This window comes from Aotus nancymaae, unplaced genomic scaffold (genome assembly GCF_030222135.1).
Source record: "Aotus nancymaae isolate 86718 unplaced genomic scaffold, 86718_ANA_hifiasm-v0.15.2.pri h1tg000048l, whole genome shotgun sequence".
In the NCBI taxonomy this organism is placed as follows: domain Eukaryota; kingdom Metazoa; phylum Chordata; class Mammalia; order Primates; family Aotidae; genus Aotus; species Aotus nancymaae.
The window spans coordinates 18,091,374-18,163,462 of NW_026988462.1; the positions used below are offsets into that span (position 1 = coordinate 18,091,374).

Sequence of the window (72,089 nt, forward strand, 5' to 3'; positions counted from 1 at the left end):
AATTAAATTTGTGTGAAAAAAAAAATTTTATTAAGATTTATTTTAATTTCAGGGGCAGCACATGTGTAGGTTTGTTATACAGGTAAATTGCATGTTGCAATAGTTTGGTATACCTGTCACCCAGGTAATTAGCATAGTACTTGATAGGTGGTTTTTTGATCCTCATCCTCCTCCCATCATTGACCCTCAAGTAGGCCCTCTGCCTATTGTTCTCTTCTTTGTATCTATATGTACTCAATGCTTAGCTGCAACTTATAAGTGAGAATATGTGTTATTTGATTTTCTGTTTCTGCATTAGTTTAGTTAGAATAATGGCCTCTTGCTATATCCATGTTGCTTCAAAGGATATGGTCTTATTCTTTTTTATGGCTATGTATTATTTGGTGGTGTATATGTGCCATATTTTCTTTATCTAGTCTATCAACCCAAATAGAATCTAGGCTGATCACATGTCTTTGCTACTGTGAGTAGCCCTTCATCAAACATATGTGTGCATGTGTCTTTATAGTAAGATGATTTATATTTCTTTAGTATATACCCAACAATGGGAATACTGTGTCAACGGTAGTTCTGTTTTAAATTCTCTGAGAAATCCAATCTGCTTTCCACAAGGGCTGAAATAACTTACATTTCCACCCACAGTGTATAAGCATTCTCCTTTCTCCACTGCTTCACTAGTAGCTATTATTTTTTGACTTTTTAATAAGTCATTCTGACTGGTGTGAAATGTTATCTAAATATGTTTTTATTGGCATTTATCTAATGATTAGTGATGATGAGCACTTTTTTCTGTAGGTTTGTTGGCTGTTTATGTTTTTTATTTTGAGAAGTGTGTGTTTATGTCCTTTGCCCACTTCATAATAGGGTTCTTTTTTTCTTGTTAATTTGTTTAAGTTATTTATAGATTGTGGATATTAGATATTTGTCAGATACATAGTTTGTAAATATTTTCTCCCACTCTGTGGGATTTCTCTTTACTCTGTTGATAGTTTCTTTTTCTATGCAGAAACCTTTAGTTAATTTGCTCCCATTTGTCAATTTTTATTTTTGTTGCAATTGCTTTGGGCACATCCATCATGAAATCTTTGCCAGGGTCTATGTTCAGAATATTTTCTACATTTTCTTCCAGTAGTTTTATGGTTTTAGGTTTTAAATTTATGTTTTTAATCTACCTTGAATTGATTTTTGTACATGATATAAGGAAGGGGTCCAGTTTCAGTCTTCTCCATACGGATAGCCAGTTATCCCTGCACTATTTATTGAATAGGTAGTCCTTTTCCCAAGTCCTTTTCCCATTTTGTTTTTGTTAGGTTTGTTGAAGATTACATGATTGTGGGATGGCTGTCTTCAAAAGACCTATCTTACATGCAATGACACCCATGGGCTCAAAGTAAAGGAATGATGAAAAATGTACCAAACAAATGGAAAACAGAAAAAGGCCATGGCTATTATTCTAATTTCAGAAAAAAAAATTGTAAATTAACAATGACCAAAAAAAGACAAAGAAAATCAGAATGATAAAGTGTTCAATTCAACAAAACCTAACTATCCTAAATATACATGCACCTTACACAGGAGCACCCAGATTCAAAAAGCAAGTTCTTAGAGACTTATGAAGAAACTTATATAACCACATAATAATAGTGGGAAACTTCAACAGTGAACTGACAGTACTAGTCAGATCATTAAGGCAGAATACTGACTGGATTTTCCAGACCTAAACGTGACTGTTGGCCAAATGGACCTAACAGGCATCTACATAATGGTCTACTGAAACCAACGGAATATTTTTCTCATCTGCACATGGCACATATTTTAAAAATCAGCCACAAAGGTGGCCACAAAACAATTCTCAGTAAATTTTTAAAAAGTCAAAATTATACCAACCACACTGTCCAACCACAGTGCAATAAAAATAGAAACCAATACTAAGAATCTCTCAAAACTATATAATTACATGGAAATTAAACAATCTCATCCTGAGTGACTTCTAGATAAGTAATAAAATTAAGACAGAAATCCAGAAATTCTCTAAAACCAATGACGAGAAAGATACAATATAACAGAAGCTCCGGGACACAGTTAAAGGAGTGTAAAAGTTTATAGCACAAAATGCCCACTTCAAAAATTTAAAAGCATCTCACTTTAACAACATAACATTACAATTAGAGAAACTATAAAAACAAGATCAAACCAACATCAAAGCTAGCAGAAGACAAGAAATAACCCAAATCAAAACTAAGCTAAATGAAATTGAGATCAATAAACCATACAAAAGATCAAGGAAACAAGAAACTTGTTCTTGGAAAGAATAAATTATGTTGATAGACCATTATCGAGACTAATAAAGAAAAAGAAAGAAGGAAGATCAAAATAACAGTATGGAGGTTTCTTAAAGAACTAAAAGTAGATCTACGATTTGATCCAACAATCCCACTCCTGGATGTCTACCCAGAGGAAAATAAGTCATTATACAAAAAAGACACTTGTATATACATGTTTATAGCAATACAATTTGAAATTGCAGAAATATGAAACTACACATATATATATATACACACACACATACACACACACACACACACACACACATATATACATCCACACACACCATGGAATACTACCTATCCATAAAAAGGAATAAAATAATGGCATTTCCAGCAACCTGGATGAAATTGGAGATCATTATTCTAAGTAACTCAGGAATGAAAAACCATAGAGTTTATGTTTTCACTCATAAGTGAGAACCAAGCTATGTGGATACAGAGGCATAAGAATGATATGATGGACTTTGAAGACTCAAAGGAAAGGGTGGGGTGAAGGGGAGTGATAAAAGACTAGATATTGGGTACAGTGTACACTGCTCAGGTGATGGGTGCACCAAAATCTCAGAAATCACCACTAAATAACTTATCCATGCAACCAAACACCACCTGTCCCCTAAAATCCTATTGGAAAATAAAAATAAAGAATATTGAAAAAAACAAAATAAACACAAACAGAAATAACAATGGAGATCTTACCACCAATCAACTTTGTTGAAGTAAAAATTAACAACAAAAAAAAAAAGCACAGAGACTATATCACCTCTGTGCACAGAAACTAGAAATTCTACAAGAAACAGATAAATTCCCAGAAAAATACAACCTCCCAAGATTTAACAAGGAAGAAACTGAAACCCTAAATAGACTAATCACAAGTTCTGAAATTAAATCAGTCATAAAAAAACCTATCACTCAGAAAAAGCCCAGGACCAAACAGATTTACAGCTGAATTATGCCAGATGTATAAAGAAGAGACAGTATTCTTCCTACTGAACCTATTCCAAAAAAGTTGAGAAGGAACTCATCCTTAAGTCATTCTGTGAAGCCAGCATAATTTTGGTACCAAAACCTGGGAGATATACAACAAAGAAAGAAAACTTCAGAACAATATCTTTGATGAACTTAGGCAAAAAATACTTTCTTGATGTGGTGATAGATTCTGTTTTGTAATATTTTATTTATTAATTTTATGTTATTTTAAGGTGTTTGGGCTGGAAACTGAACTGCTAATGTTGAGTTGAAGAGATGTTTCTAAGGAGTTGCTGGCAGGAAAAACAGAAAAAACAAGAAGGGTCAAGTATTTTCACCCATCTGCTTCCTTCTCATTTTCCGCTAAATCCTTTCTATTGATCTAACCTCACAGCAAGTCATCTCAGACATGATCCTAGTGCCAGCATCACAGATCAGAGTACAGAAACTTGGGTTTGGAGCTGAGCCTGACTAGCAACCGTGTTCTATATATGTAAGGTAATGACTGTGTGGAAGGTGTCTTACATTATCACAATAAGTTTGATTGTTAATATGAATTAATAAAAGTCATTATTTAGTTAAGGCCCTTTCTAAAAATAAATATTTATTTTGCTAAGTTGTTAACATTAATCGTATTTACCTAAAAAGCATATTACTCATATCTATATTTCTTTTTAAATTGTCAATGTACCCTAATTGCAGTAAGGAAACATGTATGTGTTTGGTGAGAGACAGTAGGGAGTACACTTTACAGTGGTGACATAAAAAGCTTAAATTTAACAAGGTTTGTGATCATTATCTTATGTTCATTGCTTTCAGAGGCACTTTAAAAATGTATTAAACTTATCTTGATACTGAATTTTTTTCACTATATGTTCAAATACATTCTGATTTTTTCACAATTAATATATTAGAAAATAATATTTTTTTTTCTGTGTGAAGCATCAACATTACAAGTTTATTTCATTAAGCAAAAAAGGAAATAACTTGCACTTTATAAAGTGCAACTATACTGTCCATGTCTTCTTTTATGGTATATATTTTACTAAATTAATTTCAATTTTATTCTTTATCAAATCAATAATTCTTCCCTACTTTTTATTGAAGGTTAACATTTTCATGTTTTCCTTGAATTTCTTAGAAATTACAAATAATAGTTTAATTTGGTTATTTTCTGTGGGTAAAGAATATGTGAAAAATCTCGACTATTTAGAACTAAATTATACTAACTTCAAATTATCAGGTTTTAGCCTTTTGGCACTAGTCAACTTGTTGTATTGTTCTCACACTGCTATAAAGATACTACCCTGAGGACTGGGTAATTTATAAAGGAAAAAGATTTAATTGACCCACAGTTCCGCATAGCTTTGAGGCCTCAAGAAACTTACAATCATGGCAGAAGGGGAAGCAGGCATGTCTTACACACTGGCAGGCAAGAGAGCTATAAAGGAGAAACTATCAAACACTTATAAAATTATCATATCTCATGAGAACTCATTCACTATCACAAGAACAGCATAAGGGTAACTGCCCCCATGATCCAATCACCTCTCTCCCCCCACACATGGGGATTACAGGTCCCTCCCTCAAAATGTGGGGATTATAATTTGAGATGAGGACATGTGGGGACACACAGCCAAACCGTAAACCCTGTATAAAAATAAATTTTCATATTGCCCGCATATCTGTGGTATTTCTGATTTTTTTTCTGATTTCTAAAGACTACATTTGCAAATGTTCAAATAAAAAGATTTTTATTTTTACTCCAGAAGTAAAAGTACCCTAAAATTTTGTTCTTTCTTAACTAAAATAGCCTACAAGAATAAAGAATAGAAAAATAAAAAAGATAAGGCGTGTGAATCACACCCTTACATTTAAGGAAAAAAATGCAGGTAGATTTAAAGAACCACAAAAGAACATGAAACACTTAGGTACTGGCCACAATACAGACCCATTACACAATAACCCTGAAAGAGAAAAATAAATGGTGTTTCCAAACACCTTGGCTTCATGGAAAAGGGATCATCTGACATCAGTTGAAACAATAGAACAATCACTGCTAGAATGATGGCAACACAAACAGAAGAAGCGGGGATACATCTCCAATGTGTTTCTTCATCTGCCTTCTAATATTCTACTGAGGTTTCTACTTGCTGAACCCAAAGGAAAGTGGAGAGCAAAGAAGCCCTCCCTGGTGAACTAAGATATAGTGATCAGCCTTCCACAATAGAAGGGCCAATAAGGGTACATAATTAATCAGAAGATAGGCAAATAGTGAAAAGGTAACATAATAATACATTTCCACTAAACAAAAATTGAATAATTAAATCATTTTATCATTCTTTTCCTATGTAAGCTTTTAATATATGTTCAATATTTTCTTTCCATGTTAAATTCTGTATTCTTATGAAAGACATTTTGAATCAGAAGAAGCAAATTTGACATTAAGACTTTCTTGCATGGCCTCCTCTTGCTGAGAAATTGCCAATAAGTGTGGATGTCTGTGCTTTAAAAACAGCAAAGAAGATTCATTAACCTGAGGTTAAAGACATGAAAATGATCTATCTAAAAATTAAAACTTTATCTTCACTATAGGAATGAGGAAGAAAATGCCGATAAAATATTGAAATAAACTGAAAGGTATTTAAAATATATTTATTTAGAACAGGACAGGGCTTTAACTCATGAAAATTACATATTTATTTATGAAATGAGTGAGGTATGCCTAAAAAGATTCCATAAAATGGAGCAACGTAGATGAACTATGAAATCACATATTCTACCATGAGCAAATTTGACACATGAATGCCCCAGTTTGATGAAATAAACCGCACAATTATTTTCTTTCAAGATAACTTTATGTTATGTAAAAACATTTTCTTGGACTATTAATTTTCAAGAACTTGGAACATTAAAAGTCTAATTATGTTTATATACAAACTAAAAAACCTGTATCTCTTATTTAATATGCTACACATCTATAAGAGGTTTGTTAAACCCAAATAAGAGTATACAGTAAATCATTCTTCAGTCACATTAGACTACAGTGAACTTTTCCTAATTTGTTGAGCCAGTGGAAAACACATAAACACAAATATAAGTATCCATAAAATGCAAAGCAAACAAAAATAGAGGTAGTGAGGAGGAATTATCTTGGTGCAGGAAATTTATAGTTACTACATTACAAGTATTCTAGTATATTAGCATGTTTATGGCCACATCCTAATAAACTGACCACAAAACTAAAAATCCATCGATAAAAACATACTATTTTTTAGACTATAGGAATAAACTTTATTTATGTTATCTTATAGTGAGCAAATAAAAGTGTAACTGAAGTTAATTGTTATGGAGCAACTATTCAGTATAAGGTGATTTATCTGCATTTTTCTTTTTAATATATCAAATTCATATGAATCATCAGTGACTTTAAAGCTTTCAAAGTCATCTGGCATCTACCTAATCATTCACCACTTACTAGTTTTATATTATGAAAAATTTATTTAACATTTTTATGCCTCTGTGCACAAAAATAAATAAAAAAGATACATTCCTTATAGACTTTATTTTAAGCATGAGATCCTGGATATAAAATTCTTACAATAGTTCTGAAGTATATGAAGAACTAAAATAATGGTTATTTATATTCAATGTTACTATAGATGCTGTTATTATTCTTACAGAGAATTTATCACAACATTAGAAATAGGGAATGTCAATAGCATTGCTATAAGTAAAAGGACAATGATGATTATTTTTTTTAAAAAAAATTACAGACTTAGTTTAAATGTTCCTTAAAGATATGCATCCAATGTAACATTGTGTTACAGCTGTCTGGAACAGAACTAGTATATGGATTCTCTATGTAGTAACAGGGACTTTTATTTTACATTGTCCACAATGCCATGATGTAAGAATCCTTTTTGTATACTAATTTATAAATTTTCCTTTTTTTTTTTTTGAGATGGAGTCTTGCTCTATTGCTCAGGCTCAGGCCGGAGTGCAGTGGTGTGATCTTGGCTCACTGAAACCTTCACCTCCCGGGTTCAAGCTATTTTCCCTGACTCAGCCTCCCAAGTAGCTGGAGTTACAGGCACCTGCCTCCATGCCCAGCTAATTTTTGTATTTTTAGTAGAGATGGGGTTTTGCCTTGTTGGCCAGGGTGGTCTCTAACTCCTGACCTCAGGTGATCCACTCACCTCGGCTTCCCAATGTGCTGGGATTACAGGCATGAGCCACCACGCCTAGTCAAATTTTCCTTAATTTATTCCTCCTCGAGATCAATTCCATTGCAAGGTAAAACTTCTTTTCTGACATCACTTAGAGGACTAGTCTTGTGACCGGCTGTGTGCACCAAGAATGCCTAATTTAAGGCTAGACTTTAAAAAGCTTAGCAGGTTTCTTCCACCCTCCCATATAATTGCCACTTCAGTAGAATCAAGTTTGGTGTGTGTTGATGGATGATGTGAGACCCCATGGGGGACAGCTCAATTCTCCTGGTCAAACCATCCTTGATCAGACTGATCAAAATTGCAAAACAGTGTTCAGCCAAATTCATCTGAGCATCCTCTCAATCTGTAGCTAAGCATAAATATATGAGTAAGCCAAGTTCAGACCAAAATAGCCATCCAGCTGAACCATAAAATTGTTGGAAATAATAAATTCATGTTGTTTTAAGCCACCAAGTTTCATAGTTACATGGTGAGAAACAATAGCTTACCAATCTACATCTATATTTATACCTATCTAAATACTGATTCTGATTTTTTAGAGAAAAAATAATAAGCAGAGAAGTTAAGCACAATAAAGATTATAATTTTAAGGGATAGAATTTTTGACAGGCCATAAAAATTTATGCACATTTCATCTTACATATAAAAATGAAACCAAATGGCTCAACTTGAAAACATTATTGTTTGTTTCAGATATTATTGTTCATATCTTCCAAAAAGAAATAAATTAGAGCTTCTCTAATTAAAAATCTCACTTACAGAATTTCAAAATACAATTGAAATCTTTATCAATAGATTAGACCAACAGAAGAAAGAATTTCAGAGCTTAAACATTTGTCTTTCATCAACCCAGAGAGACAAAAAATATTTAAAAAAAAGAAAGTCTTTGAGAAATATTAGTTTACATGAAGCAAAAAAGCCTGTGAATTATTGATATTTCTAAGAGAGAAGAAGAAAAAAACATAAGCAATACAGAAAATATATTTGAGGGAATAATCCAAGAAAATTTCCTGATCTTGCTAGAGAGGTTGACATCCAAATTCAAGAAATCCAGAGAACATTTGTGAAATACAATACAAAATGAGTATCACCAAGGCATCTACTCAACAGATTGTGGAAGGTCAACACTAAAGAAAAAAAGAGCCTCACTAGACTACCAGCAGACTTCTCAGTGGAAATCTTTCAAAGCAGGAGATACTGGGGGTCTATTTTCAGCATTCTTACAGAAGAGAAATTCTAACCAGTAATTTTACATCCTGTGATACTTAGCTTCATAAATAAGAAGAAAAAATTTTTCCAGAGAAGCAAGTGCTAAGGGAATTTTTTACCAATAGACTAGCCTTACGAGAGATCCTTAATGGAGTTATAAATATTGAAATGAAAGAATGATACTGCTTCCAGAAAAAACACACTTGAGTACATACCCGCAGACTCTGTATAGCAACCATACACTATAAACTACAAATCAACCAGCTCACAGCTTCACAATAGTATTAAAACTTGAAATATCAATATTAACCTCAAATGTAAGTGGTATAAAACCATTGACATCCAGATACAAGAAATCCAGAGAACACCTGTGAAATACCACACAAAATAAGCATCACCAAGGCATGTAGTCAACAGACTGTCCAAGGTCAATCATGCAGAAAAAACTCTTAAAATAGCCAGAAAAAAAGATCAGATCACATACAAAGAGAATACCATCAGGTTACCACAGACTTTTCAACAGAAACCTTAATAGGCAAAGAGTTGTAAGTTGAATTAAGCAAAAACTCATCCATCTGTGGTCTTCAGGAGACCTACCTCACAGATAAAAACACCCATAGGCACAAAGTAAAGGGCTGCAGAAAGATCTATCATGCAAATGGAAAAAAAAAAAGAGCAGGAGTTGCAATTATTATATCTAATAAAAATGTTTAAACCAAAAAGTAAAAGAGGATAAAGATGGGCATTATATAATAATAAAGAGATCAATAAAATAACAGTGCTTAACTATCCTAACATATACACACCAATATTAAAGAACATAAAATACTTGTTCATAAACAAGTACTTCTAGACCTATGAAAAGACAGACAGCCACACAATCGTAGTATGGACTTCAAAACCACACTGACAGTATTAGATTATTGAGACAGAAAGCTAACAAAGAAAATATTGATTTAAATTTGACACTTGGACAGCTGAATCTAACAGACATCTGTTGAATAATCCCACCCATCAACCACAGAATATATATTCCTCAGCTGGGCATGGTGGCTCATGTCTGTAATCCCAGCAGTTTGGGAGGCTCAGTAAGGCAGATCAACTGAGGTCAGGAGTTCAAGACCAGCCTGGCCAACATGGGGAAATCCCATCTCTACTAAAAGTACAAAAAAATTAGTCAGGCATGGTGGCAAAGTTTATAAAGGGTTATAAAAGATTTCTACCTCTTTATAATTTGAGTCATCATTTTTGCAAAATAAATCATTTATGGTTATCTGGAATTCTATTTCATAATATCAAGTATTTTAATCCTCAAAAATCTAAGAGCCTTCCCAAAATCAAGCTTCAGTTTCAAAACTGTCTTCTCTGATATCTGGATTTTTGTATACTTCAAAAGGCCTCTGAAGTGTCCAGAAAAGAGAAGTAAAAAAGATTATTTTACATGTTTAGGTACATGGGATTGACAAAATGATGTTTAATCTTTTTTAGGTTACATCTTGGTGAATAATGCTAATATGTTTCAATATTGTATGGGATTTCTAAAATTCTAACGTCTAAGTATATGCTATCAATCATAATTAAGGTTTTTATGTTATTGTAAACCACTGAGATAACCAGACTTTTTGCCAATTGTGTTTCTAACTGTAACTACCATGGATATTTTGCTATTCACAGACAATTGTTGTCTTGTTTTAATCTGTTTCAAAGATGGTTTATAATGAACTATAGGACTTTAATAGTTTCTCCAAATACAGCCTTCTGATGACTTTAGAAATTGTAACACTGGAATAAAGGAAAATGTACAGGACTCATAAAGAGCTGAAATGTTCATGAATATCAAGCAAAACAAGAGTTAACTAAGTGGACTGGACTCAGGAAATTGAAGCACATCTTTCTGATCTTTTCTTGGAATATTGCTCATCCTTATTTTGTTTTTCAGAGTCAAGGAAACTTATTTTAAATCATTTACAGCCTTTAACAATTGAGTAGGATATATCCCCTGTGATAAAAATTTGGAGCATGTTTGTTTCTCTTTGCCTGTTTCCTCTAGAATTTGAAATCTATCTGTGAGTATTCTTAACTTTTGGAAATACAGTTGTTTGCAACAGTGAAATAAGAATCCATTTTCTTTTGTAACAAAACACAATGGGCAAAGTGGTTATTTTACCAAAGTTTTGACTGGAAGGATATGCTTCCCTTTAAGGAGTCAGTCTTGACTTGAACAGCCAATAAAAGCCCAGCGAGGAAAATGGCCTCGTACCTTTGCCTACGCAGTCCCTTTACAGGGTTCCTGACCTGCAGTCAATAAAGAACAACATTGTCTAACAGGTCTAGGAGCTCCAAGTTTATCTTGGGACCATAAGAGGAGAGAATCTCCCAACTCACAGGTATTTGAAGGTAAACCCATGGCTGTGCTCACCTTTAAAAGGTCTTATCCAGATTCCTTGTGGAACAAATTTCTATCAAAGCCTATCCAAAAGGCTTATGTAGACATATTGTTGCAGTACTTTATTCAAATAATCAGGCCAAGTATTAGACTACAGTCTATTTTACAAACCATTCAGTCTTATGATTTTTTTTTTTTTAACAAACATGAGGACTTGAGAGAGAGAAATCATGTTTCAAAACTTATATTTGTCATTAAATTATAAACTCCCTAGTTGTTTTTTTCACCTACATTTTAAGCTAACCCTGCTTGTTCCTGTGAACCAACCAGCAATCTCTAGCTGCAGCTCAAAAAGAACAAAAGGAACGGGTAATGTAAAAATCTGGATCTATATTCTAGTTCTGAGCAATTATCATGCAAATCCTGCCAGGTGATGGAATAAATAGGGTACCCACCACACTCAGAGGAGGATGTTTCCTTTCTGGGAAAGTAAGATCAAGGGAACTAACAAAAATCAAGCACCATGCACCCAAATCCTAGCAAGCATAACTATAGCCACCAGTTATCTGGGTGTGTCACAAGACATCCTTTTCTCTCCCTTGTAGGATGAGGACTCAGTTCCACAGTTTCACCTTAGCATTTGGTTTATGATAAGGAGTCCATGCAACCCCCACTCTGAGACACATCTTTGTCCCAGACTCAATTCCAAGCTTCCAGTCAAAGCCCTAGGAAAGAAAACTGGATCTGAGGGATCCAGAGGGAGATAATAATGAACGTTAAAAGGTACCATGCAGGTGAGGGTGGCTGATTCCTGCCGATTAAGCCAACCCCAAACTTCCTGTTTCATGGATAAAGGACATGTTCATATCCATGAGATAAATGAGGTCTAGGGAATCTCAGGCTACTGACATCAGGGGTATGTGGGAAGAGTGAATGATTCCCACTCCTAGACCCACCTGCTTCATGCATGCAAGTCACTTTGGCACTCCTGGCATTAGCTGCCAAAGTCACCAGAACTAGAGAATACAAGGATGGAGGAGGGAAAGAGAACACTCTACCTACCCTCTCTCCCTCATGTACCCTGGGTATCTGCTAGGAAGAGAGAGAAGGGAACCAGGGATGCCTGCTCCCCTCTCTCTAGATGGGTAGCCATTCATCTTCAGTCTGTACCCCTTTCAAATGCATCCTGAATCCTTGAGACTCCTTTAAAAGATGTCATCTTTTTTTCTTTCTTCTTCTCAGTTCTATCTTCACTAATAGAGTCACGTCTCTGTACTATGGGACACTTCCCTCAGATGCATCCTTCAAACCAGAAGGAATTAATTTCCCAAACCTTAAACTGGTTGCCTTAGGACTGGACTCAGGAGAAGGGAACCCAGAAGCCCAAAATGCCGGCAAGAGGGTGAAGTGGTTTTTGTCTTTTGTGTTTTTTTTTTTTTTTTTTTTTTTTTGCCAGTTCAGCTTTTGGCCTTCCTCTCCCTGTGTAATTGGTAAAAGGCCTTGGAATTTTTTAGCTATCCTTAACCCTCCCCTTGTTTCATTTTGATACATGTTTTCTAATAACCCGGTTTGTCTGTTCTTGCCTTCAGGCCATCAGACTCCACATGGTCATGCAACTGGTGCCTTGGACCATGGTCCTTCTGCTGAGGACCCTTAGATAAGCCTCTGAAAGAGCTCTGCCTGCCATTTCCCCTAAACAGCACTACCCTCATCAGCAGGAAGCAGTGAAGACTGGTCTTCATCCTTATCTTTAATCTAATGGCAGTTAGATGTACTTTTTTAGAGGGGGGAATGAGACAGCCAGGTGGGAGGGGGTCCCTGGAGAAACTCCAAGCGGCCTGTGCACTGGTATCGAGCCACATAAGTTAGTGCCTTTTGCAGTGGGGAGGAGCCAGGATCCTTCTTTTCCTGCCTGGGACCTGGGATTCAAGTTTCGAGTGGGAAGGGCAAGATCCTCCTTGCTGAGGATCCTTGTTTCCCTCCCTTTTTCCTTTTTCACCCAATAAAACCCTGCTTCGCTCACCCTTCAAACCGTCTGCAAGCCTACATTTTTGTGGCCTTGGTACAAACAAAGACCTCATCTTTAACTGAACTAAGAAAATGTCCTGCAACAGCTGCTAATTGGGAAAAATTAAAATTTCCTGTTCACTTGAACATGGAATTCAATCTTGGTATCTGAGACTCTGTCTCTTGAAATTTGACTCATGTCAAAAAGTACAAGAAAAATTTGTATGCTATTTATATCACAAACTGTCCTGAGGATATTTCCATTAATTCCTGCTAATTAGATTGTATCTTTAGATATAATGTTTTGTTCCCATTCTATCTGAGTCTTAAATATTCAGTGTTTCTTTGAAATCTCTAGTTGTCTCTTGATCCTTTCTGTGCTTTCTGAAATTAGCCAGTTTTCATTTCTCTGCATATAATCAAAGTATAGTACTGAAGCAAAATTCTTACCATTATATTTTTTTAAAGTAAAATGTTGTTTAATGGCATAGCCTAGAGTAGAATGATGGGCCAAGATCAAATTATCTAATTATTTACAGTTATTTAGTCTATATAATATTCTGTTTCATGTTTATCAATTTGGTAAATATATACAATTTTAGCAAAATGGTGATTTTTATACTCATATTCCTTTGTCGTTTGCTTTAGGCATATATTGGATTGTTATGAAAGCTAGATGAAAAAAATTCTTAACAAAAGACAATTCATGCAGTGTTTACACTTTTAAACAGTATTAAAGTTAACTCTGAAAGAGAAATGTGCTAAAGTTACATGTCATAATACTAGTAGTACAAAAAAGATATATAGTTTTGGAATTTGAAAACCTTGAGTCTGGCTGAAAGCTCACCCATTCACTAACTGTATAACATTAGATACTGAAATCAGTGTGGTGTTATATTTCTCAACTACTAAGATGGGTATTTATAAGAATACCATTGAAGAATTACCATATGAATCTTGAGAAAATTTGATTAAATTATATACTTAAAGTATTTATCTTAGTGGCGACACAAGTGTGAATAGACACTAAAAGTAAACTACCTTTATTGAGTAGACAGAGCATTCCCCTTTAAATTCCATATCATATTGTATGATTGATGTAAACTTTATTCACAGTAGAAATGGAAAATGCAAGCAGCAAGGGGGTGAGGTTACAAAATGAAACTAAATATGTAATTACTGAACAATGCAGTTGCCTCATGCTCCAATTACTTTATATCACTATTCACATTTGAAATTCTTTGAAACTAATTGTAGATCTTAGAGTGTCTCACCTTTTACTAACACTCTGTGATATGGCTAAATAAACTGCTCTCCTCTCTTGAACAACAGAAAAACTAATTACTAGTGGTCATTAATGACTTTGGGTGTGTACATAATAAAATGATTATGTAAACTGTATGACCTCTAAATGTAGTTACTGTTTTTAGTACAAATTCATTTTTCATAAATGAAGATTCTTCTGGGGAGAACAAAACTTGATAGCTCTGTTTAGAGTAAATGATTTGGTTCTTATGTTTATCTGTTTTTGTTATGTTTTATATTTATATTCATAGAAGAAAAGCAAGTTTCTCATTAATACATTATTTCAAACTAATTTAGAGGCTGATTGCAATCACATATGTTTCCAAATAATCATATCAAAAACATCTAAATTTTCAAAGGATATAGTTTTTACTTTGAAATAAGTTGTATTTTCTTATGAATATTTAAATCTCTGTCTTTTATTGATGGTTTATATAATTAAACAAATTTTATAAAATTTCTAATCTGTTTTACTTTTTAGAAATACTTCTTAAGTATATTTCAAAGTATATTCTTAAGTATATTTCAAAGTAAGATGCATCACAATAAATTCCATATATATGATATATTTTTTGGTTTATTCTGTTTTATGCGATAGCATTTCTAATTTATATAATAATACCTTATTATCTTCGTTTTACAAACAACAAACACAAGCAGAAGGATTAAGCAATTTTCCAAAGGCAAAAAAGGGGGTCAATGTCAGCAATTGGATTAGAGCTAAGGATGCTTTGATTCCCAAGACTGGCTTAAGATGATTAAAAATGCCTCTTTCAGTCTGACTTTAATAATTAGTTAGAAGTTGGGTCTTTCTATTGAAATCTTAAAACCTGGTGTTTTTGTTATTTTAAGAAGCACTATTAATAAGCTAAATATTCTGTAAACCAGATGGGAATTTTGAAACATAAATTAATGGCATGATCAGTCTAGATATTTTATGTCTGCATTCTACTTCTTTTTTATTTTTACATATTTACTATATTAACAAATCATATCTATCACCAAGATATAGTCTGAGTGATATCACTTCACTACTCTTCATGTAACCATTTTTTAATCAATCCACATTCATCATTCACAGGTCAATTTACCACCACTTTTATACTCATTTAATGGTTTTTTAAAATATTATATAAATTTCTAGCGTTTTTGATCTTGTGTTACTCTGCTATTTCCCATTGCAGTTGGAATATTTTCACTTCAGGGTATTTGCACTTTAAATTAAAGCCTCTTTTAATTGGGCTTCTTCCGACTTAGCTAATGGTTCTACATTGATCCAGTGCTACTCTGAAATGCCTCTATTTAGAGACCGTCCATAATAATTCAATATCATTAACATGTTCATTTACTTTCATCACATTTTCCTGCTTTATTTTACTCATAATGTTTATCACCATTAAAAACAACTCATGTATGTGTTTGCTTGCTAATTGCTCCCTCTACTCATACAGGAAAGCCAGAAATCAGAAATCACATGGATCTTTTCCACCCCTGCATATCTCCATTGACTAGAAGAGTATCTGAGAGGCAGGAGATATCAAAATAAGTATTTTTCATGAAAGTAATGGATATAAAAAAAAATTAGGATGACATGCATTTTACCCATACAGACCTGTCTCCTATTGTGAGTACTAATCTCACATTTATTTATTTATTTATTTATTTATTTATTTATTTATTTATTTATTTATTTTGAGATGGAGTCTCGTTCTTGTCACCCAGGCTGGAGTGGAGTGGTGTGCTCTCAGCTCACTGAAACCTCTGCCTCCCAGGTTCAAGTGATTCTCTTGCCTCAGCCTCCTTAGTAGCTGGGATTATGGGTGCCCACCACCACACCAGGCTAATTTTTGTACTTTCAGAAGAGATTGAGTTTCATCACGTTGGCCAGGCTGATCTTGAACTTCTGACCTCATGATCCACCTGCCTCAGGCTCCCAAAGTGCAGACATTACAAGCGTGAGCAACTGCCCCTGGCCTAATCTCACTTTCATTTATAGCATACCACCTTATTTACGTTGTTTGTCTTTAAAAAAATTTAAGTGTTTTATTGGAGAAACTAAGGAAAAGAAACAAACATCAAAAGAAAAAATAAATTGTCATATATACCCAAGCTTATTTTTGAAATTAAATATCAGATTTGATAACCAGGTTCATTTTACTAATGAGAAAAATAATTTACCTTTTACAACTCTGCTGTGATGAACACATTTATATGCTCTCAACTACTTTTAACTTGACACATTAAAAAAATGATATTTTAAGTGTAAAGAAAGTTAAGTGTAAACAAAGTTAGACTTTATATATATGAAAAAGGACTGAATGATATAACTCCACCATTTCTTGTTAAGAATATGGTCACAAAAGAATGGTTTCACTCATACTATATGATGCCCTCCTCTGTCTTTTCAGGATTATTTGTGTTACAAATAGATACTGAATGCAAACTGTAGTTCAAGAAATTTCTTTTGTTGGAAAAGATAACTTTGAGTTTTTTCCACCCATGATATTATATAAGTTAACCTTGATTCTGGAACATAGAACTATAGAAAATAGTTAATGTATTCTACCTCTGAGCCAAGTACACAGTGGAATGAAGCTTTATTTTTATAATTGTAAAATAAACATAATCTATTATAACCTTGATGCATCAAGGAAAATTGATTTTCTTTGAATAGAAGCATTTATTTTTATTATTTATTAAAAAATGTTTAAGCAGAGGTATTTGATCTTTCAAGAATACAAAAAAAAAAAAAAACAGTGACAGACATGGCAAAGTAAGTGCAAATATTAATACATATCAGTGTGTGTGTGTGTTTTAATTGTACTTTAAGTTCTGGGGTACATGTGCAGATCTTGCAGGATTGTTGCATAGGTACACACATGCCATGGTGGTTTGCTGTCTCCATCCCCTTGTCACCTGCATCAGTCATTTCTCCCAGTGTTATCCCTCCCATCAGTGTGTTTTTTAAGGAATATTCTCTGAATTCCTTTTTCAAAATCTGAGCATGGAAAAAATAGGTAAACCAAATTACAGAGTCATTTCTCAATTGTTTAAATCTTCACCAAGCATAATACGTACCTAGTATCAGATAACTCTAATGGTAAACTTGTTCCCTGTAAGCTCCCTCTTCCAGCAACAATTTTCCTTAAAGAAGACATAATTCAAGGTTTTACATTTTAAGAATTTCCAGATGTGTTTCTTGAAAACAACATAGTACGTTTTTGTCATCCTGCTTTTCTTCTGAGAGAAAGAAGTCCCAAAATTTGCTATGAGTTAGCTTCTCATTGAGTACATTTTTATTTCATGCCCTTACACTTAATGCAACAAAAGCATTGGAGTTATATGCTGAGTGAATGTCCTGATGAGGCCTTAGATGTGACTTTGGATTTCTCTACTTACAGCCTAGACAAGAAAATCCAGTGGCCATTCATGTCCACCTCCATACAAATTAAGGGTAAGAATTGCTTCATAATTTTTAATCAGTACATAAATTAACATTTCCTGATCATTGGCTATGTGTGTGTGAGAGGATAAAAGAAGAATAACAACAATAAAAAGCTAATATATGTCCTATGCACTCTTGTACTTCACAGCAGAAGGAAAATGCTGTTATCTAACGTGTGATGCTAATAAACTGGCAATAATTAGAATATTTGTAATCATGTGCTAGATTCAGAGAAACTCAAATAAGACATAAAATGTAGGACAGCTCACATAAAAGAGGTTAAAGCCTTTCTTAGTGGAATAAAAGTTGATGCAAAATGCTTATAGGTATGTAACATCCTTGCATGATAGAGATCTAAACACAGCTGAGTGTCTATAATGCAACAATGGGAGAAGCTGAAGCTGAGAAAGTATAAAGGAACCAAATTTTAAAGGTGGCAAAAATAGTTTGCCTCATGGTTTATAATATTTAATACATTAGCATTAAGAGTTTTTAAACTTTACATAACTTGCAAATGAATATGTAGCCTTTTTAACAGTTATATATCAACCAATTGACCAGTCGACTGGAAGAATTTTCAATGCCATCTTTGCTAACTTGTGTAGGTTTTCAAGCCTCTGTTGTTCTCTCTTAGTATCTATTTACAGGTATTAAAATTTTTCTTAAAATGTCATATGGCTTATAAAATTATAAAACCATTTAGAATGAAGTTCTTGTGCCATGCCTTGGATTGCATATGGAGCACTCATATGTCTGTCTGACAAGTAAAATACTTCATAGTTTCTCAAATATTTATGCCTTCTTTTAGGGAAATTAGTGCTGAAAACATTGGTTATTGTCTAGATTAACTAGGTGTTCATTATTCTGAGACATCTAGCTAATGATTTTTATTAAATAAAATAATATAATGTAATATGGAAAAATATTATGTTTTTCATTCACAAATTAAGTTCCTAAGTAATCGCATTATTCTAAACAGAATATTAGTAAAACATTGCTTGTTTGGTTTAAAAAAAATTCCTACACTATAAAATCATATTTCCAAAATGAAAAAACATTGTCAGCATTCTTTTACACTTATCAAGGTAACTGAGATGTTGTTTTTCCCTTTTATATTTTAGATGTTTCTATTAGACTTAACAGTAAATAATTTAGTAATTCTGAAATATCAATGTATGTCACATAAAACCTATAATTTACTTTTTACCTCAACAAATGTAAAGTTAGTTTGATCCTTCTACATAGCTTATCTGAAAATGTTCTTAGTTCATCATTATGAAAGAACTGTTGAAAATCCTTTGGGGATTCTTGAAATAAAATAAGTTATTTTAGCAACTACATTATTCTTACTAAATGTTTTGCTCATTTCTTTAAAAATATTTTTAAATTAAGTCATATTTTTGAATATCAGTTTATATTTTCATTGTTTATCATGTGAATTCAGCATAAAGAGTTATAGTTGCCAATGTGGGAAATTAAATTTGTCCACCCAGAAATTGCAGACAGAATTGATGTTATTTGTCCTTTCAGTCACAAAAATAACTGTTATTTTTTGGTTGAAATTAAATATAAAAGAAAGATTCATTGTATTTTATGTTTTCAAGGCATTACTCTAAGCACTTTACATATATTTTCTTATTAAATTTTCACAGAAAGCCTGTAAACTTAGAAATATATTAGACATTACAGAAGATTAAATTGAGTTTTACACATTAAATAACTTGTCCAAGACTAAAATTTAAGCCTGTTAAATTCTGATTCCAAAGCCTCCATTTTCACCCTGAGAGCCACATGTTGTTTCTTCACTAATAGTCACAAAAAAGAGAAATTTATGAATGTTCCAGCAAGAAAAAGGTAATACACTGGACATTTACTAACTAGTTACAAGAGATGAGAATTTCTTCTTCAGAAAACAGAAGAGAAAAACTCTCAGGTCCAACACTGAGACTTGTCAAGAACAATACTACTTCTAAAGAATTCAAGATCATGGGGAAAAAAAAAAATGTCCTGTATAGAAAGGGTGATTTTAAGCACAAATAACTAGAATAGCCATAATTCAAGGCAGTATACACAAAACAGTAGATAGAATACTATAGAAAGAGTTGAGTAACAACCAACATAACAGCAACAACAACAACAAAATGTTGCTTGAGGAAAGTCAAGGCAATGTATTTGGATGAAATTTATGATAGGCGAGAAAATGGTTTACAGGATATGAGATGCAATAGTGAGACACATCTAAGCAGACCAGAAACAATGTGGGAAGAGACTCAAGTGCCTTCAATGAACCTTTTCCTTGTTTCGGTATAAAAAAGACACTGTACAACTTCATATTTTTTTTACAATTCAGTTACTTTAAAATTTAAAATTACTATTTTTATCCTGAATTATAACACATATGGGTACATTTTATGAATCATAAAGATACAGCTCAATGAGTTATCAGTCCCATGTAACTATCTCCCTGGTCAACAGAATAATACTGACAATCCCGGAAATTCACCATTAATCCTCTTCAATTCTCAAGGTTATTCATAATCCTTACTTTGAAAGCTAAAATCTAGTTTTATTGTTTTTTAACAGTTTATATCAATAACAGCCCAACATGTGGGATTTACAACTGGCTTCTCAATATTGTATGTGTGAAATCCATCTATGTGGCTGAAGGTGATTCAAGATGTTTTATTTTCATTGCTATAGTATTCCATTACATGAAGATATTACAGATTTCTAAAACTACTGAAGTACATATTAGTTGTTTCAATATTTGTATTATTATGGATAATACTGGCATACACATACAGGTTGAGTAACCCTAATCTGAAAATCTAAAATCTGATATGCTACAAAATCCAAAACTTTTTGAGCACCAATATGGTACCCCAAGTGGGAAATTCCACATCTGACCTTATGTGGCAGGTCTCAGTAGAAACTCCAGCACACAACACACAAGTAAAAAAAAGAAAGAAAAAAAAACACTGTTCCAGCCCCCTTCGACTGCAATATGTCTTTTCCACAGACAGCATGATGGTAATAGCAAGCAATCACAGACTGTCTACATGAGTGACTGAGCTAGTAACACCTTTGCTTTCTGATGCATCAGTTTAATGTACACAAACTTTGTTTTATGCACAAAATTATTATCATTTATTTATTTTTAGAGACAAGGTCTTACTCTGTTCCCCAGACTGGATCATAGCTCACTGTAGCCTTGAATTCCTAGCCCAAACTATGACTGTGCCTTAGCCTCCTGAGTAGTGGGGACCACAGGTGTGCAATTTATGTAACATATACATTTTTAGGTACATATTAGAAATGAATTTTCCAATGATGCTATACTCTTTTCAGCAAATAATATTCAAATTCACTGAATGCAAATTTGTCACTATGATGGCAAAATTTTAAATGGCTTCATTATTATATGTTTTACATACCATAAAATATCAAAGTGCATATTTCTGTATTATTAACTACAGGTACTGTGTTATACAATATATCTCTAAAAATATTCCTGTAGCATAACTGTAACTTCATATCTATGGAACAATTCCCATATCCTATACTCCACAGTCTTTGGCAACCACAATTGAATATTCTGTTTCAATGAATTTGACTATTTCAGACACTGCATAGAAGTGGAATATTGCAGTGCTTGTTTTTCTGGGACTGAATTATTTCACTGAACAACATGTCCAGGTTCATCCACGTTGTTGTGACGACAAAATTCCCTTCTTTTTCAAGACTGAATAATATTCCATTGTATTTACATACCATATTTTCTTTATTCATTAGTTTGTTGATTGACATTTGGATTGTTCTCATATTCTGGCTAGTGTGAAAAATGCCAAAATGAACACAGAAGTGTAGATATCTCTTTGAGATTCTGATTTCAATTTGATTATTGGATCATATGGTAATTTTACTTTTAGCTTTTATAAACCTTCCTGCTGTTTTCCATGGCTACTGAGCTATTTATATTTCTGCCAACAACAAACAGGAATTCTAATTTCTTCAAATCCTTGCTAACACTTGTTATATTTGATTCTTTTGATAGTAGCCATTTTAACAGATAAGAAGTGATATCACATTATGTTCTCGATTTGAATTTTCCTGATTATTAATAATGTTAAACATCTTTACAGATACCTCTTGGCCATTTGTGTGTCTTTTATAAACAAATATTTGCTAAACTAACTTGACCATTTTAAAGGGGCTATTATTATTACTTTGCCGCTGAGTTGTAGGAGTTCCTTAAATATTCTTAAATTAACCTTTTGCCAGACACATAATTTGTAACTATTTTCTCCTAATCCATACATTACCTTTTCATTCTGTTGATTGTTTTCTTTGCTGTGTAGAGGCTTTTCAGTTTTATGTACTCCTACTTGTGTATTTTTGTTTTGTTGCCTGTGCTTTTGGCATAATATCCAAGAAATCATCACCAAACATATCAAGAAGGTTTTCTATTTTTATTTCTAGAATTTTAACAGTTTTAAGTCTGAAATTTAAGTTTCAACCCACTTTAATTTGTTTTGTCTCAATGGTGTAAGAAAGGGTCTAATGTCATTTTTTTTGTATGTGAATATCCAGTTTTCCCAGCACCATTTGCTGAAGAAATGATTTTTTTCCATTTTATAGTCTTGGCACCCTTGTCAAATATGAGTTTATTGTAAACATTTGTGTTATTTTGAGCTCTTTATTTTGTTTCAATGGTCTCGATGTTTCTTTTTATGCCAGTGTCATATCATTTTAATTGCTGTAAATTTGTAATATATTTCGAAATCAGAAACTGCGATGCCTCCAGCTTTGTTGTTCTTTCTCAGAATTGCTTTACCTTGAAGTATGGTAAGTATGGTAAGAAACACAGCAGTATGAGGCCTCCTACTGTGTTCTTTTTGCTGACAATTGCTTTGGCTGTTCAGACTCTTACTTGGTTACACATGAATTTTAGAATATTTTTTAAAATTATGTTTTAAAAGGGCATTGTTAGTTTCATAGGCATATAGTTTAATCTATAAATCTCTGTGGGCAGTATGGTCATTTTAAGGATATTAATTATTCCAACCCATAAGCATGGAATGTTTTTCCATTTATTTGTGTCATCTCTGATTTTTTTCAGTGGCATACTTTTAGTTTTCCTTGGAGAAACTTTTAACCTCCTTTGTTAGTTGTGTTCTTAGATTTTGTGTGTGTGTGGTGGTGATTATAAATGAGATCATATTTTTGATTTACCTCTCAGCTTGAATGTTACTACCATATAGAAATGTGACTTTCAATTCTAGGAACCTTTTGGCAGAGTATTTGGAGTTTTATAGGATATAGTAATCAAAACAGCATGGTACTGGTACAAAAACAGACACATAGATCAATGAAACAAGATAGAGAACAAAGAAATAAAGCCACACACCTACAAAAGCTTATTTTTGACAAAACCAAGAAAACAAGCAATGGGGAAAGGAATCCCTATTCAATAAATGATGCTGGGATAGATGGCTAGCCATACACAGAAAAATAAAACTTGACCCTTACTATTCACCATATATAAAAGTTAACCCAAGATGGATTAAAGACTTAAATGTAGGACCTCAAACTATAAAAATTCTAGAAGAAAACCTAGAAAATACCCTTTTTGACATTGACCTTAGCAAATAATTTTTGGCTAAGTCCTCAAAAGCAATTACAACCAAAACAAACATTTACAAGTGGAATCAAACGAAAGTAAAGTATCTGTGCCACAAAAGAAACTATCAACAGAGAGAACAGACAACCTAAATAATGGGAGAAATATTCACAATCTATACATCTCTGGCGTGTGCTGCACCCCGTGCTGCACAAGAGTTCAAAGATCTAACAGGGAATGGTGGGGGATAAAGAAAGACACAAAGACAAACATAACATAGAGAAAGCAGGGCCAGGCAGTCTGGTAAAATGAGGATGTCAGTTTCTCCAGCCCTGACCTATCTCAGGGTACTTTATTTTACATGTTTACAAAGCACAGAGCAGAAGGAGGGTGCAGTTACCCAGAACAGCCTGTGGTTATAATTCTCATACTTTAGTTAACATATTTCAGCTAAAAACTATCTTGCAGCAAGGTCAGTCAAAGCTGGTTATCTTTCTCTAGGTCTGTCTGCTCTTCTCCAAGACATACACATTCCCCTATTATGGTTTCACTTCTCTGGAGTTCCAAAGTTGACAGCAGCCTTGCTGATGATTCACCCAGAGTGGGTGGGCTACTCTGGCTCTTTACATACATCAAAAGTCTGATATCTAGAATCTATAAAAAATTTAAACAAATCAGCACCATGCAAAAAACAAATAACCTTATTAAAGAATTAGCAAAAGACATTTCTCAAAAGAATTTATACAAGCAGTTAGTAAATTTCTTTTAATGTTTAGCATTACTAATTACAAGAGAAATGAAAATCAAAACCACAATTAGATACCATCTTAGACTAGTCAGAATGACCATGATTTAAAAGTCAAAAAATAACGGATGCTGGCCAGGCTGTGGAGAAAAGGGAATGCTTATACACTGCTGATAAGATTGTAAATTAGTTCAGTACCGTGGAAAGTAGTTTGAAGATTTCTCAAATAACTTAAAAGAGAGCTACAATTCAAACCAACAAACCAATAACTGGGTATATGCCTGGAGAAAAAATAAGTTATTCTGCCAAAAAAAAAAAAAACACATGCATGCATATGTTCATTGCAGTGCAATTCACTATAGCAAAAATACGTAATCAACCTAGGTGCTTATAAATGGCAGATTGGATAGAGAAAATTTGGTACATGTTTAGCATGGAGAATATATACTATGCAGCCATTAAAAACAGTAAAGTCATGTCCTTTTCAGCAACATAGATGCAGCTGGAGGCCATTATCCTAAGCAAATTAACACAAGAACAGAATAACAAATACTGCATGTTCTCATTTAAGTGGGAACTAGATATTGTGCTATGACTTGAATATTTGTCTTCATATAAATCTCATGTTTAACTGTAATCTCCAGTGTGGGATCTCAGTTCTGGTGGGAGGTGTTTGAATCACAGACGCAAATCCTCATGGCTTGGTGCTGTCTTTGTGACAGTGACTTCATTGTGAGATCTGGTCATTTTAAAATGTGTGTCACCACCCCCGCCACACATACTCTTTTTCTCTTGCTCCTGCTCGGGCCATGTGACATGCCTCCTCCCCCTTTTCCTTCTGCCATGATTATAAGCTTCCTGAGGCCTCCCCAGAAGCTAAATGGATGCCAGCATCATTCTTCCAGCTAAGCCTGCAGAATTAAACCTGTTTTCTTTATAAATTACCCAGTGTCAATTATTTATTTATACCAATGCAAGAGTGGCCTAACATACATTAAGTACACATGGACATGAAAATGAAAATAATAGACACTAGGAACTAGTAAGGACAGATGGAGGGCTCGGCTCGTGCATTGAAAAATCACTTGTTGGGTATTATACTTACTTCCTAAAGAAGAATTAGTACCAACATTCCTCAAGCTATTTAAAAAAAATTGAAGATGAGGGAATGCTTTCAAACTCAATTCGAGGTATAAACAATCCCAATAACAAAAAACACCACAAAGAAATAAAATTGGAAACCAATATCCTTGATGTACATAGATGCAAATATCTTCAACAAAATACTAGCAACCCAAATTCAGCAGCACAAACCACAGATCATTTTTTTTATTGTTATTATACTTCAAGTTGTGGGGTACATGTGCAGAATGTGCAGGTTTGTTACATAGTTATACATGTGCCACTGTGGATTGCTGTATCCATCACCCCATAATCTACATTAGGTATTTCTCTGAATGCTATCCCTCCCCTATCCCCCCACCCCCGGCTATCCCTCTGCAGCCCTCCCACCCCCAGACAGGCCTCAGTGTGAGATGTTCCCTCCCTGTGTCCATGTATTCTCATTGTTCAACGCCCCATAATGCACTTCATTAATAGAATTAATCATAGAATTCATTCTATTAATAAAGATCACAGAATTGTCTCAAAATTAGAAAGTAATCTGACAAATTTCAACATCCTTTTATCATGAAAATGCTAAATAAATAAGGTATATAAGAAATGCACCTCAAAATGATAAAGACAATATATGATAAGCCCAGAGCTAACATCATATTGAAAATGAAAAAGTAAAAGCTTTTTATTTCCTAAGATTACACATAAGACAAGGATGCTCACTCTTACCATTTTAAGTTATTTATTGTATACAGTATAAGGTAAGGATCAAGGGTTAATTTTCCATATGCATGCTCAGTTATTACAGCTTCATACACTGAAAAGACAAGCTATTTCTCCATCATATTACTTTAATACCTTGATTGAAGTATGTCTATTTTTGAATTTAAATTATGCTCCATTGATCCATATATATATATATATATATATATGTTCTTACATATTTATCACAATTATTGTAGTTTTATAGCAAATCTTAAAATCAGTTAGTGTATGTCCTCCAACTTCATTCTTATTTAGCTATAAACATTTTCCTTACTTTTCTGAAGCTCCTAGAGTCCTACAAAGCTTAGAATCGATTTGATATTTTCTGCTAGAAAAAAAATGGTAGAAATTTTAGGGATAGAGGAGAATTTTGTAGAATTTATATACTGATTTCAGAATAATTAACATCTCAACAATATTGAATCTCCCAATCTCTAAATATAATACATGATTTTATTTAATTTTTTCTTCAGCAATTTCCCTCAGCAATGTTTTCTAGTTTTCAGCAGAAATATATTAGCATCTTGAATATATGTTGTTTTTCCTAAGTATTTTATAGTTTCTGGCTGATACAAATTAAATTTTTGAGATGATATTTTTCTTTATTAGTTTTTTTTTTCTTGAGACAAGGTCTCACTCTGTCACTAAATGGGACTGCAGTGCCATGATCACAGCTCACTGCAGCCTCAAGCGCCTGGGGTCAGTCATCCTACCACCTCAGCCACCCAAGTAGCTGGGATTACAGGTGTGTGCCACCACACCCAGCTAATTTTTGAATTATTTGTACAGATGGGGTCCTCTTATGTCGCTCAGGCTGGTCCCAAATTCCTGGGTTCAAGCAATCCTCCCACCTCTGCCTCTCAAAATGCTGGAATTACAGGTGTGAGCCACCACATCGGGTCAGATTACATTTTTCTGTAGTATACAAAGTATAATTTATTTGTGAATATTAATCTTCATTTCTGTATCCACTGATATTATCCTAATATGGTTTTTATTTCTAAAAGGATGTTTTCATTGATTCTTAAGATTTTTATGTAAGCATTGGGTCATCTGAAAACAAATATTTGTAATATTTCATAAATTAAATGAATTTTTTAGAAAATAGAAAATATTTTTAGAGCATCTTTCAGTCTACATCAATACAAAAAATACAGGGAGTTCCCTTATATCCCCTGCAGTTACACAGGCACAGCCTCCTGAACTACATCCCACATAAGAATGGTACATTTGTTATAATCTATGACCCTATATTGACACATCATAAATGTTCAAAGTCCATAGTTTACCTTGAGATTCAATAATGTAAGAGTAAACCCTACGGAATGTTTCTCTCCATATAAATTGTTGGTGTTGTATAATTAATGGGTTTTCACATGTTTAGTGACATGTATCCACTATTATAGTGTGATACAGAATAGTTTCACTGCCCTAAAAATCCTCTGCTCTATACCTAATCGCTCCTCCTCCAATCTCTTATTCACTGAAAACACTGATCTTTTTACTGTCTCCATAGTTTTACTTTTGCCAAAATATCATATAGTTAGAATCACATAGCACATACTTTCCAGATTGGTTTATTTTGCTTAATACTATGCATATGCACTTCATAGCTCTTTTTTATTACACTCACAGATTTTTTAGATTTAATTTTAATTTACATAAAAAATTTTGTGATGACACAAAAAGTATGATAAAGTTGGTTATGGTAAACCTAATTTGAAAATGTATTGACTTTAAATAAATGAATAAAGAAAAAGGTATTGTAAATAATAGCTTTCATGTGCCAAAAAATCATTTGAAAAAGATACACTAGTATCTGAAGTTTCATATTTATTTCCTACGTTGATGATTTTCTCCTCCAAGCGTTCATTACTATTATATAGAAACACAATTGTTTTCAGTATACTGATTATTTATCCTACAACTTTGCCGAATTTCATTATTAATTCTAATAGTGGTTTAGTGGAATTCTTTGTCTATTCTTTTCCTTACCAACTCTATATATTCATGTAGGCATCCTTATTCAGACTTATGGTTTTTAACCACTTAAATATACATGTGATTTCTCCCAAATCTGTATCAGAGCAGTCACTCCCTGGGCCACAGAATGGTTTATACACCTACCTACAGAACATCTTTTCTTAGATAACTGACAAGCATTCATTATATACTAAATGTATTCATCATTTTTTCCCCAAACTTAATTCTTCTCTTGTATTCCTATGTCTTAATGTATGGTCTTTTCACCAGGCCAAAACATGAGATTTATTTAGAAAACTTTCTTAAGTCATTCTTATAATCTTCAAGATTTTTGATTGCCCTTTTATTTTTAATCTCTATATGACAATCCATTGTCTAGATGTACCACAGTTATTTAGCCATTCACCTACTAAGCACTTCTTGGTTACTTCCAAGTTTTGCTCATTATGAATAAGGCTGCTATAAGTATTCATGTGCATGTTTTTGGTGTGGATATGTTTTCAACCCATTTGAATAACTATCAAAAGGTGATAGTTGCATCGGATGATAAAACTATACTTTTATAAGAAAAGGTCTCACTGTTCCCCAAAGTCATTGTGTCATTTTGCAAATCCAGTAGCAATAAATGAGGGTTCCTGTTGCTCTCCATCTTCACCAGCATTTGGTGGTATCAGTGGAATTTTGATTGAAATTGCATTGATTTATAAAGTTGTAAACAACTAACACCCTGAAAATAGTGAATCTTTCTACTCATGAATATGGACTATTTCTCCACTTATTTAGTTTTATAATTTCTTTTGTGAGAGCTTTGTAGTTTTCCTTGATTAAGTCCTTGATATGTTTTGTTAGATTTATACCTAAGTATTTCATCCTTGAAGTGCTAATATAAATGGCATTGTGCTTTTAATTTTAGATTTATCTTATTCATTGCTGGAATATAAGAAACCAATGGACTTTTGAATATAGAACTTTTATCGAACAATTTGCTATAATCACGTAGTTCCAAGAGTTCTGTTGTTGTTGTTGATTCATTTTGATTTTCTTCAGACAATCATGTCATCTATGAACAAAACAGTTTCATTTATTCCTTCCCAATCTGTATACTTTTCGTTTTCTTTTCTTGTCTGATTAGATTAGCTAGGGCTTCCAATACAATGTTGAAAAGTAGTGGTAAGAATGAAAACCCTGGCATTGCTACTGATCTTATCAGCATAGCTTCTGAAATTTCTTACCATGAAGTATGATGTTAGCTGTTGGATTTTTTGTAGATAGTCTTTATCAACTTCAGGAAGTTCTAGTTGTACTTTACTAAGAAATTCTGTCATGAATAATTGTTGGATTTTATCAGTTGATTTTCTGCATCTTTTGAAAAAATTATGTGGTTTTCGTCTTTGTCCCATTAATGTGATAAATAACATTAACTAATTTTCAAATGTTGAACCAGTGTTGCATACCTGGACTATATCCCATTTTGTTGTGATGTTCAGTTCTTTTAATTCATTGTTGCATTCAGTTAGCTAATATCTTATTAAGATTGCATCTATGTTTACAAGAGTATTGGTTTGCAGTTCTATGGCCATTTTGTTGTTGGTTTTTTTATTAAGATAATGCTAGCTTCATAGAATGAGTTATGAGTATCCATTCTGTTTCTTTCTCCTGGAAAAATTTTTATATAATTGGTAACATTTGTTCTTAAATATTTGGTAGAATTCACCAGTGAATCCATTTAGGCTTGGTGCTTTCTTTTCTGGAAGGTTTTTAATTATTGATTCAATTTATTTAATAGATATAGTCCTATTCATATTATCTGTTTCTTCTTGTATTAGTTTAGCAGATTGTGCCTATGAAGGAATTGGTTTATTTCATCTAGGTTTTCAAATTTGTACAGATTTGTTCACAGTATTCCTTTATTATCTTTAGTGTTTGATTTTTGGCAGTTTGTATGATATTCTCAGGTGTGGGTTTTAAATTTTGTTTTGTTTTTGTTTGTTTTCTTGCATTTGCCTGGTCTGGTATATTTGAGTTTCTTGGAATTATAGTTGGATGTCTGACATTACTTTGGAGAAATTATCAGTTATTACTCTTTCAAATATTTCTTCCTTTGTTTCTCTTTTTTCTACCTCTTGCATTCCCATTACATGTATATTACACATTTTATCATTGTCCCAAAGTTATCAAGTAATGTTTTTAGTCTTTTCTGTATTTGCTTTTTAGTTCTGTAAATCTCTATTGCCATATCCTCCAGCTCAGCACTTCATTTCTCCTCCATGTCCAGTTTACTAGTGAGTCCATGAAAGGCATTCTTTATTTCTGTTACATTGTTTTTTTTTTTTTTTTTTTGAGATGGAGTTTCGTTCTTGTTACCCAGGCTGGAGTGTAATGGCGCAATCTCAGCTCACCGCAACCTCCGCCTCCTGAGTTCAGGCAATTCTCCTGCCTCAGCCTCCCGAGTAGCTGCGATTACAGGCACGCGCCACCATGCCCAGCTAATTTTTTGTATTTTTAGTAGAGGCGGGGTTTCACCATGTTGACCAGGATGGTCTCGATCTCTTGACCTCGTGATCCACCCGCCTCAGCCTCCCAAAGTGCTGGGATTACAGGCGTGAGCCACCGTGCCCAGCCTACATTGTTTTTTATCCTAGCATTTCTTTGTGTTTCTTTCTGGGGAATTTCTGTCACTGTTAGAGCCTTTGTCATATTAATCATAGTTATTTTAAATTTTTGGTATGATAATTCCAACATTCCAGCTAATATCTGACTCTGGCTGTGATGCTTGCTCTGTCTCTTCAAACTGTGTTTTCTTAAGCAGCCTTTAGTAATGTGATGGTAAAGTGCTGGGGGAAGGAGGAAGCATTCTACAGTCTCATAATTAGGTCTCAGTTATTTAATGATACTGAGTCCCTGAACTGAACTTCATGAGTGCTTTTCAGTACTCCCCTTACCTTAGGTGACAAAAGATCATTAGAGAAGGCTGAAGTTTGGTGTTTTTCATTTTCCACATAGAAGACTGGGAGTAGCTGGGGTTATATATTTATCCTCCCCTACGAAGAGGGCTAAAGCAGGCCAGAGTTGGATAATTCCCTTCCCCAACATTAGTGAAGCTCTGATAAGCTTCAGCATGCTAGATTCTGGTAAAGTAGTTTCTCATGAGAGCAAGCCTTTTTAAGAAGAGCAAAATGCTTTGTCATGTTTCTAAATGGCTACTCCTCCTGTCCCATTGCCAGAATCAAGAAGGAATTTTCCTCATATTTTTACTGTGAGAACATAGTAGATCTGCTGGAACTAAAACTCTGAAAAGCATGTGTTCCCCTAAGGCTGAGCGCCCTGAATTTCCCAACTCTAAGACTTGTCCCCATTGAGCCTGCAACAATTTGTCAATTACAGATCAGGTTTTTCTACCCTGGAACTTGTTTCTGTGAGGGATTCTTCTTGGAGTAGCAATTTGCCCTGTAACATCAGTTTTATGACAGATCTAAAAAGCGTTGGTTACTCTTGGTTTGTTGAGCCTTTACTTATTTGGATAGAATTAAAATGTCCAGAATGCTTAAATGTCAGACCAGAACTCAGTGGTATTTTAATACTCATTTTTCTCATTGTCTACAAAATTCTATAACTTACCTGTTTAGAAAGTACTTTATAGAAACAAGTCAATTCATATATTTTCTTCAAAGCTTTCTCTAACTTGTATTGACCTTTCTCATGACCTTGATAACATAGTATAAAACATACAGAAAAGTACTCTATCTTGTTAAAATGTATTGATTCAGGAAAATGATTTAAATGGCATCCTTCGCACCAAACAAATCCTTAGGTGGGAAAAAGATGACAGGTAATTACCTTGCTTAAAATTTTCTATTGCAATAAATACAGCTTACTATACATTTAAAGTTATTTATAGATTCCTCTAGTTTATATATTTATATTACAAATAATATGCTGTAATTGTTATTTTATATTATAGCACCAACTTTTTTATGAAAACATTTTAATATAGATACTATTCATTAGTGTACTAACACACAGCTTGGTCAATGGATCAGTGTTTGCAAAACACACATTTTCATACACTAATGACTCCAATTATTAAAGCAGAGAGTCATCAGCAAATAAACAAGATTGGTCATGTAACTACAGACTCAAATACCCTAATATGCAACTGGATTATGAAAACAAGCAGCTGTACCAACAAGATAGGCAATCAAATTGACGAAGTATGTCTTTGAATTAATGAAGTATTTGCCACTTGACAAGTATAAATAAGTGCTGAAATGGTGAAATGAGCTGATTCAGACTATCACATTTATTCAGAGTAGACCTAACTTAAATGAGATAATTGTGCATGCACATCAAGCAAATGCAGTTTTCTAGGTAATGGAGAATTAAATGGATCTAGAAAATGAATACAAAGCAAACCATTTTTAAATATAAGATAAACTTATCAAATAAAAATTCATATTTAGAAATAGTCCAAGGGCTAGACAACAAATTAGCTATTTCAAACTTTCTAACAGACTATAATTGTTTTCTCAGTAAAAATACAATATAGTTCATTGCATCTTTTTTATCGTCTATGTGTACAAAACACTATAGAAAATTATCAGTAACTAAAATTAATCATAAAGTATCTTGTGACTTTAACGTTAACTAATTTTTAGCTTACAGAATTTTGATGGAAGGTAAAATAAAAAGTAAAGATGAATACCTTGTTTCTATCTTTTCCTTTAGCTAATTATTTCAAGAGACCTCAACATCTCTTACCTTTTCTGTACTTGCCTTTCAAATACATTTTCTGGCCTCTGAGTTTTCCTTCTTTCCAGTAAATATTTTATTGTGAAAATATTTTATAGTTATCAAAATCTAAAACACAGGATTATGATTCTACTAAAAAACCTTTTTTAAACATTTCCCCATTGTGAAAAGATTTTTTTTTCGTTCTTCTCATACTATACTCTTTTTGAAAGAAAGTCATTATACACAGCCAAAATTTGAGGAGTATGGAGTTATCACTCTACCTCCTTGAAAAAATAAAAGAATCTACTTCAAAAAATTAGAAGTCTTTCAGCACAGGTTGTATATTCTGTTTTACTTAGTTTTTATGATTTATTTTTATCATTATGGCATTATGAATACTGATTTTATATTAAGGCTTAAAATCCAATTCCATTTTAGTTTGTGGTTTTATTGTTTCAAGTTTCACCCTGAGTCTATCTTTCATTGGCAAATATTTCCTGCTAACATACTCATATTTTGGGGATTCTTTTTTGTCTTTTGTTTGTTTGATTGGTTTTGCTCTATTTTGTTTAAGTACATCTTCACATTCTGTTACTACAAGGTCATCCACTCTATCCTTGTATATTTCCACATCCCGTCCTATAATCAGACATTTCTCCAAGGTGCACTAATTTTTTCATGGGATAACAGTATCATAATAAATATATGGGTGCCAAATATGTTCATTGCTATTGGGTGCCTTTAGTTTTAGGCCCTCTCAGTTGACAGAGCAAAGAAATATGTGTATATACAAAGAATTTTATGTACACTTAAATATAAAATTTTACATACACTTATATATAAAAATTTATATGCACATACATCCATATCTATACTAAGATAAAATGAATGACTATTCTGATGTTTCTTACTCTAAAACTCTACCACTTGGATAAATTTTGCCTTGTTTTTAACTTTTCAGTCCAGTAGTAAGAAATACTAATTTAACCATCAGATATCTATGTACTACAAGTTTTAATTTCAGTAAACATGTCTAGTGGTTTCTGAATTGTTAGACTGTATCCCCACAGGGAATGATTTTTAGCAACTAAAGTACAATTCTTACACAGTTACATTTCCACTCATAAACAAAATTCCTCAGTGCAGCACCTTAAGCTCCCATCTCTTTGTGTGAGGCTGTTTCATACATTTGTAGTACTGTTCGATTTTATTTGTACATTTTGAACTCCATCCTGAGATACTGAGAATCTTCAGTGTTTCTTTAATTGGTATACATCGTTTCATTTTTGTGTTTTATAGGTTTATGGTTTTTAACAAATGCATAGTGTAATATATCTAGTCATATAGCTACAATTACAGTATAATAGTATCATACAGGAGAGCTCATTCTAAAAAAATTTTCTTATCTGTGTCTCTTACACCCAGAGACACAAACATACTAAAATGCCTGAATTCTTAAGGAAAATTAATCTTGTAATCTCATCCTAATAGACTGTTTGACCAAGAAAAATTACACTTTTATTTTTCCTTCTTCTCTATTCTGGAAAACGTACACTTGTTTTTTTTTTTTCCCTGTTTCCTTCCTCTCTATTTATGCATGAAATATATTAAATTAAAGATAATAAAATTCAGTAAGCTATATTTCAGAAAATTTTAACTTAGCAATCATAACAGCAATGCATTAATAAAAGTTGCATATTAATTTTATTTTATTTTGCTTTTTGTTGTTGTTTTATGTTAAGCCATTTAAATGTCCATTTCATTTATAATGGTTTATAACTATTGGCATTAGGAACAGATTGAGTGAACACTATTCTACGTTCAGGATACTTCTCTCTAAATCAGCTATGTTTTCAAGTTCATTAATCTTTTCCTCCAAAATATCTGACTTTTTCATATCTGCTGTATTTTTATCTCATTCATTTTGTTTCTCATCTCAAAGTTTGATTTAGGTCCTCCTTTTATGCTTTACATCTGTCTGCTTAACAAATGAACAGAAAACACTTGTAAGAAAACATTTTTTAATATGGTTGTATAACATTTCTGTCATGTTTTAATCAGTTTTGATTAATGTTTCTCAGCCTTGGGTTGTATACTCCCGCTTCTTTGCATGTCTGATATTTTGTAATTAGCTGCAACATACTGTGAATTTTACATTTTCAAGTGCTGAATATGTTTGTAGTCAATATTTCTGAGCTTTGTTCTAGTGTGATATAATATTTTCTGTCATGATATTGATACCTGCCAGGAGAAATCAGAGCTGCATTTGGTATAGTGTTAATTATTTTATCACAAACTGCTTAGGAAAAACACTTCTGAGGACTCTGTTCAATTATGCATGAATTATGAATTTTTCCAGTTTGGCCGGCATTAACATAAACTATTCCTCATATTTTGTGTGTGCCGGACACTATTATTCTAATCTTTTTATATTTTTTTTACTTTTATTTTGATTAGTATTATTATTACAGATAATCAGGGGAAAGCGAGAATGCAGTCCCCCACTACCACAAATTATGCAGTAGAGTTTCCCACATTTGGGGAAATCACAGGGGTCAGCACATCTGGAGTGCAATGGATAAGGCTTGCCCTGGGAAAACCACCTTCCTGATCATGGTATGTCCCCTGCCAGGTAAGTATATTATTCTAATCTTTTTTAATGTTTCCTTAATCTTGGATAATTTTCTCTCACCTCATGGCTATCTGAGATGAAACTTACATCATTCCTCAGTATAATACTTGGTCCATAGGAGATCATCTAGCACAAAATTCATCTGGAAAAGTAATTCATTTGACTTTAAGTAAATCATCAATTTTTAATAATATTAGCAGTAAAACATACTAGAAGACAAGAAAAGAGAGTATTCATCTGCTGGAGAAAATTAAGAGAGCATGACACATTAATATGACTATCTGGAATACTATCAGTGCCATTCAGCATTCTGCTGAACACTTGTAGACAATCCTGTGAAAAACCTCTTGACTTCCTCTCTGCTTCTTTCTCATGTTTGCTAAGCTGTCCTATGAATTCTAGTGTGTTAGGTCAGGCTGCTATGAAAGAGTAACATATAATGGGCAGCTCAAACAATAAAAATTTACTTATTATAGTTTCGGAGGCTAGGAAGTATAAAGTCAAGACACCAGCAGATCCAGTGTCTAGTAAGGACTCTCTTTCTGCTTTGCAGATGACCATCTTCTTTGTGTCTTCACATTGCCATCTTCTTGTGCCCTCACATGGAAGAAAATAGAAAAGAGAGGAAGCAAGCTCTCCCCTCTCTTTTTATAATGGCACTACTCCCATCTGAGAGTTCCACCATCAAGACCTAATTACTTTCTAAAGGCTTATCTCCGAATACCATCACATTAGGGATTTAGGCTTCCTAATATAAATTTTGGGTAGGCACAAACATTCAGCCCACGCCATCTAGCTACCTTTGTTTTCCTAGACTCTCCACTCTATTCATAACTCTGGGAATATATCAATCTTCACCAGGGTTTATTCTCCTTGTTCCATAGTCTGGAAACTATTTTAAATTTATTGTATCCATTTTCTGTTACTTCAGGTGGGAGGGTAATTATCTTCCCACATACTCCATCTTAGCCAGAAACAGAAACTTTGTGATCCACTTTGTTCACAATGGTACACCAATGTGTCAAAACATTCTATTTTAAATTCACAGAAATAGAAGAACAAATGTTAATAGAGCAGCATGAGTGAATAGTGTAGAAGTTTATAAAGATCCAGAAGTACAAGTTAGCTGGGATGAAAGAACGCTAAAACAGTCTAGAAGGTGGAAGGAGGCACTCAGCATGGCTCAGCAAACAAGTCAATGCCACTCTAAAAAATTCACTTGGGTTTACAATCCCAAGCAAGTTATTTAACCTATGTAAGCCTCAGACTCCTCAAGTGTAAAATTGGGATGAAAATTATGTTCACCTCATAGAGTGTTTTGGGAGAATTATATGCATTAGCATGTGTAAAATGTCTGGAATATTGCATTTGCTCAATACATTGAAGTTCCCATTTATCTGTCATAAAGATTACTGCTGCACGTGGAAAATAATATTATTTAAGCCATTTTTGCTGAAGGGAGAACTTAAATTGAACATACTTTCACCCTCAAGTGTAAATTATCCCCAGAAAATTGCAAAAGCATATTTAGGGAGTGGAGAAAAATAAGGAAAAGAAAACTACATTTCAAGTTTTATCTTGCAGAAACTGAGAACTTTTGCTTTCTATATGTAAAGTTTTGATGGATGCTTGAGGGATTTGGAACTCTAGAGTGGTGGCTCAAAAACTTATTTGGCTGTCTATTTCACTTAGATAATTTCAATCTAGTGTCAACATTCTCTCTTTAACAGCTCTGGTGAATGTAGAATCAGCCAATCGCCTTCACTTTCTCATTCCTATTATGCCACTTAGCTTGCTAACTCTCTCGCAATAGAGAATTGATTCCAGATAACAGATTGATTTTTTTTCCCCACTGTACCTACAGACTACCAGTCTCCCAATCAGGTTAAATAAACACTTCCATAATCCTATATTTGCAGTTTTTCTCCATGCAATCATTTCAGGTAAGTACTGTGTTCTTTAGGTTTTATTCTGTATTATGCAAGGTATAAAGTTATCTCCATGTAAACAAAACAAAATAGTAAGTATCAGATTGAGAACATCTGACCAGAGAAAGACCTTGCACATGATTATTTTAGCTCCCATAGTTATTTAAAAGAGTGGAAGCAAAGATGAATGTACTATGAAGAGAACTCCTTTTGAGGAAACAGGGGACTTCAAGTTCAGGAAACAACACTGAAATGTCTTTGGAGCTCAGTTAGGGAAATTACATATGAATGTTGCTGAAATCAGCTGGAAGATTTGGAATTCCTCCGTGAGATAGGGTCAGGGCCAACCTCATGACCATCTGAGATAAAAATACATCATTTCTCAGTTTAACAGTTGGCCCACAGGAGATCATCTAACATAAACTTCTTCATCTGGAAAAGTAATTCATTTGACTTTAAGTAAAATATCCATCAATTTTTAATAATATTAGATGTACAACATACTAGAAGCCAAGAGAGGAATGAGAACATTTGTCTGCTGGAGAAGATTAAGAGAGTGTGACACATTAGTATGACTATCTGGAATACTATCAAGAAGAAGAAATGAGACTCAGGTAATTTTAGAAAGAAGGGATTCCCAAGGCATTAACTGGAAGTGGTATCACAGAAAAGACTGATTTTGAAGCCATGTAATGCTGAGCATGACAAATTTAACATTATAATAAATTCATATTGTGAGCCATCTGTACTGATTTATACAGTCAGGCTGTTCAAGGCTAGCCGCCTATATATGGAATACAAACTGAGAAAGATAAATGTTTTCAATGTAAATACTCACTTTATGAGTTTCCTCCTTTCTTCTGTGAATAAGATTTGTTTAATCTTGATTAATGGAGTTTTGTTATTCCTGCTGGGCACTGGCCATGCTATACCTTTTCCTTGGAGTAATAAAGTCTAATGAAGACAGGAGTGAGTCACTGGGCTCACAGATAGTGCTCCTGAAAATGGATAAGTGCATGCCCACCATGGGGAATCCCCTGATGAGGGACAATGACTAGGGAAATATTTTCCACCTTCAGAGTGGATATTCAACAAAAAGCTTTAATCTCCCAAGTGTGGCTATCATTATGGTTATTTCTCCAGAGGAGAAGTGAGTAGGACCATCCTGAAGGACAAAGAGAAGTAACATTGTGCTTGTCTTATCTACTTATCTCCAATTTAAGCAATATGAACCTCCTTTGCCATTCACTGGCGTCACTTTGGGAGCAGAAAATGGAGAGGAATGCCCAGAGATAAGATGCAGAAATTCTTTCCTAGCATACTAGATAGAACAATTTCCACTGGCTCTCCCTACTATGCCAGGAAGTACTTAAAACCTTGGCCAAGTCAGAGGGGGCTTTTCAGGTTATATTAATGTTCATAGTGTAAACAACAGAGCACAGCTGGACCAGCCAGCCTGTAAAACGTTTTTTAAAAAGCCATTAGTACATGTTGCCTATGGGTAATGGCAGGCATGGAACAACCAATTACACTGCAGTACTATGCCAAGGTATTTCCGGTTAGCTATAGCTACAAAAAGAATCTTATTGTCTGATTGTGATATCTGGTAATCATAGTACAAAGGGGGAAAAAAAAGGTCATTTAGAAATTTAATTGTATGTATGTGCTGCCTGATCCTGCAAGAGGCATGGCATCTTCAGATTCTGACAAAATGTATATGGAAAACAAAGTCCATCATTAGCCCTGTTTGAGAATAGAGTTTTACCAAGTCTATGTGATAATTACAAGTTGGTCCATGTCCACAAAATATATGCTAAGATCTTTTCAAAACATGTCTATCCAGATAGCCTCTGCCTTGTGAGCCTTGGTGGCTTGCCCCACAAATCCCTCATTTAGCACCAGACATCTTCATGGTACCTCTATTTTCCTAGTTAATTTAAATGTGGATCCAGTAAGCTAATATAAACACTGATCTGCATTATTTCTTCTGTTGCTTTCTTCCATATATGCCCCCTCTGGTGGACATATATATGTTGCATTTGCCTCCCTTGAAATTGACTCTTCATACGGATATCCCTCTAATAGTCTAGGCATAGAAAGTTCAAAGACATTTGTCAGAGCTATTAACAATTGCAATTACAGTGATATATTTCAGTTAATTTCAGAGTGGCATATTCTATGGCAAAGAATGCTGACTAGTGCTTAATCTATTCCATTGAATATACAATACTAGAGGCTATCACCAATTTTCCATAGTTAAGATGAATTGTACTATAGCATGATTTTGAATTGTCCTATCTTATAAATGAGCTATCCCACAACAGAATTGTGCTTTCTTATCAGGTAGTAATCTCATAATTAGCACCCATTAGAACAGTGATTAAAAAAAAACAGCAAGTGGGACCATTTTTGTATTCCAGATTATGTCAACAGCTGCTCATGTTTTCCCATGTGATAAAGTTTTGAGCCATCGATTGGATGTGACATTTATATTTTACAGATAATTCTTGTACTCAAATTATGTAGTTTTGATTTAGAAGCAACTCATCACAGTATGAGAAAATGATACCTGAGTAAAATAATTTTCTTTTCAGCAAGATGATTTGCTTTCACTAAGGTCCAGTAAAAGGGAACACTTGCCACTCAAAGGGTATAAAATAAAAAGTCCTTGAGTTTTAAATTCCAGGACCAAAAATCACAAATAACTTCAATCAGCTAAAGCTGGCCATAGATACATATTTCCACAGACATTGCAACTCCATAACTGAAGCAGAAAAAAGACCCGAAGACAGAGAATGTTTTACCAGTACCTGCAATCCAGTTATTCAGACTACTGGTTCCAAAAAGATCTCCATTCAACTTTGCCAGTTGGCTGGTGATTTAGTTTTTAAAAAGTTAAAAAATTATATGCTTAGATAGAATAAGATCTAGTATTTGAAAGCACAGCTGATTGATTACAGTCCACAATATTTTTTTGTACATTTTAATATAATTAAAAGAGTATAATTGGAATGTTTGAAACACAAAGAAAAGATAAATGCTTGAGGTGAAGGGTACCCCATTTACCCAGATGTGATGATTATTCATTGTATGCTAGTATCAAAATATCTCATGTAACCCATAATCACATATACTAATCACATACACATAATTTATTTTTAAAAAGAGTCAAACTAATTTCTGAGATATGGAATATGCTGTCTCTGTGTCAATTCTTTTCTGACAAATCTGGCTTCAGTGCATATCTTTGGCAAAAACACAAATCAAATCCAGAAACGAAGCTCCAGTGGAGCCAGGGGATGTTGGGTGGATAAAACAAAAGATATTTTAGCCTTGATTTACCTGCAACTTGAGCAGAGGAACAAAAAAAAAAAAAAACAAGAAGAAAAGCTGCCAAATCATAATATCCACAAGAATATTTTAATTGCAATCTGTCATTCACCTTTCTAGTGTACAGGAAATATAATACAGTGTTTTCAAATACTCTGGCACTCACCTCAATGATATGGGAGAGTGTCTTACGTAAGTAAACTCAAGGGTTGGTGAATGGATCAACAGGGTGAACATATTCAATTATATTTTTGGTTTTAGGAACCTTGTTTTGGTTTGTTTGTAATATTTCTTATGGAAAAACTTTGAGATTACTGGTTTCAAACAAACAAATGAACAAAAAAGAAGTATCTCTCTTGGCTGCCAGAGCAAGCACATTCTGTAAACTCGTAACATGTTTATCCATATTTCTATGTTCACTTAATATAAGATTATACTGTAATTTCCATGGCCTGACACCATGACAATCTATTCTAAAACATCACCCATATTTTTAAAAGCATAGCATATTTCATGTGAAAATCTACTGCTACTGAATATACATGGACTGGAATATAACTAAAGTGGGAGGCTGTGCGACTAAGGAGTTTGAGACTTGAGCATGAGGCAGTATGCCGTCATTTGCAAAGTCCGTCACAGGGCCATTAAGCAAGGTTAGTATTGCCTCATCAGGTGGAAAAAGGTGTTGCATCTGATGGAGTGGGAGGGTCAGGGAAAGGTGGGCCATGGGGGTCCTCAGACTCATCCAAATCTCCCACACATTTTCATTCCAATTCTTAGGGTGCCACCCTTTTCCTGAGAAATGCCTTAGCTTTCACTTGAAAAAGATGACATATCTAATATCTCAAATGATATAATTTGGCAATTCTTAAGTTTCATCTTTGAAATCTAAGAAACTTACCCTTTTGGAAAATGGAATAGAGCATCTGTTTTCAGTCAGAGAAAGCTTATCAGACCATAACTTGAATCAAAGCTTTGAGATTTTGAACTTCATTTTTTTCTTTAAACCTCTAGATTAGTTATAAGTAGCCAATGTACACTAAAGCATGATATTCCCCATGTCCCTTACACTGTTCTTCGGCAGAATTTACTCAGTTCCCTAAAATCTAATGTTTAATAAGCAAGAAAAAGCATGTATTAATTAAAAAAAGAACTATTTTGCCTTTGTATGCTGAAGTTTATCAGATTCTCAACTTTTAATGCTATGTCAATCTCAAACCCTACAAACTCAGAAAGACATAACAAATACAATGATCTCATTTCATGAGAATTGGTTGCATACCATCATCAACTTCTGGTGCCAATTTCTACATCAGTCAGGGTTCATAGTTAGACAACTCACTATAGTTAGTTTAATCTGGATCAACTTCTGTTACAAGATATAATTTAACTAAAAGGATTGTTGAGAGGATAAAAGTTTGCCACCTAATCAGAAATGACACTAGTATTCTGGGGTGCTATCAGCCATGACCCTATAGGTGCTGTTCTAGGGCACAGCCACTGAAGCTCAGCTTGTCACTTCTGGCCATTGCATCCACTGTCACTGTCACAGCAACCTTGATAGACTGTAAAAATGGATAGACTGTAAAAAATGGCTATTTTGTAAAAATGGATTCCAAGTAGTACCTGCTTCTTCAGGTTGTTTTAAGAATAGACTATATCCTTGTTGCCACAGAAATTGTAGATGTAAATATTTATCTTCTATTTTAAAGATTCAAGATTCAAAATATGGAAAAATTTTCCCCATCTCTTTCACAAGAAAAGAGAGTTCATGAGGCGGTGGTGGGGGGAGGGGGTGGATGTAAAGATCTCTCTCTCTAGTGTATGTAAAAAAAGTTCAGATTGCTCAAAATAAAAGAAATGTAAACTAAAATTATATCAAGACAGTATTTTTCATTGAAGAAATTATCATAAAGTCCAAAAGTTAATGATTATATGGCAAGGCTGAAGAAAACAGGCACTTTTATATGTTTTTAGCGTGAATTGCAAAATAGTACAACTCCTATAACGAGTTACAACACTTGAACAATAACAACAAAAACATTATCCTAAAGATGCATTTGTAAAATTATAAAAATCATACACGTGTTCATGATTTTCTGCACTTTTTGTAATAGTATGATTTTATAAATAACATAATTGTCAGTTATTAGGCTACCAATTAAATGTATTATGCAAAATCTCTAATAGTATAGCATGCAGCTTTAAAGAATTAAAGAGAAATATCATACTGCACAAAGATGGCATAATCTCTGGAGTTTAGTATTAAATGTGAAAAAAAGAGTGGTGAAACTTTTGTTTAGCATGCTAGTATTAAACAAGGAAATCTCCATCCAGTCTTTATTTGCAGTGTAAAGTGTCACAAAACATCATTTGGGGAAGGAACTGTTTCCTCCCTTTTGAGATAGAAGGATTTAAATATGATATTGTCTACTTAGGGTTTTGGTTGCTTGGAGGATATGTGTGTGCAGTTTCTTACAACTGACGACAGAAATTTGGTGCATTTTTATGTGTCCAGATTAAGATGAGATGGTGGAAGTATTTCTGACATAAAGATGAGCATATATGGGGGTAGAGAGGATCAGAGTTTAGTGGGGTAAATAAAAAATTACTAGGAATGGAGAATTTTCCAGAAACCCTGACAATTCATAGGCATGCATTCATTTTTGTGCACTGTAATGTATTCTTATAAACACTTACAAAATCACAAACATACAGATATATCCACATATCACTTATATTTAATAAAAAAAGAACAAAGGAATGAAAAGCAATAAATTAGAAAAGTTACATGTAAAAGAAAATTAATAAATTTTATAATTATAATGCAAAGTATTTTAAATGAATTATTAAAATTCAAAATAAAATGAATGACCACAGAGAGAACATATTGCAAGTGCCTTTTAAAGGTTTACAATAATATTTTGACTGTGCATTCCTACTGGTATAAAAACTAAGTACTGAATAACTACAATATTTTTCAGCAGACTGCTTTTTGTAATAATATTGTTTGTGTTAGTGCTTTATTTTTTATCTCGAGGCTGTCGTAATGTACTGTAAAATAAAGCATATGAATAATTGTGCGGGTGTTATCAAGAAGAGATATTTCTTGTTCTGGAGGGAAAGATACATATGAAAAGGATATAAAATTGTGAAAAAAACTGTCACTTTGAATTCAAGTGGAAAATATCAATGCTTGGTGCTTAATATAAATATTCCCTCATTGAAAATTGTTTAGAACTATGACCAAATCAGGAGCACTGAGCATTCCTAGTACACAGATTGAAGTTGTGCTGAAATTGAATGTATTTATACCTGAAGTAACCAGGCCACCTAGGACAAATTGCTGATTCTAGATGTAGGGTGGGATCATACATTTGATATCTTGATATTAAAGAAAACAAGAGAGTTATAAAAGACTATGTGCCTTTGATACTTGATCATTTTATCATATGTCAAGAAAATTAAGAGGTGACCTACAAAACCTCATACTACCCAATCTGTGACATTTTGAGCATCACAATACTAATGACTGCAATTAAGTATATATTAAATGTGTTTAAATCCATGAGTTCTTAATAAATCTCAAGATATTCTTATAGGTCATTTCCATCTTTGGAGAACGATAGAAAACTTCAAGAAATGCTAGAGAGAAATAATCATTCATCAGGCCTTTTAATCAATATCTTGGTACCTTAGCAAAATAGTTAATTAATGGAAGTTTATTTTATAGAAATATTCTGTATAATGTAAGGAAATGAAAGATGGAATTAAACTACACACATTTTGCAATTCCTAATGGGTGATTAGATATAGGAAATGATCATCAATGTTCAATACAGCAAAAAAGGAATAATAACACATTTACCTTCTGGTGGAAAAATTCAGTATCCTCTATCCAACACAAAATTAAAATGGAATCTGATTAAGACTGGTGGTTTTAATTCCAATTTACTTTCCAGTACTAAAATGACATGGTATGTAAAAAAGCATTGCAAGGTTATTGAGACCTCAATCACCTTGGGGTCACCACCTGAGGTATTGATCAGCACCTGCAGAGGTGTGTGCTGCAGACCCTGACTCAAGGACTGATGAATGAATACACTCACACACACTAATCTGAGTGGGCTAGGGATGATCCTTGACTGCTTTCAGAGGGTGACTGCAGCTAACCAACCATAACTCCCTGTAACTGTCCACATTTATTCAGGATAGATTTAATAACAGAGGTTCTAAGTCAACACACTTGTGGATAATTAACATGGTTAAAAGAGTGGTTTTACAAATAATAAAAGCTTTAGGTTCTGGGGCCCAGAATAAACACCATTAATGGGTAATTCCCCTTTGATATCCCCTTGAGAGGACCATACAGCACAAAGTTTACATTAGCAAATAAATAGAGACAAAGAAATGTGGGGTAAACAGACTTAACTGGGGAAGCCTTTATCATCCTTATCTTTTCCCCTATGCTAACCTAATGAACCAGCTGTCTTCAGACTGTCCCAATAAAACCTCTCAGCCTTCAAAATGGTTTAAGACTATAATCTATAACTTTCTCTAATATTTCCCTAATATTTTGTCAGCCACCCTGAATGAATCTCAACAGGTTGCGAGGGGCGAAATTCAGACCATAAATACTCTACGTGATAAAGAATTTAGTGTCTTTAACAATATCAACATTACAGGGAAAAAAAAAAAGAGGCAGCACCTAAAGACTGAAAGAGATTTAAATGCAAATCTACAAACTATAATACATGGATCTTATTTGGATCACAAATGGTAAAAACCAATCAATCAAAAACCAGAATATGTATAAAATAGCATGATAAGGCAGACATTGACTAGAGATTCCATGAAATAAAGAAATAATAAATTTTCATGTGATAATGGAACTCTGTACTTTTAAAAAGCCGTATCTTGGCTAGGTGCAGTGTCTCATGCCTGTAATCCCAGCACTTTGGGAGTCCAAGGTGGGCAGATTACCTGAGGTCAGGAGTTCAAAACCAGCCTGGCCAACATGGTGAGACCCTGTCTCTACTGAAAATACAAAAATTAGCTGGACGTGGTGGCACGCACCTGTAGTCCCAGTTACTCAGGAGGCTGAGGCAAGAATCGCTTCAATCTAGGAGGTAGAGGTTGCAGTGTACGAAGATCATTCCATGGCACTCCAGCCTGGGTGACAGAGTGAGACTCCTTCTCAAAAATCAAAAAATAAAAAGTAAAATAAAAGAAGCTGTATCTTTTAGAAATGCATAACTAAATATTTATTGAAGCAATGCTGTATCTTCTTGGATTCCTTGAAATAATACAGATGTAAGGGTGTGCAGATATACTGAAACAACACTGACTATGTAATGATGACTGTTAAAGTAGAGTAATGAGTCAGCCTCTGCCATATTTTTGTATTTGTTGAAATATTTCCATAACAATAATTTTCAAAATACAAAAAAAGCAAAATAAGTGTGTTGTGTGTATTATTTAATGAGGAACCTAAACTTGAAGACCTAATAAAGAAAATAGAAGAAAATAACTACAGTCTATCTCATATGTGGACACAATTTTGGTGGCTGAATATTTACAACTCATTAAATGACCACATGATTCAGTGAGAAGACACTTCTTCTTCCCTTATACAGACAAGCAACTCGAAGTTACCTTATGAAGATGAAGGTTTTTGTTTTTGTTGTTTCATTTTTGGAAGTTTTGTTTGTTTTTTAAGACTAAGCCAGTACCTATACATCTGCTGTCATTTACACAGTGCCTACTCCAGAATTTTCTATAAAACAGAGTTAATGAGCAGCTTTCTGGTTAAAAGTATAGGTGAAAGCCTTGTGCATGCTAGGAGACTTATGATGAAACTGTATTTATTTAGCAAGGTTACTGTTTGAAACGATTTATGAAAATGATGATGAAGTTCATAGGCTAGCTAATATCTGCCCATTAACTCCATTTGCCATCCTTTGTACCAATCACTGCCTTTGCATCTATCTTAAAAGACATTCACAAGATAAGGGTATTCTTGCCTGGAATAAGTAAATAAAGACTGCTTTTTTTTCCCTCCACACTATTACTCAAATAAATATGCTTCTGCTTAAGAGATGGGGTGCTGTGACTATCCTGTTTGTCTTACATACAATTTGTAGATCACGGAATGCCAGTGAATTACCTCATTTTATTGCTTCTGGTCCATGGAAGGAGACAGTATTGTCTAGAGCCAGATGGCTAACATTCAGAACCTGGCTCTCTTTCTTACTTGCTGTATGGCTATAGAAAATTTAATTACTTTCCTTTGGTTCTTCAGCTTCATTATCACAAAAATTAGAATAAAAATAGGATTTCTTATTTTAAGGGTTGCTGCAAGGATAAAATGATTTAGCAAGTAAAAAGTTTTAACACATAAGAAGTGTTTGATAACTGTTGTCATTTGGATCATAAGTGGTTAGAACATAAGTTGTTAGAAGACTTTCAAGATTGTGATTATTTGAGATGGGCGAAAAATAAATCAGAAACTTGAAAACTCTCAAAGAAAACCAAAAGCCTCACTGGGCTGAAGAAGTGTTGGACAGAGTAGCATATGACTGCCTCTCTGCTCCTTCCCGATGTGATTATTCAATCCAGACTTTAATTAGATCTTGCCTCATTAAAGCATAGATTTCTTTCTTGCTCTTTATATTACACAAAACCAAGAGGGGGAAGGTAGATTATTGTGAACAATTAAAAACTGAATTTTTTTTTTTTTTTTTTTTGAGATGGAGTCTTGCTCTTTTTCCAGACTGGAGTACAATGGCAAGATCTTGGCTCACTGCAACCTCGGTCTCCCGGATTCAAGCAATTCCCCTGCCTCAGCCTTCTGAATAGCTGGGACTACAGGTTCATGCTACCACACCCGGCTAATTTTTTGTATTTCTTTTAGTAGAGATGGGGTTTTACCATGGTCAGGATGGTCTCGATCTCCTGACCTCATGATTCGCCCACCTCGGCCTCCCTAAGTGTTGGGATTACAGGTGTGAGCCACCGAAAATTGAACATTTTTATCTTTTAAGAATGAACACTTAGGAAATCTAATTCTATAATGCACCAAAATAATAATTGGATATTGTAAAATAAAGTGCTGTGTCACAAAGAACACAAAATTCTTAAGAGTTTTTGGAAAATGGAATACATCCATATATTAATAAAGTGATTATAAATGAAATGCTTGGGAAGATTTACATCTAATTCTAAACGTGTTTTATTTGAAGTATAATGTATCTAAATGTCTGTCCATGTCTCTGAATTGTATATACTTAGAAATAATATTTTATGATATCTCCTTGTTCTAAAATTATAAATGTTAGTTTATAAATAGAACTGTAGGAGTCAACTAGAGTTATTTCAATTAAAACATCCAAATCACTCTGCTGAACTCTACAGAGATCAGTATACATTGCCACAGGATATGTTAGGTGTTTTTTATTATTTGAATACAAAATTACCTCAATTCCATGCTGCTGATTTGCTGACCATGGTTGTAATTAATCTTCTAATGATAAAAAAGAAAGACATGTTTTCGTGTCAAATAAATGAGAAAAATACCTCTATGAATTTTGTAAAAACCAATTTATTAAATTGGTCCTTAACATCTTGGATAGCTTCCAGTAGTATTTCCTTTGAAGATAAGATTTGTACATGAAAATGCTCTGGAATGAAACCTAGCTTTTTTCACAGTGGCAGTAACTATTAAGTTAAATATTGTTTCAAACGGAACTGCAAAGAATAAGGTTAACACTAAGAGATGAAGGTCATATTTGATAATATTATTTTCAAACATAGTATAGGATATTTAAATCCCAGAAGTCAATTTAAGGAGAAACGGCTAACAGTCCTTAAAATTCACTTTTATAGTGCTGTCTTGTTACATATTCTATTGTAATGACCTTTTTCATGTTAATATGTAACAAAAGATTTAACAATATGTGATACTTTTGCATAAAGTACTAAAAAAAATACATAAAGTGTGACATCAAAGACAGAGTAATATGAAAACAACTATTCATTACAACAATTGTAAGCATGTTTCTGCAGGAATACCTTTGATATTCTGTATAATTATTTATTAGTAACAAATGTGGGTCATAGAATAATTCAAAGTTCTGCTAATTGTGTTTTTGTTTCATTAGTCAGCCGCATGTCTCTTATGCCTTGCTCATACCCTTATACTTAAATAGTCCCAGTTTCCTAAATCCTTTATAGGATGCAGACTTTGTTCATGCTTCATCATTTAGTTGAATCTACTTCTTTTTTTCTTATTTTTGTATTGTCTATCATGAAAACAATACAATTGACAAATGTGTACCTTTTTTTCTTTTTTTAATTTTTTTTTCTATTTTTTGAGACAAGGTCTCCCTCTGTTGACTAGGCTGAAGGGCAGTGGCAGAATCATGGCTCACTACAGTCTCAACCTGTAGAACTCAAGGGATCCTTCCACCTCAGCCTCCTGAATAGCCAAAAATATAGTTGTATGCCACCATGCCTGTTTTTTTCAATTTTTTGTAGAAATGAGGTCTGTGTTACCCAGATTTACTCTAATCTTGAGATTCAACTCTAGAAAACATTGTATGCACATATATACCATGTAATACTATGCAGCCATAAAACAGAATGAGTTCATGTCCTTTGCAGGGGTATGGATAAAGCTGGAAACCATCATTCTCAGCAAACTGACACAAGAACAGAAAACCAAATACCACACGTTCATTCTCATAAATGGGTGTTGAACAATGAGAACACATGGACACAGGGAGGGGAACATCACACACTGGGGCCTGCTGGGGGGTGGGGGGCTATGGTAGAGGTAGAAGGAGGTGGAGTTTAGGGGGGGATAGCATTAGGGGAAATACCTAATGTAGATGACGGGGTGATGGACGCAGCAAACCACCATGGCATGTGTATACCTATGTAACAAACCTGCACATTCTGCACATGTACCCCAGAACTTAAAGTACAATTAAAAAAAAAAAAGAAAACATTGTATGCTACCAAATGACATACAATGTCAGTAAAGCATACAGGAAAGAAATGATCATATTCTTGTTTGGGCTATCACCATGCAAACACACAGATTTTATTTCAGTCTTTATAAAACATTATCAAACTGATATTTAACAAATCTGTCTCCTCATTCTAAACTACCTTCCTTTTTCTCCATGTTGCCAGTATTGAGCCAACTGAGTAATAATTGCTGAAGCCATGCTACAGTTTAGGTAAAATTTTCTATTAAACTATAATATCCTTATTAATTGGTTATTTCTTTCAGGTTCAGATATCAACACACCTCAATTTGTTCAGGCTTATGTGATTTAGATATAATTTAAGAGATATCAGAACATTGTGAGAACTATTGATTTCATCTGTGCCCACCTAATCTTGAGGACATATGTAACAGAAACTATTGAAGTATCATAACCTGTAGAGCAGTGCTGCTCAATAAAATTTTCTGCAGTGATGAAAAAGTTGTATACCTGAGGTGTCCAATATAATCACCAGTAGTTATATGTAGCTATTGAGTATCTGAAATGAGAAGTTTGACTGAGAAAGTAAATAGTTTTATTTAATTTTAATTAATTTAAATTTATATAGCCACATAATACATAAGTAGTGGCTACCTATTAGCTCCACTCTGGAGTTAGAAGATAGTTAGAAATCAAGTATTTTCAGTGCCACAATGTATGCTAGCTATGTATCTTTATACATTGCCATTTAATTAAATAACTTCATAAATGTGTGTTTTTCTAGCCACATTGCTGTGCAGTGGGAATTCAAAGATAATACACATTCACAGTATTCTAGACATTTTTTTTTTTACTTTCTAAGGAGAAGTTGTAATAATATCTACCTCAAAAGTCACACATATTTGAATTACAAACATTTGCCCCTATCAGCGTGCCCTCATCCAAATCAAATATTGCAGACAAATAAAAAAAAGAGAACTGAGAAAAATAGATTTGGCTTCATGAAGCAGAAAAATAAATATGAACACTGATGTAAAAATTTTAATAATAAAAGGAAAAGCTTCAAAAAGAATTTAATAGGATTCAGAAGCAGAAAACAGACATATAACTAGAATGATACACATTCTAAGAAACATTCTTTTAGATTTTCTCAAATTTATTTTCAAAACATTTCAGATTTTATAGATTTTGATATATTGATTTATTTAATATTCTTTCTCCTAGTCTATGCAACTTGTAAGACTAGAAATTATGCCTCGGTTTTTCAGAGTGCCCTTTCACCTGGAATACTGCTTGACCCATAGGAAATCTTTAGGAAATATTAGATGAAAGACTGACCACATAGTGCTCACTGTGTCCTGAGCACTATGATAAGAAAATATTCAATCTACACAAAAAAACATATTGATGAAACTACATGACTTACAATAAATATTGGCATCATCATAAAAGTACAGATAATTAATACGAAGCAACACCAATATAATTTTCATACATGCAGGATATAATAGGAGTGAAATAAATATATTTCAAGTAACAAAATAAGTTAGTAACCAATAGCAACAGTTTGTTTGTTGACATTAAAAAGCGAGAATTCAATCATCTAATTTCCTTTTTCTTTCTCAGAGGATAATCACTATTTTCATGTGGGATTTTCCTCCAATGTTTTAATATATATATTAGCATGTGTGTGTATGTGTTTATGTGTTCATGCACAGTTCTATATGTTTTTATAAATTATTTGATTTTTTGTTTAGACAAAAGGGAAGAGAAATTTCAGAAAGATGGTATTCCTGATGGAAAGAAAATGGCAAAAAATGCTTAGGACTATCTTAACATTTCATTTTATTAAATATATTTTAAATGAGTTGGGCAATATATATAATCTATGAAAACTATATGAAAGGATATGGCTCTTTGTTATGTCATTAGATACATATTTTTTCAATTAGAATATTTCATTATTAAAAATGAAGTAATATATTTATCATACAACCTTAAATTTGTGGCACTATCATATATTTCTAAAACATAAAATGAATGCTGCATAAACCAGTTGTATATAAATTATTATGAATGTACAACTTTTATTGCATAATAACCACTATTGAATCCCTGAAAAGATACAAGTTAATTTAAGCAATTCTTGTTAGCTTTGTCACACAGAACACAAAATTTTAAATATTTCTTATAAAATGGAAAACTCTCATATATTTATGCATTAATTATATATAACATGCCTGGGAAACTTTAAACATATTTCTAATAACTACATATACAGTTTTCCACATATTTATTCTAACACTAGCTTTAAGTAAATGTCAATTTACACTGTTTATAAACCAACCTTAGAAGTGTCAAAAGTGTTATTTCTTTAGAAAATAATATTCTTCAGAAAATGCATTTAAATCTATTGCAGATATGCATATCTATGTTATATTGAGTTTAGAGAGAATGGCCATTAAATTGACAAGTTTAATTTCTTATTAATTTACATTTGAGCAAAACATACCAAGTGTCTATTATAATTTTGTACCCTGTTCATAAAATGTATACATTTTTATTTATGATATTGGCTTTTATCAATTTTATAAATTTTCTTTTTTTTTTTTTACCATATTCAAAAGAAGGCTTGCTTAATTTTTGCCCATGAAAAAATTTTATTCCAGCATTGAGTCATATTAAAATATGAAAAAATCTGAGTTGGCAGGAAACACATGAAATCAGCAAAGTTAAGAGAACATAGTGGTATTGAGGGAATTTGAGAAAATACTGCTTATCCAGCATCACCACCATTGCTGCCCAGAGGCAATTTTAATTAGGCTACAATTCATATTGCAGAAAGTAGTTTTGTAATTACCTTCAAATGACCAAATGATATAGAATTCTAAGGAGAGTTACATATTCCCAGTAATGAGCCAATTTGCAATTGACTGAATTTTTTATGTAAGGCATTTATTGGGCAAACAATATTTAAAAATATGTTACTTCAAATTCATATCCATGTAAATAGTTGAAATTTAGTAGCTTATTTCAGAAGATGTAGAAGTAATAAAAAGAATTTTTAAAAGAACCTACCAATCTTTACAAACATTCTGCTTTAAAAAAGTACTATTTACAAAACTGATAAATATTTACAGCTCTTAATTCAGTTTTAGATTGGACCATAAGAATTTTAATTAATTAAAATATGGAAATTATATTAGTTAAAATTTGAGGTATATCTGCTTTGTTTTGTTTTGTTTTTGTTTTTGACAAAGTTTTGCTCTGTCACCAGGCTGGAGTGCAGAGGTACAATCACGTTTCACTGCAACCTCCACATCCCAGGTTCAAGAGATTCTCCTGCCTCAGCCTCCCAAGTTGCTGGGACTACAGGCATAGACTACCACACTCAGCTAATTTTTTTGTATTTTTAGTAGAGACAGGGTTTCACCACATTGACCAGGATGGTCTTGATCTCCTGACCTTGTGATTCATCTGCCTTGGCCTCCCAGAGTGCTGGGATTACAGGCATGAGTCACCACGCTGGCCTAAAATCCAAAGTATTTCTTAAAGATGAATAAGGAAAGGGAATTGTAGTAGTTTTCACACCCATTAATAAAGACATAACTGAAGCTGGTTCCCAAGCCATGTAGAACTGTGAGTCCATTAAATCTCTTTACAAACCTCTTTACTTCATATAAACACATCACTGCATAGGCAGACATCAATCTCAGCTCATCTGTGTAATCCCTTTCAGATTTGCAGGCAAGTAGAACAGGAACATTTACATGGCTCATGCTGCTTATTGTACTATGTATAATAAACTTCTTTGGCCTCCGAACAAAGTAGTTTTCTTCTTTGTAAAGAGGTTTAATAGACTCACAGTTCCACATGGCTTGGGAGGCCTCACAATCATGGCAGAAGGTAAAGGAGGAAAAAGGCATGTCTTACATGGTGGCAGGCAAGAGAGTACGTGCAGGGGAACTCCCTTTTAAAAAACCATCAGATCTCATGAGACTTATTCACTAACATGAGAACATTATGGGAAAGACCTGCTCCATGATTCTATTACCTCCCACCAGGATCCTCCCATGACACAAGTGAATATTGGGAATTACAATTCAAGATGAGATTTGGGTAGGGACACAGTCAAACCATATCAGACATGCTTCATTTTCTGATTCAGGGTGCCTACAGGCAATTCTTCCTTATCAAATTAAATCAAAAATCATAACACTTTCTTTATCTTTATGTGTGTCTTTTTCAAAAGATGTGACTTTACTACATTAACATACCACGTCAAGCCAGAGACACACCTTATCTAAACTACAGAGAGTTAAAATCAGTGGGAATTAGGCAGAGAATATATTGATGGGTTATTTTAATTTATCTAAAAATATTTTCATTCTTTGAGATATAAACATTAACAACAGAGTAGAATTCATTGGCTGTCAATGCAGAAAATGTTTGAAATATTATGGGAAATTAAGGATATCTAAATATTTACATTATACTATTTTGAGAATAGAGTTATAAGAGAAAAAGCAACAACTACTTCTAAATAGTCAGAAAATTTAAAGTATAATTTTGGGGTGAAAACCTTACAGATGTTTCATATATGTTTAGGTTAAAAATACGTTTATAAATAATCTTATGATTCAAAACAATTTTTTGTTTTAAGTACAAGAGCAAAAATAATAATTTTGTCATATTTCATTTATGAAACATGGTTGCAATTACTACAGACTTTATATAAAAATTAATTTAGGGCCGGGCGCGGTGGCTCAAGCCTGTAATCCCAGCACTTTGGGAGGCCGAGGCGGGTGGATCACGAGGTCGAGAGATCGAGACCATCCTGGTCAACATTGTGAAACCCCGTCTCTATTAATACAAAAAAAAAATTAGCTGGGCACGGTGGCGCGTGCCTGTAATCCCAGCTACTCAGGAGGCTGAGGCAGGAGAATTGCCTGAACCCAGGAGGCGGAGGTTGCGGTGAGCCGAGATCGCGCCATTGCACTCCAGCCTGGGTACCAAGAGCGAGACTCCGTCTCAAAAAAAAAAAAAAAAAAAATTAATTTAATCCTTACAGTTAACTGTTATGAACTTCATTTAACAAGTGAAGAAAAGATATAGAAAAATTGAATGATTTACCAAAGTATACATCGATAGCAACATTGGAAACTAAATTTTACCCTAAGCAGTTTGCTTTCATAGCTGATATTCTTGACAACTGTGTCATGATTTTTATTTATACTTTGCTGCCTGTGTATATTTTATATTTTGGTTAAAGCAAACATATACATATATAAAATGTTCACATCAATATGTCAATAACTATAAGAAATTAAGAAAACCACCATACCTCTCTTGTTCTGAGAATTTAAGTAGATAGAAAGCAGAACTAAACAATTGAAATATATATAGATGTTTATACTACTATATATAGATTTACAATATGTAAGATATTTTAACTTATATTTGAGCACATGTGAGCATTAATAATTGATTTTTATATATATGATGAATACATGAATATTGTAATATTTGAAATAGAGAGAAAATACTGTTGGGAGGCAAATCTCTATGGGTTTCTCTCGTTTTTAACAGGTCTTGTGATCACAGACTCTTTCTGCCATTGTTCTAAGTTATCTAATGATTGGAGAGTCAATAGCATTAGGAAATAGATACGCTGCCTCCCTATAGAGCAAAGAACAGGTTTGCTTACAGACTCAGAAAAATATGACTATCTTTCTCCCAAATATGAGCAGATACGATATCTGCCCTCTGTATAGCATTTGGGTTTACTTCGTATAAATAAATCACTGCATAGGCAGACATCTATCTTGGCTCACCTGTGTGACCCCTTTCAGATTTGCCGGCAAGTGGAACAGGAACATTTACATGACTCGTGCTGCCTATTGTACTATGTGTAATAAACTTCTTTGGCCTCTGAGCCAAGAATCTTGTGTTTTGATAAAATCCATGAAAATCTGGCAGGCTGACATTTTATCTCACAAGTAAAGTAAAATCTCAAACTCTTCACAGTTCTTTACAAATATGGTATTTAACAATAATTCAGGATCTAGACATAGAATTAAAAATATATATATATTTTAACAAACGAAAGAAAAAATAGAATAAATGGATAGTTCAAAATTTTGTCTTAGAAAGAAATTCAAAATTGTAATTGGAGGTACTTAAAAATAATAACAATATACTTTACATAGTAAAAATTACATAGGTTGGACAAATTTGGATACACATATTTGTTTGTAAAAAATGAATGAAATAGTTGAATTACCCATTAATTTAAGAACTGAAAAAAGGTAACTAACAAGAGCTGAAGGTAGACTACCAAATTACACCTTACAAACTAAAAGATTTTTTTTAAGGCACACAACCCACCACTGGAAAATCTAATGAAGAAAATAAATGTCAGAAAAAAAGTCACATTCACATCAGAAATGAGAAGATAGATATAAAAAGGGATAGGGCATCAATTCCTGTAATTATGATAGAAATATTGACATAGTCTGTGCTAATAAGTTTGAAAATCTAGAAGGAACTGGCATTTTCTCAGGAAAATGTAAATTAGAGATTATCATGCAAGAAAGAGTAGAGCACCTACATAACAAAATAAAACAAAACAAAACAAAAAAACAGCATTGAGACTATTAAGGGAGTTTAATAAAAAATATGAAAGATATAATGAGCTCATGAAAGTATGAGGTATTGATAGATTAACCTAAATCTGGCATTACAATTTATTAACAGGGTGTACACTAAAGGATTACAAGCAAATGTGCAATTTCATCCTGAGATCAATATGAGTGCTCGTTTTGTTAACTTTACTTCACTAGTTTGTTGCTGTAATTGTTTTTCTATATATTTGTTGTTTATTTTTTCATGGGCTGTTATTAATGTTGTATGTGTAGAATACCTAAGAGGATTTTCCTAAACCAAGCAAAGATACCCACTCCCACTTACTCAAACATAAAGTTATCAATGCTAGATTTACATTGTCTTAATTCTTAATTCTTTTTGAAGAAATCCATAGGGAAACTATCTGGAAAATAATAGACTGGGTAACTTATTTAGACTTCAAAAAGTTTCTTATAAGATTAAAATAAAACTTATTCCCTTTTAGATTTTAATCCTTTTGATTTTTCTCATCTAACTTTATATAATCAGTCTCAAAGCCAAAAATATTAAGATTCAGAATAAGTCAATGTGAAAGACTGATTTCTGGATTGTTTAAAATATCAATATTAAAATGAGTTTCTTTACAAAAGAATTTTTTCTTAACAAGTATTACACAAATGTTCTTTAGTATTTCTCTCTTATATATGTGTCACTATATCATGAACAAGTATCCATAGAAACACACAAATTTCAGTTCATATTTTGAGACTAGAAATGATTATTATATATTTTATAGTAATTATGTGTTATATAATTTTGCATTCTGCTTGCTAATACAAAGCTTAAAATATATGCTATCTAAATAATGCATCCAAAATGAAGCATTAAACCATAGCAAATCCTAACTTTGAAAAATATATATTATTTGAAGAAAAATCCTTCCTTTGAAAAATATACATTATTTGAAGAAAAAAACCTGAGAGCTCCATAAAGAAATAAGTTGAAATAAAAATATTTTTATAGATTAAACTTTTTTCATGATTGAAAGTAATTTCATCATTGCTCACTCTATCTTTGCCTCCTGCTCCAAAGTAATACTTGTTTGAGGAAATATTTACAAGTCAGCATAAAGTATTTTATTCTTTAGAACAAGTGTATCAACTTACCTAAGTCCATTTCAGATATTAAAAAAAAAAATTCACTGGATTTATCATAGGCCAACCCACAATTGGGAAGCTGGCTCCAAATATCAGTTATTTATGTAATGCATCAATCTGGAAACTTACAATTTTGCTCTACATTATGAATAGAATTGCAATTTACTACATCCTACCTATTAAGAGAAAAATAGAATAGAAAGAGAAGACAGAGAAGAAAGAAAAAAAAATAAAGAAAAAAGGGAGGAGTATATCCTATGGATTGCACTTCATCTGCATCAACTGCCCATATTGAAAATTTTAGTAGTACTTGATTTCTAATCTATGTTTCTTTGCATATTCAATGTCTCATCTGGTCCTGTTCTCATGTTATTGAAATATATACACTAAATCTCATCAATTATCATGATTAATTTAGCCATTAACCATAGCCAGCCACAATTTTCTATTTACTGGACAATTACAATAACCCTCTAATCATTCTCCCACCTTCTAATACTTCTCCTATTGTCTATTCTCTATATAGAAACCATAGTGACCATTTAAATATTCCAAATGGTTACTTTTCCTGTTTCAGGAACTTTACACTTTAGAATTTTATAATTCCTGATATCTCTACTTTGCCCCTCCCCACCTTTATATGTGGTTGTATTTGTTTTACTCTCATCTGGCTCAAATATCATCTAATTCTAGAAGATTTCTTTTTCTGGCCACCCTAAATTATTATCTTTTCATTCTCTCAGAAAACAATATTTTAGATTACTGAGAGCATTTATCATTATTGGAAATTATTTTATTCTACTTTGTCTCTCACAAATGAAATATAAATTTACTATGAGAAATAAGTGATTTATATATAAAAATTCTAATGAGTCATTTTGAATATCTGAATTAGTGATTAAATCGATAAATGCACTTATTTACCAAATAATATTCATATTCTATAAACAAATAAGAAAAAGATTTAAACCACTGTAAACAAGCTTTGATTATAAACTATTTTCCCTTAGTTTGGAAAGATACACAAATAAAAATCAAACATACAAAAACTCATGGAACAGATTTAGAAATAAAAAATGCATATCTCATATGTCAATGTTTGAATTGCCCTAGGTTAGAGCACAACAATAAGAAAAAAATGTCAAACATTATTTGGATTTTTATTATTTCATTCAGTAATCACAGCAGACCAATTAAATGTAGCATTTGGCCTCCCAGCATATTTACTCAATCGTTCACTCATCCATCTGTTTATCAGTTTATTCATATTTACTCAGTGTTATCATGTTCTAAGTTTTATACTTAAGAGAATGCAATTTCAGAAGAAGCAAACAATATGATAGAGCTCATGGAACATAAACAATAATTCTAATGAATGTATAATTCAATAATACTTTTATTGCAGAATTACATTCAATAAACATTGGCATGTTTGGATGTTTGTCTTCTCCAAATCTTATGTGAAAATGCCATCCCCAGTATTGGAGGTAGGGCCTGGTAGAAGGTGTTTGAGTAGTGGGGGCAGATCCCTCATGAATGGCTTAGTACCCTCCCTGTGGTAGTGAGTAAGTTCTTTCTCAGAGTTTACATGAGATCTGGTTGTTTAAATAGTCTGGAACCTCACTCCACCTTGCTCTCTCTCTCTCACCATGTGACACTGCATGCTCTCCTGCCTGCTCTCCCTTTGCTTTTTGCCAAGACTATAAGCTTTCTGAAGCCTCACCAGAAGCAGATGGTGGTGCCACGATTTCTAAAGCATGCAGAAGGATGAGTCATCCCTACTGCTCCAGTTCCTTTCGTGGCTCAACTGGCTTCCAGTACAGCTTGGCCCAATACTCTGGAGGGTGTAAGCCCTCAGCTTTGATGACTTCCAGGTGTCATGAAGTCTGTAGGTGCTCAGAATGCAAGAATGAAGAGGTGTGGCAGCTTCTAACTAGATTTCAGAGGATGTATGAAAAAGCCTGGGTGTTCAAACAGAAGCCTGCCACAGGGGCAGAACACTGGAGGAAACATTATACTAGGGCAGTGCCAAGGGGAAATAAAAGATTGGGGCCCCAAAATGGAGTACGTACCACAGCACTGCCAAGAAGAGCTGTGGTAATGGAACCACTACCTTTGAGACCCCAAAACAGTAGAGCCACTGGCAGCTTGCACTCTGGCAGCAAATCTGTAGACACTCAATTCCAACTCATGAAAGCAGTCACAGGGTCTGCACCCTGGAAAACCACAGGAGAGGAGCTGAGCAAAGCTTTGGGAAGCCACTCCTTGCACCAGTGTGCCTGTGGAAGCAGGACATGGAGTCAAAAGATATTATTTTGGAGCTTTAAAGTATAAGGAATGCCCTGCTGGATTTCAGACTTTCATGGGGACCTTTGTCCCTTTCTTTTGGCTGATTTCTCTCTTTTGGAATGGGAATGCATACCCAATGCTGTACCACCATTGTATCTTGGAAGTAATAACTTTTTAATGTCACAGGCTCGTAGGTGGAACAAACTCATGTCTGGAGGAGATTGTGGACTTGAGGCTTTTTCGTTGGGCCTGGAGCAAGTTAAGCCTTTGGGGGATTATTGGAAAGATGATTGAATTTTATAATGTGAGAAGGACATGAGATATGGGGGGACAGAACAGGAATGATACAGTTTGGATACTTGTCCCTTCAAAATCTCATGATGAAATTTAATCCATAATGTTGGAGATGTGGCCCTGTGGGAGGTGATTGGGTAATGGGGGTGTATCCTCCATCAATGGCTTGGTGTCCTCCCCACAGTAATAAGTGAGGTCTTGCTGTGAGTTCATGTGGGATCTGGCTGTTTAAAAGAGTTTGGGACCTCTGCCCTCAACTCCTTCTCTTACTGAGGGAATGTGTTCTCTTTCCAGGTCCACAAGGGGGCATAGTTTTAAGGGCAAGAACTGCCCAGTGCCATGCCCCCTTCCCTTCTCTCTCTATCTGGGAGATACAACAGTTTATGTTTAATTTCATGGGCGTGGGAGGAAACTAAGAGTCAGTCACTCCAGTGGAAGTTCTAAGGAACTCCTTTCATTGGCTGGGGATCTTAGAGAAGGTGGGGGTTCCTCCCAGGTTAAAAGTCCCCTTCTTCCACAACCCTTTAGACTCTATGTGTGGGTTCCCTTCCACGAACACTCCCTTCATGGAAGCCATTTTTCTCTCTCCTGGATTTAACCTCTGGAGTCCCCTTCCACACTCTCTCATGGAAGCCTGTCTTCCCCTCCTAAACTCCATCTCTCTCTATTCCCTTCCACTCAGTGTGGAAGCTGCTTTCCTCTCCTGGATTCCATCTTTCTGGATTCTCTCACTCAGTGTAAGAGTTAGCTGTTTCTCTCTCTCTAAATAAACCACTTTCTCTAAACACTTTTGAGTCCAGCATTTACTGTGCACTGTGCTGTGGTCTCCTCTCTCATTCTTGAGAGAGCAGGAGACCAAGAACCTGGAGAAACGTCTTCTCAGGGGAGCTGAGGGCACCCTGAACCCCAATATAACATTATCATGTGGCACTGTCTGCTCCACTTTGCCTTCTACCTTGATTGTAAGCTTCCTGAGGCCTCGAGAGAAGCAGATCCTGACAGCATGCTTCCTGTACAGCCTGAAGAACTGTGAGCCAAAATAAACCTCTTTTGTTTATACATTACCCAGGCTCTGGTAGTTCTTAATAGCACTACAAGCTGACTAACACAAACATAAGGTGTACTAAAAGTAAGGTCTAGTAAGCAGTAGGATTTGATATTTAGTAGTGATTTACCAGTCTTTCACACTATCATCATTAGAGGACAAGAGGGTGATGAGAAAGACGGCAGTGAGGAATATTCTTTGGGGCTGCCTCATTTTTAAATGTTTGCAAAGCAACACAAATGTCAAAGACATAATCTAAATGTATATCAGATGCAACAAGAACAGAATAATCAGTATAGAAAGGCATATAAGCAATGATATAAAAGAAAATTCAAAAACTTCCACAGCATGCATGGCAACTAACTTCATTATAGAATATTATTTAGAGAAACACCTTCTGATCTGAATGAAGTCATGCTTCACAGAGTAATATGTAAATGTATCTTTTAAACATCCCTGTTTCATTTTCTGGATAGAAGCACTATCTTCCTAAAATAATAGGAAACTTTCGAAGATGTTGAAGATTTCTTCTCTCTTTTTTTTTTATTTTGAGATGGAGTTTTGTTCTTGTTGCCCAGACAGGAGTGCAATAGCACAATCACGGCTCACTGGAACCTCCGCCTCCCCAGTTCAAGGTATGCTCCTGTCTCAGCTTCCAGAGTAGCTGGGATTATAGGCATGTACCACCACGCCTGGCTAATTTTTTGTATTTTTAGTAGAGACGGGGGTTTCTCCATGTTAGTGAGGCTGGTCTTGAACTCCCAACCTCAGGTGATCTGCCGGCCTTCTCCCAAAGTGCTGGGATTACAGGCATGAGACACTGCGCCCAGCCTGAAGATTTCTTATTATACTTTTGTCTTCTATAGTAATTACTGTATTTGCCTGGGTAAAAAATAAAAATTACCAGATGTGTTGTAAAAGTTAGCAATTTAGTATCAACTTCCTTGTAAAATAAATATGAAGCTGGGCGTGGTGGCTCACGCCTGTAATCCCAGCACTCTGGGAGGCTGAGGCGGGCGGATCATGAGGTCAAGAGATCGAGACCATACTGGCCAACATGGTGAAACCCCGTCTCTACTAAAAATACAAAAAATAGCTGGGCATGGTGGCACATGCCTGTGGTCCCAGCTACTCGGGAGGCTGAGGTGGAAGAATCGCTTGAATCCAGGAGGCGGAGGTTGCAATGAGCCGAGATTGTGCCACTGCACTCCCGCCTGGAGATAGAGCAAGACTCCGTCTCAAAAAAAATAAAATAAAATAAAATAAACAAATAAATATGAAGTACTTGAGTGTTAATTAAACCCTATTTATTTAAGGTTATTGTTGCTGAACGTATTTATTGCAAAAGAAAAGTGCTAGCAATGAATGGAATAAAATGTGTGTATTTGTTTAAAAGTGTTTAATTTATACTGTGCACTAAATTTCTGCTACTTAAATTAACTTTGAAGAGAAGCATAGGTATCAGCTGGGAGCTATCATTTCCATAAGGTTCTCAGGTGATGTCCATGTTGCTGGTTTGTGTACCACACTTCAGCCAGGTTTGAATGAATGATATACCTACTTTCTATATAGGCTAATCTGAGAGCTCGCTCTGAGTTTTGTTACAATGTTTGCTTCCAATTTTCTTATACTTTTGTCAAATATGCCCAACTTCTGGTCCCAACTAACAGACACTGTTGCTAAAATAGTACCAAGGGGAGCTTGGCTCACTACTTTGGAGGGAGCAAGCCATTAGCTTTGGTGACTTACAGGTGGGAATAAGTGTGCAGGTGCTCAGAATGGCTTTCCATAGTGGCTTTTCATACCCCAAGGCTTAGGCAACATGCATGTCAAAACTGATTGTTTCACCAAGTGGCCAGCAGAGACAGCAGCATGGACCATTTATTTCATTATACCCTAAGATCAGAAGCAGTGAAGGACTGACTGTGCCTTCTCTGTCCAAGTAAATTCATTTTTATCAGAGAACTCCTTACACACTCTTTCTGAAAGAGAGACGCTAGTTTCTTCACATTGTAATGGGTCTGAAAAAGACAGAATTTAGTTGCAGTATCCTCTCAGATTTAATTTCTTGATTATATGAGAGATGAGTTCACAGTTTAAGTCTCTCACAAATTACTAGATTAGACATTGGTAGAATCTAGAAAAAAAGAAAATTGAAGACAAACTGTTATGTTGGTGCAAAAGTAATTGTGGCTTTTTCAGTTACAACTAATTTTAGTCTTAAAATCTGATTTTTTTCTAATATATCATGACTTATTTTTAAATTATTATTTATTTTTATGTTTTATTTTTTAGAGATAGAGTCTCACTATGTTGCCCATGCTAGTATTGAACTTCTGACCTCAAAGAATTCTCCCACCTTGATTTCTCAAATTGCTAGCATTACAGACATAAGCCACGGCACCTGGCCTAAAATTCTTTTTTTTTTTTTGAGATGGAGTTTCACTCTTGTTACCCAGGCTGGAGTGCAATGGCGCGATCTCGGCTCACCGAAACCTCCACCTCCTGGGTTCAAGCAATTCTCCTGCCTCAGCCTCCCGAGTAGATGGGACTACAGGCGTGTGCCTCCCACATAGATTAGGAGATAGGATCCCTCTTTTCCTTGATATTAACATTTCAAAGGGATGGTTCCCAGATCCTTGGGAAAAAATCATCTTGGGTTGTAAAAGCCACTGTGAAAAAGATTTACATGTCAAAAGGGCAGACAAATACTTTACAATCTCAAATTTCCTAAAACAAATGCTCTTAGGAAAGGAAGGTCAGGAGCGTAGATGTAGGAAAAAGCCTGTCTTTCTAAAGTTCTGTAGGTCTGAGGGGTGTTTAGGACTGTTTAAATGATCATCTAACCAGTAGTAAACAACAAACATGCAAAAGCCACCATCTACTTTTCTGGATTTCTTTTTTTGGTTTCTACTGTAGCTGAGCTTTCTAGGACATGAATCCTTAACAGCTTTGGACTTCGAGTAATAACATAGAGTACAGTTCAACCAAGGACCTGAGTTGGACTATGAAGAATAAACAAAATCTGTGTTTATTTTAAGCCACTAATATTTTTGGTTTCTTTGTTACTACAGCATTATCTGGTATTGCCTGACTAATACAGATCTTGATTTCAGTGGAATGCCACCTCAATTAAATCATTGTGAGATACAACTTCTCCATAGGGAGTGGAGGATGCAATTAGGAAAATCTGTAGATGTCGCTCATGAGCAGTAGCAGAATGGTTGGCAACACCCTATCTGTGAAATATCTTGTGAGGCAGATTGCACGTCCAATTATTTTGTAGCTGTAGGGAGTTTGTGTTTTGGGGTTTTATTGACTAAATTTTATCAAGCATTACCAGAAAGGTAAGATGAGGGAAGAAAGGGATTGCTGAACAGCAGAAATAAAATGAAGTAAACACATTCTGGAACTTTGGACCTTAATGCTATGAAGCTCAAACAGTAAAAGATAAAATTTTTGAGAGGCAACACTCTATCAGAACTGGGCATTTTGGCCAAGACAAAAATGAGAGTGTAGCTTTCCCATTTATTGCTAAAAATTCTCAGAAGATTCAAGTGCCTCAGGGCAGAGATCAGATTGCTGGCACAGAGAACAGTTAAACCACAAAACCAAATTAATTTATTTAGAGAATTCCAGGCTATAGCTTTTCCCCAGAAGCCAAAGAATTTGAGGTATCAACTTCAAATTGAAAGACAGAGTGAAAGATCAGAGGTAAGAAATTACATATAGGAAAAAATAGATATGAAAGGAAAATAAAATATTGGGACCCCGCACTCACTATGCCAAAAGGAACAGTTAAGCTTGGAGACTGAGACTTGCAGAAAACTACCTTTCCTTTTGTTCCCTCACAAACATACAGCTACAAGATAAAAGGCTACATATCTCCCCAGATAGCCTCCCTCACCCTGACAATGTAAATTAACAGCTTATCTTCATGGGGCAAGAGAAGACTAGAAATCCTCCTTCCACCCACTCTATGGAAAGGAGTACTTGTCATCTTCCTCTACTCTATATTCATCTTACGTAAAGTGCAGGTTTAATGAGCATGACATGAATACGTAATTGATTGTTCCTTTACCCCTCCTTTTCACATGCAACATGTGAATTTAGTGAGTGCTAATCAAAACTTCAAAGGAATGTAATGGCCTGTCTCATCTGTCTACCTCCCCCTACCTTTTTTTTCTTTCCTCCTTCCTTTCCTACCTGCCTTCCCCCTTTAAATATTGAAGTGCTCAAAACTCCTTTTGGAAAAAAGTCTGGGCCACAGATTCTACTTGGCTTGTAATTCTTTATCCTTGGTACAGTCACAATCTGGCAAAATAAGCCTCCAAATTGATAGACATCTCTCTCAGGAACTGTTTCAGTTTACACTATATGTATACATACAAACCATATCTTTATAAGAACTGTGTGTATAAATATTTACTAGCATATAGAAGGGGCTAGCATCAAATAATTAAAAATGTTTACTTTTTTTGAAATAGTTAAGTTGCTAAAACAAATTCAAACCTGAAATAATATTATAATATTAATAATGCCATTTAAATGGCAAAACTGCTATTATTTTTGCACCAACCTAATATTAAAGAAATAAATTGCTGTTATTATAGACTTTTGCCCCTTCCCCCAAAATCCTTTAATTGAACATGAGCTTAGAAAGCTGAACAAGTCCAATATAGGCACATTCCTTCAAGCAAAGCCAAAATATATATATATAATATATATATAGTTATATATATATAATATATATATAGTTATATATATATACATATATATAATATATAATACTATATATATAATACTGTGTATATATACACACACACACAGTAGCCTCTCTTTATTCTCAGTTTTGTTTCTTGTGGTTTCAATTACCTATGGTCAACTGTGGTTCAAAAATATTAAATGGAAAATTCCAGAAATAAACAATTCATAAGTTTGAAATTGTATCCCATTCTGAGCAGTGTGATAAAATCTCACACCATCCCACTTCATCTCACCTGGAATGTAAATCATCTCTTTGTCTAGTGTATTCACACTGTCTCAGTAGCCATCTGGTTATCAGATGAAATGTTCTGATATAACAACACTTGTGACAAGTAACCCTTTTTTTATGCAATAAGGATTGGTTCCAAAACAGAATAGGAACATAGAATAGTAATTGTCTTTCAGTATGTTTCTTCTCAATGAATCAAGTATGTATTAGTCTAGATAAAACTCATCCCCAAACTCTTTGTGACTTCAGCATTAGTTTCATTCAGTATGTTTCTTCTCAATGAATCAAGTACTCTTGTATTTCCCAAAGTACAAGAGTAGTGATGCTGGCAATTCAGATATGCCAAAGAGAAGTCATAAAGTGCTTCCTTGAAGTGAAAAATGGAAAGACCTTAACAACAAAAAAAGACAAAAAAAAAAAATGGTATAACTGAAGTTGCTAATATCTATGGTAAGAATGAATCTTATACCTGTAAAATTGTGAAGAAGGAAAAACAAATTCATTCATAGAATATATAGAGTTTGGTAATATTTGTGATGTTAGGCATCCATGGAAGCCTTAGAACTAACCTCTTGTGGATAAGAGGGAAATGACTGTGAGGAAAAGAAGAATCTCTCTGAGTGCAGTACCAGGACAATAGAATGCAATGCACCATGGTACAAGACCTGTACATCAGAATCAGAGTCTCATCAATGAATATCCACCAACACTGTAACTGCTGCTGCTCACAATACCTATCTAGGATTGCAGAAAAGTTGTAGTCAAAGGACTGTTGAGAATCTTCCATATTTCCCTTTCTGATCAAGAGACCTCAGTGCAGATATCCAGTTTTTATTTCACTATCTAGTACTGGGAATTTGTAGGGGGAAAATAACTTGTCCTATCGTACATAGTTTTTCAGGTTAATAAGAGCCACAGCCAGACCTGTTATCAAAATCACTCTCAGCACCCAGAGATTCTATGATTTCAGCTGGATGTAGTGAATGAATGAATGTTTAGGTTGTTTTCCTTAGGGATGAATGAGTGTGCATTATATGTTGAAAGAAAGAATAAAGGACACAAATAGACACAAAGAGGTGTTTGGCAACAAAAACATAAAGAAAAATTACTGCTTACCCAGTAATTCATTTGCTATTGTATATTAACCAGACCTTTTGCATTCCTGTATGGCCATATGACACTTCCTGCCAATAAAATACAATGCTAGAGATTGTATGCTACAAGCAGTTTTATTGGCTCTTAACACAGTGTATTGTGAAGTCATATATTGAGATGCTGCTGTTATAATGAATTAACTTCTTCATCTATCTGGGCCCTGGGTCACTTTATGGAATAAAGGACCCTCTCAACCATAGGCATATTTCCTAAACTATACATGCATTTTGAGGGAGAAACTAATGCTTAAGTCACAAAGAGTTTGGGGATGAGTTTTATCTAGACTAATACATACTTGGTTCATTGAGAAGAAACATACTGAAAGACAATTACTATTCTATGCTCCTATTCTGTTTTGAAACCAATCCTTTTCTCTCAAGCATGTACAACTATAACCATGTACCCCATTTTTCTAAGAAAAAAATTATTTTCACCTTTTTCCTTTTCCCCATTCCTACTTATCTCTTTGGAAATTCAGTTATATTTACCTTTTCTTCACCAGACACTCTTTGAATTTCAAGCTTATATAACTGTGTGTATGCTTGGAAGTTCAGGGACCAAACCTTGAATCAAACCAGGTGTCTCTGGAACTTCTCCCACCAGATTACCTCAAGCAGTTTACAACCTAACTCTGCCCCAGAAGGTGCCAGCCAGACTACATGATAGACTCACATTGAAGTGAGTCACAAAGACCTCACGCCTCCTCACCCACCCCTCTGCATGCCATTCACACCAAGTCCCACTACCCCCTTGTTTTTTTAAGAGACAAAATCTCCCTGTTTTGCCCAGGCTGATCTCAAATGCCTGGGCTCAAACAATCCTCCTGCCTTGGCCTCCCAAACTGCTGAGATTAAAAAGCCACCAGGCCCAGATCCAAGTCCCCTTTTATAAACCCTTTCCTTCTCTCTAGAAATTGAAAGTGGTTGCTTTGAATTGGAATCTAGACATTTCTTGATTACATGGTTTGGTTGATAAAGTCAATCTCTTTCTACCAGACCTTGCTCTTGTTAATTGAACTCTGCAAGCAGTGAGCAGCCAGACCTGCATTTGGTTAAATATAGACAATTAGTGTAGAAGAGCTAGTATCTGGAATCTGATACTAGTATCTGAAAATCATCTAAGATTTAGCGGGGATTGTGAACTAATTGAAATTGTGCATTTATTCAGTATGGGAACTACTATCAGAATAATGTAGAGATATGAAAAATTATGGTTGGTGTTTGTTAACTTAAATATCATCAACTTTAGCTAATATGTATATTTTATTAAAAACTGTGAATTATAAATTAACATAAAACATCACTCTAATAATTAGAAAAATAGTGAAAGGCACTTGAAAAATCCCATAACCCTAACAAAAATAAATATTTCTACACATGCCCTGCAGTCTTGTTTATAATTTTGTTTTGTAAATAATGTCAATTAAGATTTTATTTTTATAAAATACTTCAGAAATATTCCACCTGAAGATCTAAGAGAAATCAGTGCATCATTCCTTCCTTCAGTGATTCTAGTGCTTTACTAAAATGCTCATATATTTTTTTCTCAGAGAGGGAAGCATTTGGAAATCAATTTAAATTAACCTGCTCACAACTTTTAATTGACATATTTATTGGCTTGCAGTTTCACTGCTGCTACAGCAAACCAAAACAGACCAGATCATAGATTCAGTTTAAGTCACTCTTACCTCACATTAGTTTAAGTAATTCTGTTTGGTTTAATATCAAAAGTAGAAACATCTAATTGTGACTTTTAATGTTGCATAATGATTTGAATTAGAAGACCAGTTAGAGAATTACATTTATTGCATTTTGCCATTCATTAAAAAATTCAGACACAATATGTATGTACATTTCTGGGTATCTAAAATTAAGAAAATGTGGAAAAATAATTATTGGAGAAATTGATACGAAAAGGAATGTTTTTCAGTTGAATGTGGTTGAAAATAGTTATGAAATAGTATGTATAAAATTTATTAAAAACCATGTAATACTATAAAACTCAGCTCAAAACTATAAGACTAGATTTTCAAATGATAAATACTCAAACTCACTTTACTCATAATAACACAGATGTTCTGCGCATTACAATTTGTTTATAGATCCATGTGTTTTCTTAAGAATATTAAATACCCTGCATCAATTGAGATAATCATGTGGTTTTTGTCTTTGGTTCTGTTTATGTGGTGAATTACATTTATAGATGTGCATATATTGAACCAGCCTTGCATCCCCGGGATGAATCCTACTTGATCATGGTGGATAAGCTTTTTGATGTGCTGTTGCAATCGGCTTGCCAGTATTTTATTGAAGATTTTTGCATCTATGTTCATCATGGATATTGGCCTGTAATTTTCTTTTCTTGTTGAGTCTCTGCCGGGTTTTGATATTAGGATGATGTTGGTCTCATAAAATGATTTGGGAAGGATTCCTTCTTTTTGGATTATTTGAAATAGTTTCAGTAGGAATGGTACCAGTTCCTCTTTGTATGTCTGGTAGAATTCGGCTGTGAACCCATCTGGACCTGGGCTTTTTTTGGGTGGTAGGCTCTTAATTGCTGCCTCGACTTCAGACCTTGTTATTGGTCTATTCAGGGTTTCGACTTCTTCCTGGTTTAGGCTTGGGAGGAGGCAACTGTCCAGGAATTTATCCATTTCTTCCAGGTTTTCTAGTTTATGTGCATAGAGTTGTTTGTAATAATCTCTGATGATGGTTTGAATTTCTCTGGCATCTGTGATGATATCCCCTTTATCATTTTTTACTGCATCTATTTGGTTATTCTCTCTTTTCTTTTTTATTAGTCTGGCTAGTGGTCTGTCTATTTTGTTGATCTTTTCAAAAAACCAGCTCCTGGATTTATTGATTTTTTGAAGGGTTTTTCGTGTCTCTATCTCCTTCAATTCTGCTTTGATCTTAGTTATTTCTTGTCTTCTGCTAGGTTTTGAGTTTTTTTTATCTTGCTCCTCTAGCTCTTTCAATTTTGACGATAGGGTGTCAATTTTAGATCTCTCCTTTCTTCTCATGTGGGCACCTATTGCTATATATTTTCCTCTAGAGACTGCTTTAAATGTGTCCCAGAGATTCTGGTATGTGGTGTCTTCGTTCTCATTGGTTTCGAAGAACATCTTTATTTCTGCCCTCTCACCACTCCTGTTCAATATAGTACTGGAAGTTCTAGCCAGAGCAATCAGACAAAAAAAAGAAATAAAGGGTATTCAATTAGGAAAGGAGGAAGTCAAATTGTCTCTATTTGCAGACGACATGATTGTATATCTAGAAGACCCTATCATCTCAGCCCAAAATCTCCTGAAACTGATAAGCAACTTCAGCAAAGTCTCAGGATACAAAATCAATGTGCAAAAATCACAAGCATTCCTATACACCAATAATAGACTTAAAGAGAGCCAAATCAAGAACGAACTGCCATTCACAATTGCTACAAAGAGAATAAAATACCTAGGAATACAACTAACAAGGAACGTAAAGGACCTCTTCAAGGAGAACTACAAACCACTGCTCAACGAAATAAGAGAGGACACAAACAGATGGAGAAACATTCCATATTCATGATTAGGAAGAATTAATATCGTGAAAATGGCCATACTGCCCAAAGTAATTTACAGATTCAACGCTATCCCCATCAAGCTACCAATGACCTTCTTCACAGAACTGGAAAAAACCACCTTAAACTTCATATGGAACCAAAAGAGAGCCCGCATAGCCAAGTCAATTCTAAGCAAAAAGAACAAAGCAGGAGGCATCACACTACCGGACTTCAAACTCTACTACAAGGCTACGGTAATCAAAACAGCATGGTACTGGTACCAAAACAGAGATATAGACCAATGGAACAGAACAGAGGCGTCGGAGGCGACACAACATATCTACAACCACCCTATCTTTGACAAACCTGATAAAAACAAGCAATGGGGAAAGGATTCCCTGTTCAATAAGTGGTGTTGGGAAAACTGGCTAACCATATGCAGAAAGCAGAAACTGGACCCCTTCCTGACACCTTACACTAAAATTGACTCCAGATGGATTAAAGACTTAAACATAAGGCCTAACACCATAAAAACACTAGAAGGAAACCTAGGCAAAACCATTCAGGACATAGGCATAGGCAAGGACTTTATGACCAAAACACCAAAAGCATTGGCAACAAAAGCCAAAATAGACAAATGGGACCTAATCAAACTCCACAGCTTCTGCACGGCAAAAGAAACAGTCAATAGAGTGAATCGGCAACCAACAGAATGGAAAAAAATTTTTGCAGGCTACCCATCTGACAAAGGGCTGATATCCAGAATTTACAACGAGCTAAAAAAGATTTACAAGAAAAAAACAAACAAGCCCATTCAAAAATGGGCGAAGGATATGAACAGATACTTTACAAAAGAAGACATACAAGAGGCCAACAAACATATGAAAAAATGCTCATCATCACTGGTCATTAGAGAAATGCAAATCAAAACTACATTGAGATACCATCTCACGCCAGTTAGAATGGCGATCATTAAAAAATCTGGAGAAAATAGATGCTGGAGAGGATGTGGAGAAATAGGAACACTTTTACACTGTTGGTGGGAGTGTAAATTAGTTCAACCACTGTGCAAAACAGTGTGGCGATTCCTCAAGGACCTAGAAATAGAAATTCCATTTGACCCAGCAATCCCATTACTGGGCATATATCCAAAGGATTATAAATCGTTCTACTATAAGGACACATGCACACGAATGTTCATTGCAGCACAGTTTACAATAGCAAAGACCTGGAACCAACCCAAATGCCCATCGATGATAGACTGGACAG

General features: G+C 34.1%; 1 non-coding gene across 1 annotated transcript; it reads right to left on the reverse strand.

The window, feature by feature from the left end:
• Positions 1 to 35,313: 35,313 nt before the first annotated feature.
• LOC135268970 (U1 spliceosomal RNA) lies at positions 35,314 to 35,477 on the reverse strand. Its single transcript, XR_010337301.1, has one exon. It is a non-coding gene; the product is annotated as a U1 spliceosomal RNA (small nuclear RNA).
• Between the last annotated feature and the right edge of the window lie 36,612 nt (positions 35,478 to 72,089).